Source organism: Andrographis paniculata, unplaced genomic scaffold (assembly GCF_009805555.1).
Source record: "Andrographis paniculata isolate CXL003 unplaced genomic scaffold, ASM980555v1 Contig55END, whole genome shotgun sequence".
Classification (NCBI taxonomy): domain Eukaryota; kingdom Viridiplantae; phylum Streptophyta; class Magnoliopsida; order Lamiales; family Acanthaceae; genus Andrographis; species Andrographis paniculata.
Genome location: NW_026137590.1, coordinates 3012286 through 3084374, shown reverse-complemented (window position 1 = coordinate 3084374; position 72089 = coordinate 3012286). Strand labels below are relative to the sequence as shown.

Sequence of the window (72089 nt, the reverse complement as noted above, 5' to 3'; positions counted from 1 at the left end):
TTCTCTTTATATTTTAGTTTATAGATCTTTCTTTCTCTTTTTATTCTTTATTGCCTGGAGATAACGGAAGCCCTTGCGAATTTCTCATGTTTGTTGCCTTGTTGGCTCATGGAACTATGTTTTGAACAGTCATAAACTTGTTCTGAGTTTTGGGATTCGCGCTTATAGATTGCTTCGGGTTTTCATTTGTTGGTTGACAAATTTATAGTAAGGTTGCATTTAATTTATTCGGATGAATTATAATTCTCTGCAGTGCTGGGATTCATGCTCTATGCTTGGAGAAGTGTTTTGTGGGAACTTTCTAACTGGGGAAAGGCTGCTGGGGCCATTGGTCATTTCTTAAAATACATCTTAAAATTTGCATTGGCCCTTGTTTTCGGTGTTGTTGGAGATCCCATCACTTATTTAATAAGAGGAGTCGAGACACTGTTGTACACAATCAGGGCTTGCTACTCTGGTGTAATTGCATATGCTCCAATTCCCGAGCTGACGCTGATCATCATACTTGCCTCTGCCATACTTGCGGTCGGTGAGGCTGCTGTTCCGGATGCTGTAAGCTCCCAGCCGCATCTGCTCACATTGGCTGGCATAATCGGGTATTCCGCTGTTGCAAATTACATCTCTGAGCTATTCTTCTGGATTCTACTCGCGGGTTTGTTTGGGTATGCAAAGGTAGTCAAGAAAAAAGACAATGTATCTTCAGCATTGCCAGTTGCAGCTGTTTTAGCAGCTGTGGGAGAGCCTTGGGTGAGAGTAATTGTGATAGCATCCTATACAACCTTGGCAATCTTTCATCACTTTTCTAATTCTGCTCGGGATTTAGAAGAAGAAGATAAAGATGGGAGAGGCGTGCGCAGAATTCCAGTACCTCTGCTGTGTGCTGCATTGGCAATCGGCACCCGAATTGCTGCCAAATGGGCTGGCTACCGGCATCTGACATGGATGATTGTTTAGCTGGTTCGAGGAATTAGTTGGTTTTCTTTTGTGGTCTGTGATCTTTTTGAGGCGGCCATGTTTTTGTGGATAATTACATCTCAAGTCCATTTCTACCTGTCATCTGTTGCTGGAAATGGTTTGAAAGAGAGCCTGCAGGTATTTACTGTTCCCATTGCTATCTATGCTGTTTTTTACCCTTTACTTTAGGGAGACACAATTAAAAATTACTTGCCTGCATTGCAATTGCGTGGTAAGAACTTTGATCAAGTGAAGGATAGACGGGTTGCGTACAATGCATGCAATTATAAGCTGATTTCTTTAAATATTATCGATTAAGAGTTTCCAAAAAACATATTTGTCCTATTTTGTTGGTCCATTATTATTATTTTTATTTTCGTCTGTCCTATCTTATTTGTTTCTTTTTTTTTAATATATTTTTTTATTATTTATTAATTATTATATTTAAGTTAAATTTCCTTATCTATAGGAAAATGGACGGAAAGGATGAAACTGAGAGTATTATTTATATTAATATTTTAAATGTAGCACAATATTCTTGTAGAGCATTTAACAATCAAAAATTTAAAAGGCATGGGTTATACTTAAAACCTGAATTACTTGGACTCTTTAAAAATTTATGCTATTTGAACTTTTGATAGGTGCTTTGGAGCTTTAATAAATGCTCTTTTAAGTTTTGAACAATCATATCTCCTTAAATTAAGTGACCACTTATTATTATTATTATTATTATTATTATTATTGTTGTTGTTGTTGTAATTATAGGTTCCATCTATAATGTATATATACTATTATTATTATTATCAAGATTATTAAATTAAATATTTATTATTGTTCCAAGTATAAAATATTTATCTTACTGTCCACGACAACTTTAAACTTAAAAAAAAAAAAAAAAAAAAAAAAAAAAAAAGATTTTTTTCTCACAAAAAAATCTTAGGTTTTTAATTTTCATCTTTGCGTTTTTTTAAAAAAATGTATTTTCTTTTTCCACAAAATATTCTATTAGTACATTATTTTAAAATTAAACTCAAATCAAAATTTTTTCAAGTTCGTAAAAACTAAAAAACAAAAGGACACTCATTCCAGGACTATTTGTTGGCCAATCGAATGTATTTATTTAATTTATTGAAACCATTTAGGGTGTGTTTGTTTGGGGTTTGGATTTTGAGTTGGGATTTGAATAGTAAAAATTTTGAATTTGAATAGTTGTATGATGTGATATAAATAGGGTTTGATGTGATGTTTTGAATGTAAAATTGATTTTTAGTATAATATAAAAAATGAAAAATATGTGTTTGATTTGATGTTTTTGGGGGAAAAAAATTGGATGAATAGTGGAAATCCACCAAAATCCTTCAAACAAACACACCCTTAAAGTTGAATAAGAAATTAGGATAAAGAGTTGATTAAGTGGGTCAATAAATTCAAGTGAATTTAAATTAATTAGAGAATTGGACTAATTAATCTGAAAGTTTGAACTAAATTTGATGGAGGTTAATAACAAAATTTAAAGTTTGAACTATAGAGGTTAATAACCTAACTAAGGAAAATAAAATGCAAGAAAAAAAGATTAAAAATATATATATATATATTGTGAATTATTTTTTATTCAAGAATAATGAATGAAATCGATATTGTTACAGCATTGTCTAGACAATGTATTAGAATTCTTATAGTACAAAATTTAATTGTCTTAATTCTCAAAGAATTGCCTTCAATTTTTCTTTTGGCTAGCAACAATGGGACACAAAAGTGACCTTAAATGGCAAGCAGAACCGTGTTTAATATTTTGATTTGAAATATTATTTTTTATATAAAATATAAAGAATTATATAATAAAAATAATAAATAATATTTTATATTGATTATTGACTTTTATAAAAATAAAAAATATTAAAAGAACAAAGTTCAAGATTCCAGACCTTAAATATATTTTGACTTTTCATACACTTTCATAGATCTGCTCATAAAATCTTAGACCACATAATTTTCTATATTTTACTTTTGTTTACTTTGCCAACCTCTTATTCATCTATAGAATGGAGCATCAAATCCTCTATTTTCAATTTTCTTTATTTTCCTCTGTTCCTATTAATAAAACAGTGTCAAGTAGAAGATAGAAAATATGAATAAAATTTTAACATATATATTCATTTTTTAAAATATATCTTTATTACTTATCAATCTATTTTTTTTTAAATAAATAAAAAGAAAAATCATATCCAAACTTAAGTTATTATATTTTTTATTCTATTACTCTAAAATAAAAAATATATTGAATGTTTTTTATTTGTATTCTCATTGTCGTTGTTTCCACATGTACTCCTTTCATTTTGCTTTTATTATTATTATTATTATTGATTTTTCCCCCCTAAATTTTAAGTGGAAATCGATCCTTGTCGTCACCGACCAACTTCTAGTATGTTGTTGTTTATTTATTATTATTATTATTATTATTATTATTATTATTATTATTAAGTTTTTGTTTTGTTTATTATTTATTTTTCCGATTTTCTCTAAAACCAGCTCAGGATTCTATCCCAATGTTGATTTTGTCATGGAATTTTTTTTGAAAAAGACATAATAAACAGAACAGAAGTCTACTTATAAAATATGAAATATACCAGAAGCTTCCTAATGTTGATTTTGTCATGGGATGTTTTGAAAAAAATAAAATAAGCAGAACAAAAGCCTACTCATAAAATAAGCAACATACCAGAAGCTGGCCATAGACAACGAAGGCTGCTGATTTTTGCTAAAAATTTAGGACAAAATTAAAAAAATAAAATAAGAAAAGACAAACAAAGAGAAGTACATGTGGAGACTGTTGGAAAATAGTTTTGTGGACATATGAGATATGGCTAAAATAGAAAATACAAAGGGCGTGTTTGGCAATTAGCTGGTAGTTGTTAGCTGTTAGCTGATTCAATTAGCTGGTAGCTGTTAGTTGTTAGCTGATTCAATTAGTTGGTTTGACTAGTTGATTCGATTAGGTGTTTGTATTAAAATGTTTGGTAAAACAACTGTTTGATATTAGTTGTTTATACGTAAAATGACAATTGAGGACATTTCTATTTTATTCTTATTTCTAATATATTCAATTATGTTTTTTTGAGTTTAGAATGTTTAAAATTTTTTGTTATTAGTTATTGAAAATTGTAAAAGTATTATAATTTTATTACCGTTAGATTTAAAAAATAATATATTTTTAATAAAATATATAAATAGTTTTTTTATTGAAAATGATGTAAAATATAAAATAATAATTTTTTCGTATATATATTTATTATGTTAGTTATCGATTAGTTCATTATATTTATAATTTTCAATAAATTTAATTTATTTTTAGTATAAAATTTATATAATGTAATTTTAATAAAAAAATAAATTATTAATATTTATATTTTTTATTTTATGTTGATTTTAATAAATTTATATATTTTACAATTAAAATAATTTTTATATAAAAATTAATTATTTTAAATTTATAAAAGTAAAACTATAATATAATAAAATATTCTAATATAATTAATAAATAATCAAAATATATTTATTTGTGTAAAATGTATAATAAATTTATAAAAGTAAAACTATTTCAAAACGCTGCGTAAGTTAGCTTTTCAAAAATTAGCTTTTTGGGTCCAAAAAGCTATTCCAAAAAGTTAATTTACCAAACATCTAAATTAGTTTTTTGACTGCTCAAATAACTTCAATAAGCTAAAAGCTCTTAAAAAAGCTATTTGCCAAACACCCCAAAAATCAAATAAATGCGAAATTAAATCCAAGCTTCGCGTAGCACGGGATTTCCTTGAAGCCAATTCGTCCCTCCACCAATCGCATCCCAAAATAGAACGAATTATCAACGGAATATTAGATTCCGCAAACTAAATTAGAATGGAAGAGAAATTTTCAAAATGAATTTTTTTTTAATTGATATTACGTCTTTCATTCAGAAAAAAGAGAGAAAAATTAATTTTTCAATTAATTTTGTATTTAATCATATATAGAGAAAAAATTGTCTACGTAAATAAATTAATCAAATAAAATATGAACACATAAATTATTCATTTTCACCTATTTAATTAAATACCCAACTGAAACAACGACAAGGACGAGGAAGACTGGAAAGGATGACAAGGACAAGGAGGTGGAAGGTTGGAGACTGACGAAGCACATGTGGTGAATATTTGTTTGAACAATGAAATGAATCAGGCTAGATTCGAATGAATTTCAATACAGAGATCAAATTGTAAATATTTAAGGTAGTTTTGGTCAGAAACTGGTAATCAAGTATCATACTTAGAATGGTCTTTTTTTTTTTTTTTTTTTTTTTTTTTTTTTTTTTTTTTTTTTTTTTGTCTATGAAATTTAATTTGAATATTAAAATAATCTTTCTTGATATGTTTTTTTTTCTAGGTGGAATGCTGATAACAACAAAAAAATTTCAATCATTTTGTCCAAAAGTAAATACAGTTATTGAAGTTTAAGTTTTGTTATTAAATTCCTTTTAGAATTAAAATTATTATTTATTTATAATAATAATGACCAAACCATTTTTTTTGTTATTTTTTTAATTAAATTTGATTCATTTTTATATTAAAATGAATAATTTAATGTAATCTTTTTTTATATATATTAATGAATATTTATTGTAATATGTAAATGACAAATTCGACATTTATAGACTAATAAAACATTTAATTAAATTCACTTCCTCAGTATGTATGTAAAAACAATCATATCTTTATATATATATATATATATAATGATATGACCATAAAATATAAGTATTTTTGTATTTACATGAGATAAAATTTTACTAAAAAAAATTAAAAAAAAATTGAGTGAAGAGACTAAAATAGAAAAGTGAAAATTTTGAATAGAAAAAATATACATAATTTTTTTGGATCTGAAGAAAAAACTATATTTTTAATTAAAGTTGTTTTTGTTATAATACATTCAAGGGATTCTACTTTCAAAACTTCTGACTCTACTCTATTTAGCTTTTTCTTTTTTCTTAAAAGATCAAAAAAACCCAATCCCAACCAACCCCTACAAATTCTAACTAGCTGGTGAACAAACAAATTTGTGGTATGTTGTTGGAAAAAAAAGATCGTTTTTCTTTCACCTTTTTTTTTTACTATATTAATATTACAACAATGTACATTTAGCAAACAAACATCACTTACAAAAACTGCATCCTTTCAAGTTCTATCCCTGTGTGGAACACTGCTTCCTTTTAAAATCTTCAGACAACAGAGTCTTCATAAGCTCCTGCAGCCTCTCAGCACCAGGTCCAGGCCTCAGCACCGAGTCGTCTCCGCGCAACGCGCAAGGGTCGGCATCATTTTCCGAGCTCCCAATGCACCATGCCCCGGGAGCAAATCGATTCGTCCGCCCAAGTAACTCTTTATCAATCTTGTCCAGGACCGGATCATCTCTGTGAAACTTGCGAGCAAATGGAGCACTGCTGTTCACCATTTTGCTGAAGTCCTTGGCTGTCAACGATCTCGGGTGCTGCTTCGGGGGGCTGTCCCAGGCGATGTAGTGAAGATCGTGACTTACAGCGGTGTGCCGAAACTCCTCAGTGTTGCAAATCACTGTGTGGAAATACCCTTCCGGCGATGAGATGAAGTTTGCATAATACATGAGGATTGTCCGGGGAAGATTACTCCACCCCCATATGCAATACTCCACAAATGACCGGGTTAGAATTACCCATGCCGAGCCTGTTGGAACACGTGGCTGTAAAAATCCGACAAAATGGATATGGGGATAATATACAAAATATGAACACATGATAAAGCATTGCCGCCTTCCTATATAAATTAGCTGCCAGCCCGCACAAACTCACCCACCTAATAGATAAATAAATACCACAGATATCCCATAAACACGCAGGAAAAAGCATTCTAGTTGGAATTATAAACTCACCAGTGAACACCTTAAAAGATGTTGGTAAAGATCGTCGTTGAGTAGTCAATGAAATTTCAGTCTTTTTTGACAAATAGAGGCCTGGATCAATTATTATAGGCTTTGCTCTCTGGTTCCTGAAAATTGATCATAAACCTCATTGAGAACAAATTCTTCATATTTTATTTACAACAATTAAATTATAACCCTCGGATTGACTATAGATACATACAGTTTCCATCCAAATATCTGTGTATGCTCGATGAAGTTGAGATTTCTGGACACATTTGATAAAACATATAGTAGATCTGCACAAGCAAAAGATTTGGATTCATAATCTAAGATGAAAATATTGAAACAATGTCAAAACATTAGCACCTAATAACCTCAAGATAATAAAATTAAGGCTGCAAATACTGTGCTGATCCTGCCAAGACAGCATGGAGCTGATTTGACCAGGTCACTGTATGCCATATTGGTGTGCAACATATGTTTATATATATATATATATCAATATGTTACGTTATAATAGAGCATATGCTAAGTTATAATATAATATATGTTGTATTATAAATATGATGAAATATGCATTAATATATACTATTCACACCCCTATAACATATGCTAATCCGATCTGCATCATGCCGACTTGACCGAATCAACAGTTGATCCATGCCCTAAAATTAAAATAAAATCCTTGCTGGTAAAATGGCACTACAGTAGTATTCACCACAACAACAATTTGTTATTTATATGAATAATTTTAAATATATAAGTAAACCATACCGATGTCACATGAAGAGCTAGGAAAAGTTCAATTTCAGAACACAATGATTTTGCTCTGTAGAAAGTTAATCATATACAAAGGTTGTTGGCATAAGAAATTTCATGAAATTTTTCGAGAGTATACAGTCATATATACCTCAATGTCTTACATTAATTTTACTAGCATCACACTGTAGCACAAGAGAGTGATGTGAAAATACAGATTACAAATAAATTCCTTACCAAGACTCCTTAAGAACACTTCATAGTTCGAAAAACATGAAGAACAAACACACACACACACAAATATATATATATATATTTCGCAAGCACTCATAACAAAGATATCAACAAATATAAAGAACACTATTGCAAAATATGAGAATATTGATCGTTTAGTTGCTCCAACCGTATAAAAAGTATAGAACTAACCATCCTGAGTCACAAGAGGATAATCCGAGGCACTTAGATTAATAAACCAGTCCCAGCTGAAGCTTTCCTTCAACAAAATTGCTATTGCTTGCAGCGTACAAGCAATCATCGTCGGACCTTTATACGTCACCAAATTGGATTGAGACATTACGCGCACATTCTCCAGCTCACTAAACATTGGATCATTCTTCACAGACATTGTCAAATTTAATCTCTCCCTCGGAGGAGCCTCAAGGTCCATGTGAAGGATGTACTGATTCCTTGGATGATAAATTGCCTGCAATGTCCTCATCATCCTCTGGCTATCACCTTTCGTTCCAGAAATTAGATAAGCAAGCCTCGGCGGCTCCATTGCTGATGTCGCAAAGGATTCGATCGAATTGCTTAAATCAGATTCTACGAAATACTCATCTGAGTCCACTGAACCCACAAAGGACATAGCATCAAGTTGCAACTGATCTTGCGCATATGGAGACAAGTATGATCCATAGAGGCAAGCAGTGAATAAAGTAATCAGCACCAATAAACTCACGAAGAACGGAACTTTCCATCTTTTGTCGTGAAATGTCCTTACAGCAAGCCAGCTGCCATTTTTCCTTAGACTCATCCTTGTTTGATGGAGGGCTCAAACTGCACCAGAACAACTAACCTAAAAATAGTTCGAAAGAGCTTTTTCTCTGTGACTATTCAAAGTTGTCTTTCCCCCATGTGAAATGGGTTGCAGGATCTCAATTAGAGCAGCTTCAGAATCTAACTTCCTTCGACATAAGAAAACCTTTGTATCTAAAGGGTTACATAAAGGTTTCTTAACACACTAACCAATGGAAGCCCAAAGAATACAAAAACTGAAAAGAAGCACCGAATGACTCAATCCGAACATCTAAATCACCAAAACTACAAATATGACAAATGGATTAATTGATTCCCCCAAGATTGACAATATGAACAGCTCCAAAATAAAATAGCATATTAAATTGCTTCGTTATTGCATCAAGCAAGAACCTGTCCTATTTGAATATCCAATAAATAAATAAATCATTCCGCAGTCCTGATGATGTGTTTCGAAGATTCAGATTTCCCCGCAAATGTTTGAGATCCTCACAATTGCTCCTCTATGAGACCAACTGAAGAGAAGGTTCTAAGCAGACAAATTTGATTGTAAAAAAAGAAGTGCGAGAAAGCCGGTTGAAGAAAGAAAAGGATGAACTAACAGGCGAACTAGCCTTCTGCCGGGGAAGATGATGCGATTTGTCGGGAAGCTGAAGAGGGTGTGGGAGGTGACCCGGTGCTCCAGATCCGGCTGCAGAAGGCGGATCGACCTGATGAGTTCCGGGGTAGATGCGGCGACGAGCTCTGCTTCGAGCACAGGAACTCAGATCGGCACGACTGAGCTACGGTTGCGAGACGGCCGACTGGTAAGCATCGCCGGAGGAAATCCGGTGATCAGAACCGCGAAAGTCCTCAAGATTTAAATGAAATGGATTGAAAAAGATTCGATTCGGGGCTTAGGGTTTGTTGGTGGCGGTGATGCGCCTTTGGGATTGACCTTTTTCACGTTTGTAAATTCCGGGTGTGTTTGACAAAAATTCTATTATTCATTCAAAATTTTTCTTTCAAAAATATAAAATCAAATATTTATTTTTTATTTTTTATATAATATTAAAAATTAATTTTACATTCAAAATATCACATCAACATCTATATCTATTTATATAGAATCCTACAACTATTCAAATTCAAAATTTTATTATTTAAATCTCGATTCAAAATTCTAACCCAACGAAACAACCATAAGTAGATGACTTTTTTCTGGGACTTATTTAGATAATGCTGGCATTAATAGTAACTTATTATATTATTTTATTAAATTTATATTTTAAAAATATAAATTAATATAATTAATAAATTAAAATATATATTTAAATATTTTTAGTATTTCATTCTTCCGATTACAAAGTATAAGTATTTCTATTTTGAATATCCAATTACAAAATACACATTTCATTAAATACTTTATTTTTTTTATAAATAATCTTACTTTACAATACATCGTAACTTTTGCACAAAAATAAGTAAGGACAAAAATATTATTACATTATTTTTATTTGTCTACTATAATTAAAAATATTACTTATTTTTTAAAAAAACGTACCAAAAATAAATATTTACTGGATGGAGGGAGTATTATATTTAAATAAAAAATACAAATAATATTAATATTATTTTATAAATAATAATATTTTATATAATACAAATAAATAAAAAAATATACTCCCTCCGTTCCATAATTAGGTGTCTGTTTGCTTTTTGTAACTAGTTTTAGTATATATTGAGAAAGTAGTATGAATAAAGTAGAAATAACTAAAATAACCTTATTAGTATAATGTGATATAAAGGTAATTGTATTTATGTAATATACGTGTATTTGTAATGTTAGGTAGATAATATGGATATTTTGTTATGTGACGGACTAAAGTGAAAAAATTGATACTTTATTATGGGACGTAGAGAGTATAATTCCTTCCAAAATTAAACTTTTTCATTAGTGATACGTTATTTAAAATAATAATGTTTAATTAATTAATAATAGTAAATCATAATTTTATTTTATTATTTTTTATATAATTAATAGAGCAAAAATTATTTGTAATCCCATTCAAATTCAAAATTTTCATTTATGTCATATTCAAAAAAATTTATCAAAACTAGTCTCATATAAAATTTTTTTTTATCATTTTTAGTCTCATCGTTGAAATTTTAACAGATCGTACTGACGTGACAGTTATAAATACTAATCTGACAGTTGAGTCGGATCGAACATAATCGTGTTACATAAAACACAGCCGTGTTTAAACTTACATGCATCCATACCGTATTCAACACAAGCGTGTTGAAAAACCACACGCCCGTGTTTAAAGAACACAATTGTTCATGTTTTCATAAAAAGAAATAATAATAATAATAAAATGATTTTTTATTTTCTTAACCTAACAACTACAGTGTACAATCCCACACTGCAGAATATGGTTGGAATCCAGCTCATCGTCATTGATGTTGACTTCACACCTGCCAGCTTCATATTTGTATCGATGTTACCCACACTGTCACTGCACTCATTCACTCTACCTTCTTCAAATGGAGTACAAAAGGCTCGGAAAAATAAAATCCTTCGTCGATACATGGAACCTCACCTCCGACGAAACTACTTCAAGCTCAAATTCATTTTGCTCATCGTTACCACGCACCTCGTCGCCTCCGCCATTTCTGCCGCTCTCATTTTTCCGCACGAAATCGAGTGGATGATTCCGCCGCCGGCGGAAGTTTGCATGCTCACCTCATTCACAGCAATTTCCCAAGCCTACCGCAGGACGAGGTAACAGAGTCTCTGCTTTAACTCGCTCTTGAGCTTTCACGACACCGTTGCCGCCTTCGATAAGGAACTCGTCCACATTTCCATCAACATGACTCTGTAGAAAATCGGCCAGGCACTGTACTCTGTCTCCCAGATTTCATTTCGAATCTAAATATGGATCACAACGTCAATTCTATAAACATAAACAATTGTGTTCTTTAAACATGGGCGTGTGGTTTGTCAACACGCCCGTGTTGAATTCAGTAAGTATGCATGTAAGTTTAAACACTTTTATTAGGAGTGTCAATTCGTATTTTTGGGTCGTGTTCGTGTCAGGTTGAACCATAGGGATAACAAAAAAATTGTCAATCCGAACTTGACCCGAACCCGAAATCTGACCTGAAATCCTAGACCCGAACATGACACGAATTCTTTCAGGTCGGATTCAGGTTGACCTGAATTAGTTTTAGGTCACCCGAAATCCGAACAAACCCAATATGAACCCGACACGAAACAAACCCGAAAACTTTTTAAAAAAAATTAAATTGACCTAAAAAATTCATTTTTATTTTTATTTTTATATTTTTTTATATTTAAAATAATATAAACATTATAAATTTAAAAAAATAATAATAAAAATAAAAATTTCAGGTTAACCCGAAACACGAAACCCAAAACCTAAACTGATTTTTATATTTCAGGTTATCAGGTCAACCCGAAACATGACCCGAACACGACACGAATTTTTTTCGTTTCGGGTTCGGGTCGACCCGATTTTTTTCAAACCCGAACTTGAAAAATTTCAGGTCAAACGGGTTCGATTTTTCGGGTCGGGTTTATTTTGACACCCCTATATTTTATGTAACACGACCATGTTCGGTCCGATTCAGCTGCCAGATCAGTATTTATAACTGTCGTGTCAGCACGGTCCGTTAAAATTTCAACGGTGAGACTAAAAAAGATAATTTTTTTTTTGTTTGGGACTAGTTTTAATAAAAAATTTTGAATTGGACCAAAAATGAAAAATTTGAATTTGAATGTGACTACAAATGATTTTTGCTCTAATTAATAATATTGATAATTTTAAAATAAATTTAATATATATGATTGAAAAATTAAAATATGTATTTGAATATTTTAAAATTTATATCGCAATAAATAAATATATGCAATATGAATATCATTTTGTAGATAATAAAATTTCATATAATACAAGTAAATAAAAAGCTGCGTTTATTTATTTATAATTAACATAAACTAATTTTATAAAAGATGAGGAGTTTTAAATATAAATAAAAATATTTATTTTTTGAGAATAGATAGAAATAAAAGAGTTTTGAGTGGGTTCTACGTGATGGTGTATGATGTTTTATGTTATCTAGTTAATTAAGTTGATTTATATTTGTTAAATATGTTTTGATTTAATAAATAGAAATGTATTAATTTTTATGGGAGAAACAAAAATAGAAAAGTGTCAATTAAGATATCGCCGAAAGAATATTTATTTATAATTAACTCAAATTAGTTTTATAAAAAATAAAGAGTTTTAAATGTAGATAAAATTATGTATTTATTGAGGGAAGAAATAAAAGTAAATGATTTTTAGTGTATTCTACGTATAAAATATTATAAATTTAATTAAATTGATTTACATTTTTCAAGTATATTTAATATGAATAAATTTACTAAAAATAAAATCGAATAATTTGTTCTGAGATGGACTGAAAAGAAAATTAAATTACCTGCCATGGAAAAGATGTAGTAGATTGTTATTTTCTTTGTAATTGTAATAAATTATGATTCCTCGTTGTTGAATTTTTGTGGGGAGTTTATTTGACAGTTTATATATGTATACTAGTGTCCGTGCGCGCTGCGCGGGCTTGTTATTTTGTATTATAAGAAATTTGAAATGGCATGTGATGGATAGTGTTATTTGTTGTTAGGCTTGAGTATTATTTTTTCAATTGGCCGAATGTTAAAGTGAATAAGTAGAGCGTTGGTAGAGCGTACAATTGAAGAATTTTTTGCTATGATGTTTGAGGGCATGACAAATACTCTATGTTAAATGTATTATATAAAATTGACAATACTATAATTAAAAAGTATGTGTGATACCTCTGAAGTTGGGCCGTTGCTTGGCCAACTCCCTATGTGGATGAGCCGGTATTAGGCTATCCAAAGTTGATTAAATGTAAAATGGATTGAATAGACTACTCATGTCAACAATGTGGATATTCTTTTTCGAAAGTCCTACTGAAAGAACTCTAGAGTTAAACGTACTAACCCTAAAGTAATTTGAGGATGGGTGACCGCTTGTGAAGTTTCTCACAGGGTGTGCGTGAGTGGGGACAAAAGCGCGTTAGAAGGATTTGTGTTGACCTGTGAGGTCAGTCTACGATCCCGATATGTCTGGCTTGCGGGTCGGGGTGTCACAGTTGGTATCAGAGCCGACCTGCGATAGCCACAGTCGTTGACCTGACTGTTGAGGGGCCTAGCAGTTGATGATCCTTAGAGTGCAACGTGGATGTTGCATTCTAAAGTAAGGAGGATGTGATACCTCTGGCGTTGGGTCGTTGCTTGGCCAACTCCCGTGTGTGGATGTGCCTGTATTAGGGCATTCAAAGTTGATTAGAGGTTAAATAGATTGAATAGACTACTCATGTCAACAATGTAAACATTCATTTTCGAAAGCCTTTCCTTGGAAAGTCTCCAGGATACGCGTGAGTGAGGACAAAAGCGCGCTAGAAGGACTCGTGTTGATCTGTGAGGTTAATCTACGATTCCGAAATGACTGGCTTGCGGGCCGGGGTGTCATAGTATATTTTTCCATAATGTATATCTTGCATAGGTCAGAAATGTGTGATATTGCATAAATTATGAGGTGGTAATGAGCGTGGGCAGAGGAAAATGGAATTAGTTGAGTTGATCGATATAGTATCTGTTGTAAAGAGTTTTTTTGTATATGTACTATGGTTGATTTGCCCATTCTCAAAAAGACTATTGGAAAACGTTTCATGACTGCTTGGAAAACCTATGACTGAGGTAACAATGTATGTAGATGATGCATGCATTGTTTTAAATGGCTGGACAATCCCTGCTTGGAGAAGAATCAACAAAATAGCTAATAGCATAAAAAAAGATCCAAGATATTGAATTTTTAACAAAGCACTAGGGATGGAAATAGGCTAGGTCAGACTTTGGCTAAATAGGCCTAGCCTGTTTTAAAAATATCTTGCCTAAACCTGGCCTGTAAGCCTAAATTTTTTTTTTTTAAAAAATCTTGAGTCTGGCCTGGCGTACAAGTCTATTTAAAAAACTACATAACATTTTTATTTATTTATTTATTTATCTACAAATTTAGTTAGAAATAAAAAATAAATAAAGTATAAACAATTATTTAATATATATATAAAAGTTAGAAAATTCTATTTTTTATAATAAATTTATAATTCAAATTATTTAATAAATATTATTATTAGATAGAAATTTATGTTTTATATATAATTATTTTTGAAAATCGACATCAACAATTTGTATAAAAAGTAAAACTCGAAAATAGAGATTATCTTCGAATTTGATAAAATAAAATGCCTGAGATTTAAGAATTCCTAGACACCGTACGATACGTAAATAAAATAGGAAAAATTAAAACTACAGAGTGTAAAAGTAAAATGGTGATCTCCAAAAGAAATTTCACCGAATTTGATGTTGATTGAAGATCCTTTCCCAGAATAGACCCAAATCTTTAAATATTCCCTAAAGAAACGTTTTGAACCGTCGTCTGGTCGGTTACAACAACCGTCATCAACCGCCCACCAATTCCTCCTCCATTGACACGTGTCTTAACCATCTCGCCAACCGCTCCTGCCAATTACAGGACTTAACTGGCTCGACCGACCGCCTCTGAACACCTTACCTCTCTAAATGGGCGGCTGACCCATCCGACTACTCAGCCGCCCACAATAACCCCTGGCTCCTTAGACGGACCGTAGGCCAACCGACTCCCTTGAGAAACCCCTTAATCAACTGGTGGGCCTAACGACGGGCTCACATCTCCTCTTATCTTGGGCTCACACTGCTGTTACGTCTCATCTTGCCCGCCTTCCACTTGTCCGATCCGCTCGTCGGTTGTAACTTTCCTTAACCGTCTTAGAACTGCTTTTTGTCCGACCGGCACACCTGCTGCTACGTTTCCTCTTGTCCGCCTTCCACTTGTCCGACCTCTGTGTCTGCCATCTCATATTTCTTCGCCCGACCTCCTTTTGACCGACCTCCGTATCGGCCGTCTCATCTTTCTTCCCCCAACTTCTTTTTGTCCGACCTCCGTGTCTGCCATCTTATCTTTCTTCCCCCGACTTTCTTTTGTCCGACCTTCGTATCGGTCATCTCATCATTCTTCGTCCGACTTTCTTTTGCCCGACTTCCATATCGGCCCTCATCTTTCTTCGTCCGTCTTCCTTTTGTCCGACCTCTGTATTCACCGATATCCTAATCATAGGTTTCTCCAGAAAAAACCCATTTCTTAATAACACTTGGTCCGTTTGGCTCATATTCAGACCCATTTAGGATCCCACTGCCATTAACAGGCTCATTGAACTATACACCAGTACACAGCCCTAGGCCCATTCTCGAAAACCCTGCACATTGGTTTTTTCTTACTCAATAATTATAAAAAGTATTTTTATAAAAAAAATAATAATATTAAGTAGGCTGGCTTGTTAATTTAAAAGACTTTTTTTTAAAGCCTAAGCATGTTCTATTTAAATAAAAAGGCTTTAAAAACTTTTTTGACCTGGTCTTTATAGTAAATAGATCAGGCCAGGCTAGGCCTTATATAGGTCAGGCCGTAGGCCCTTAACAAGCGGCCCGACCTATTCCCATCCCTACAAAGCACCTTAATCATTACACACCTCTCCTTGCTTCCCTTCACGAGATATGACCGACGCGCGTAGGCACGAGACATGACCGACGCGCGTAGGCACGAGATATGGCCAACGCGAGCTGTTGGAAGAAAGGTTCAATTCGCGTTTTGGCTTAGGTATTTCAAGAGATGGATGGGCCTCCCTCTATTGTGTACTAATTGATGTTGTCGCTTTTTACCCAGCCACTGAGAAATGATTATTGAATGTGAATCCGTTTTTGCCTGCTTATTGGTGCTTCAATCTTCTTTAGTTTCTTGACCTAATGTGCACTTATTTTGTCTTATTTGCATCGGACATTAAGTAGTTATAAAATGCATCTTTAGTCACCCTGGGTTTTTTTTTTTTTTTTTTTTTTCACAATCTACAACTATAAATACTTTGTACTGATCAAATCAACCAATTATCAATTTGAAAAAATATTAACATAATTGCACTTGAAATATATAGACGCGTACAGTTGGACAACAAATCTTATATGCATAAAACATTTTAATATGTTTTTTGGGAGTTACTTTATTTGTAGCAATGAAACTCAATCATCATTGGATAAGGCATTGAGTCCTTTAAGACCGAGCAAATGAGACTTTTTGTTTTGTTTTGAACTTTTTTTTTTTTTACCACAATTCTGGTCAATTCAAATACCTCTTCTCTTCAAATAAAATTTTATTTAGATATATTTATATATTCATATCAAAATAATGTAATTTTAAAATTAAATTAGAAATAAAAAATATATGAATATGAATATTATTTTAAAGAGAATATATTTGTTAATAATTCCAAAAAAAATCCAAAAACAGATATAATTTAAAATGATTTTAAATTAACAAAAAAATAAAAGACTTTTTGTGTACAATCCATCAATCCATTTTATATATTTTTCAACATGTTGCAACTGACACGTCGGCATAGATCTTAAATAAGCGGGTTTATATGTCAAACAATTGACCGAAAAGATGGTGGCCAATTGGGACAAATGTATAAGACATGTATAGGATGTTGAAAAGATTAAATGACCGACATGACTTAGATCTAAAATAAGTGGATTTATATCTCAAAGAAATAACCGATAAGAGTTGGCCAACAAGAGACTAATGGATAAGAAATGACCGATAAACAATAGGACTATGATTATATTATCATCTTTAGAAGCATTGGCTACGTAAATTTTTTCATTATTTTTGGTAATGCTTTCAAATGAGATTTTGTTTCAATTTATTTTCATAGGCTATTTATGTAATTATCTTTATATGTAAGCATAGTTTGGTTTTATGTAAGTTAGGATATGTAAGCTGAGAGAATTTTTATGAAGAGTTAAAAATCAAATTCTATACTAATAATTTCTAAATAAGGGCAAAAATGTAAAATAATATTATTTTGAAACTTTGTAGTTGTCCGATCTCAGGGTGAGAATATGAAATGACAGTATTCTGATAGACTATTGAGTAATTATTTTCTAGCATACTCTATGGCAACAATCCAATTTTAATATATTTGACATTGTTTGGTTAAGTACTTTTGTGAATGTTAGTACTTTTATATGAAGAGTATGATTCTTTTTATCATATTTAAAAATAGGATTACCTAAAGTTGTTTGCTTTGAACCGGCTACGTAATATATATCATAGGTTTGGTAAGGCTTTCAAATGAGATTGTGTTTCAATTAAATTTCATACCCTAGGCTTCTAATGTATGTTTCTATATTTCAATACTTGTGTTTGAAGAACTTTATATAATTAAGACGGGATATAGTATAAGACTTATTAATTACCTAATTTTATATTAATAGTTTTTAAGTAAAGAAAAAATGTGATATAAGTTGATTAGAAAGTTTGGTAATGACCGATAGGAGCATGAAAAGATTAAATGTTAATATATTGTTTGGCTTATGCCCGACATATTATTAATTATTTGCACTAAATAACACATCCTCCAGTCAAAATTAAAGTTTATCAAATTCTATAATGTTTAGTATAATAGTCCGGTAAATATGAGTTTGTTTATGTGAATAGTTTTTTTGTATTAACATATTTGAAAACAAGATAATATAAACCTGTTTATTTTTAACTGGGTATATAATATTGTTCATTGTTTTGAGTAATGCTTTTAAACGAGATTTTATTTCAATTGAATTTCATAGGCTAGGCATATAATGTATCTTTGTATATATGCAATTAGATTTTGATTCAAATGAATTTCATAGGCTAGGCATATAATGTATTTTTGTATGTTCTACATTTGAGTTAGGATAGGTAAGATGGGATAATTTGTGAGGAAAATTAATAAATAAAGTATATACTATACTAAGAGTTTCTAAAGAAGAAAAAAATATTAAGTAAATTAATTTGATAGCATTGTTGATAGCCTTGCAGAGGATAAAAAATGAAAGGACGGTATGCTGATTGGCCTATGGGCGGCAGTTTGCTATTTATTTTTCCTCTCTAACACACATTGTGTCCAAAATTTATGTTTGATGGATTCTACATTGTTCTATAGAATCATAAGGTAATTATGAATAAGATAAACAAGATAAGCTAATGGTGTGTTTGTTTGGGGGATTGGATTTTAAATACACTATTAATCCCATTTTTTTCCCCCAAAAATATCAAATCAAACACCTATTTTTTATTTTTTATATTATACTAAAAATCAATTTTACATTCAAAATATCACATCAACACCTATTTATATCACATCATACAATTATTCAAATTCAAAATTTTTACTATTCAAATTCCAACTCAAAATCCAAACCCTAAACAAACACACCCTTAGTCCGTTTGGATACTTTTAATTGTTAATTGTTTTTTTTTTTTATAATGTTTTCAATTGAGATTATGCTTTAATTAAATTTCATAATGTAGTTGTATAATGTATCTTTGTATGTATGCATATTTTGATTAAAAGTAAGTTGGGTTACAAAACAATCAAGAAATTCTATCAATAATTAATAAACAAGATTTCTTTAATTATCAATAATGCTCTTTACATCCAACCATATTTGAGTGAGATTGCCTATGTGGGCTCTTGCAACATTTAGCAATACTATGTTCACTTCATGTAAATCTAGAGTCATTTCAAGTTTTTGTTGGATTTCGTCATTGGAAGTTTCCATGATTACCAATGTGTTCTTTGCTTTGTATTTTTCTTGTTGGAGGGCTGTGGAGTCTATGGAGAGTTGCTTTAGCTCAACTTTCTTTTTTCTGAGGTATTCTTCAATTCGTTGAATTTCTTCACGTCGTAACTCTATTTCTCTTGTCATTCTTTGTTCTTCTGATTCAATAGAACTTTAATGAACTTTAGAAAATGAAAGGTCTTGTTCTGCTTTTTCAAGAGAGGTGGCGATTGTTTCAAGTTCAACAACTGAAAATGTGGACTGGTGAAATTCAAGATCTTGAAGCCATCTTGCTACATCTATTTTCAATTCAATCACTTTCTTTAACAATTTTTCAAGAATCTCCATCATGTTATGTTGTGAACTGTACATCCTCCGAAGCCTCACGAAAACATTAGTTAAGCTGTCAAGATAAACCATTGTTAACTTTTGTATTTTTAGCGACGATGTGTCAGACAATGCTTGTTATATTGAGTTTGAAAAAGGTACCATGTGTGTCGGTTGGGCATCAATATTCAAACTCTGCAATTTCAAAATTATAGGTGGTTAGAAATTTTTGTAAGGAGTGTATTAAAATATTTTGTGTTTATAGAAATACATGCGGGGTTTCTTTGATTTGGACAGGTGCAATATCTACTCCTAGGGCTTGCAAGCCTGCATCATTTTGGTATTGCATTTCATGTGATGGATTTAGTACCATTTTGGTATTGCATCAATCTAGTACCATTTGGTAATCCATTTGATAGATTGAGGTTACGAAGCAACATAATGGACGCATTTTTTTTTTTTTTCAAAACTACGTCTAAGTAGGCATTCCATTTGGTACAACAATCAAAAGGTTGTCTTCGTAATCTTGCTATTGAGATGGATCTTTAGTTATATCTTGATTAATACAAGTTATTATTTCTCCAGGCATCATAGGAAAAACCATATTGTTATTTTGATGGGCTCCAACCACTCCAATAATTTAGTTGCACCTGAACTCAGATGGCCGACCATTTAGTATATTGGGATCGAATTTTCATCCACCAATTTTCACATCCTACTGGTGTTATCTTATTTTATAATCTATTGACTCATTTATTTTCTTCTATAAGTACAACAAAAGTCTCATAGACACGCTTCCAAAGCCATTGTCTTTTTTCCCCAACCCTAACTCGTGAATTTGTAGTCATGCTACACCATGCGGTTGTCAACTCTACATCCCCAACTAGGCTCAAATTCTTATTTTCACGCTGGTTTGTTTATGTGGGCCTTACACTGGGATTGCATTGTGAAGGAACTTGACACAGTACCGATGGACAATTAGCATTGAAGGGTGATATGTTCACTTGTGATGCCCACGTCTTATCAGAAGAAGTCTGAGCTAATCCCCCGAATAGTATAAAGTTTCACATATTTGTGTATAACATGGGATCACTTTGTTGAGGGTAGTATTGAATATGAGAGAAAGGACCACTAAAACTCATATCGTATTGGCTTGGGAAAGTATGCTGATGTGTAGGCAGATTTGGGGTATTGTGGGTACATGAAGCCGCGTTACTTACCATTAGCGGGTGCTTGTTACTTATTTGAGATATATCCACTAAATCAACCACCTCATCAATTCTCTGTCCAAATATTATGTCCGTCATGATTGTATTTTTTGAAAAATATAGGGTAAAAATTCATTTTATTTTTATATAAAACACGTAGATGTCAAAGCACAATCAAACTACGTGAATTGTGCAGGACCAACTATAAAATTAGTAGCAAAAGTCAAGAAATTGACATGTAGAAATGAAAATCAGGTAACTGAATCAAGAATTATGTTGATCATATAACTTATAAGACTCACTATACACATATCATTTGGTAACAATGGGAAGGTACTACTACCAAACTAAAGTTAGTAGCTTAAAATAACACAATGCAATTAACAATCCATATATTTTTCTCCATTGTATTTAAAAACAACCATCAAGAGAGTAGATAAATTTATCTAACTCAAACATATATGCATATGAAGAGACTCGTACATGTACGCCGTGCCTTAATAAGGGACTTATCTTTGTAACATAGAAAACTGTGTGATATTCATTACTATAATTATAAATGCAAGTATTAAAAACTACACGGGCAAAGCAAACACATATTAACTATAGAAATCTACAAAATTGTATCCATGCCATAAATATATTTGCAAGAGTTATAGAATTACCTCTGTCGAGAGCATAGAAACAATACATTCCTTATGATTGCCCTTGAGATAGTCAGCCTAAATAAGAGCACAATTCTATTGCCTTACGTTCTTAATGAAGCTTCTATCTTTGCCAATAACACGCCAAATCTTGTGGAATGGGCACATAATTTTTATGATTAATCCTGTAGGATAAGGGATGTTATTGCGACACTATACATGCAATTTAATGCTTTCACATCCACAAAGAAGTTTTTAATTCAGATGATGTTGCTCTCCAATATCAGAAGGTATCCGTTTTCATTGGTGATTTGCTGAAAGCAACTTATTAATCTAATAAAACAATGATGGTTAGACCTATTTAACATCATCATAACAACAAGAAGCCAACAACAAAGATATGCAAATAAGAGATGGTTTAAAACATATTTCGTTGATTGGAAGGTGTAAAATGCTACAATGTCAATAACAACTCAACCAAAAACATAAGAAACAGAACCAAAACAATATAATTGAAGTTTTATACATTTCTCATTATAAACAAGCCCAACCCACCTTATGAAATGAATTGACCAAAACACAAGATGCTGAATAACCACATACCCATAAATCCAAAAAAGTAATGGGTGAGACACAAATAAATTCTCGTCACCCTTCAAGCAACCAAAGAACAGCTTTACAAGTTCAGTTTATTGGATCGTATGGGCAATGCTAAAATATCAAGAAAAATATCATACTTATCGTTAAATGATTAAAACCATACCCGAAATATATTACTAAAAAATGTCCCGACTAACTTATCAATATTCCATGCATCATGACGAGATCTCATAGTTTATAATCTTTCCTCGTCAAAATTTTGTAGGGTTTAATATTTAAAACTTTTTTTCACCAAACAACAATAAAATCATGTTTGTCACGCTCCCAAAAAATAGTAATGACCAAATCGACTTACTTCAAATTGAACCTCGAGCATAATCGAAGACAAAAGCGAGTCGAGTTTAGCACAAATAATTGAAATGCAAAGGGAGGAAGAGAGGGTTTTTGAGAAATTGGCCGTCCCCAGAGCTCTAGAGGCGAAATTATTGATGGAGAAGGAAACTTTACTGAAAATTGCATTCGATCGAGAAGAATATGGGGAAGAACTTTTGGTGTTGAAGAAATGAATTTTTTTTTTCTCTTACGTATATCTTATAAAATTAGATCTTTAAATTAAAGTTATTGCATAATATAAACTGCTTTTTATCCAAAGTACAATTTTCTTGCCTGGACACAGTGGCGGCACAAGGCAATATTTTATTTTGCCATTACAGTTACTCTAAAGGGGTTGAGGATCCATGCCATTTAGTAATTTAAATATAAGTAATATATTTTTAATATCTAATCAACAATATATACAAAGATTACACATGTTACATCTATTCAATATTATTGATAAAAAATTAGAATATTAAAATATTCTTATATACGTAGATACATACAACATATCATTAATAGTTAGTTAACAAAATATATAAATACAAATAGCACACGAGTAATATCAATTTAACGTAATAATAAAATCACATAGATAATTTATTCTAGTACATAAATATATATAACCAACACATAGTTAAAATTTAATAAGCATATATATATAATACACAACACAACATTTATTGAAAAAAATAACTCTCAACTTCACGGTCACAAATCCAACTTTTACACCACCGGACCATCCCTCACTCTCCAAAAGATGTGGCATTGACGTGGAGATTTCTGCAGGGGAAAGAACCCCTCGATGCAGATGCTCTAAACCACATATTGACAAAACATTGACAAATTTTTGAATTCGCCAAAAGAAACACACCATAATTAATTCATTTTTACTCCCTCCTTTCTCGGATAATATGTGTCCGTTAATATAGATATAATAATTTAAGTAAAGTATAATTAAGAAATGTATTGCGGATGACCCTTTATTTTTTTATAAATTTATCAATATTAAACACACTTAACAAATATAAATCAATTAAATTAAATTTGTAATACTCATTCAAAACACCTTTAAGTCTGTATCTGTCTTCAATTAACAAATATATATATTTATGTTTAAAACTCTCTATTTTTTTATAAAATTAATTTTTGCTAATGATAAATAAATAAATATATTTTGTATCTATTTGTATTATATAAGATTTTATTTCTTTACAAAATAATATTCATATTTTATATATTTAATTGAGATCTAATGTTAAATCAATTGTACCACAAACAATATCATCAATAGTTTGAAGAGTGAGGGATGGTCCGATGGTGTGGAGGTTGGACTTATGATCGTGAAACAATAGACTTTCATTAATTGACTTTTTAAATTAAATCATTTGTATATATATATATATTTTTTTATTATTATTTTTTTTTTAAAATTTGGTCTGTCCATTAAATTAATATTTTTGAGAAATTTATTTCAATATCCAATAAGTACCGCCCAAATCAAATTTAAAATGGCTTCCCAACCCCAACGGAAGCTTTTCCCAAGAAGAGTTACAATTTCAGATCCATCCTGCAGCAACCAAGATACTCAACCGATGTCCAACCACGGCAATGGTCTCTATGATAACCTGTTCGCCTCGCTGATTTCCGATATTAGATCTTATAATGGGAGCGATCCTCTCCTTCCTTGGCTCCGGTAAGTATTTTAACTCCTCTCTGTTGTTCTGTGTTTGATGGATTCGCTACTGCTGATTGATTTCCTTCTGTTTAAATTTTGTGTTTTTTCGGTAGTGGGGTGAAGAAGATGAAGGAGGCTCTGCCTCCGCAGCTTATGAAGGAGAAGCTACCTCGGTTTCTTCAGAAATGCGCGGAGGCGTTCCTGACGGACGGCCGCTACAGTAATGATATGCGCTATCTTCGCGTTTGGCTGCAATTGGTATTTCTTCCTTTATTTATGGCGATAAATAAAGTGTTATATGTGTTCAATGTTGTTTGTTGGCTGAGATTCTCGTTTTGTTTTGTCTTCAATATACTTTGTTTTTGTGCATTGGTGATCTGTAATCCTCGTTGAACGAGGCAATGTCTATAGTTAGGTTTGTTTTGAGGTATGGAGTAGGATTAGGGAGCGGATAGATATACTTTGTATTTCTTATATGGTAATGCTTGCTGCTGATTATTCTATCTATTATCAAGAGAGGTTTCTGTATGTTTAATTAGCAGAATTGATGGTGATACAGATGAAACTAGTAGGATTACTCTAAGAAATTTAATTGAGCTCTGAAGGTTGCAAGAGTTACCGATGCCATTTAGTTGAGTTTTGTGCCTGATAAAAGAAATGGTAATATAGTAGTGTATGCATTAAGAACTATTAATACCTGTTGTACCCAAGAAAATGAAGATGTAGAGTTGAATAAATCTCCTCCTGCATTGTTCTGTGTGTTTTAGTCATTTTTTTTTTTTTTTTTCACACAAACAAGTTATCTTGGTTCACTTTTTTTCCAACAATTTTACTCATCTTGTATGGCTGTATGCATATTGTAGCTGGACTTCGTTGATGATCCAAAGGCTGTTTTGAGAACAATGGAAATGAATCGGATTGGGATGAAGAAGTCTTTGTTTTACCAGGCATATGCTCTCTACTATGAGAAGATAAAGAAGTTTGATGCAGCTGAGAGGATTTATCATATGGGCGTCCAGAAGTAAGGCGTTATGTTTTTTATTGTAATACGAACGTTGTTGCTAGGATATTATTAAGCTTGTTATAATAATGGTTTCAGATGCATCCATAATGAGTTTTCATTTGTTGCATAAGGAATAAAATATCAAATAAACATCTGAGTTGCAGTTTCTATCTTTGATGCCTTTCACATTGTTCATAGGGACCTAGTCATTCCTTATGTTTATCTTCTGCTTTTAAATTTTTTTTGGGCAAATTTCTTCATGCCATTAGAATCCAGAACCTAGTGAAATTCTGCTATAGCTATGATAAATGGTTTCAAAATTGATTTGGGCTATAAGTAGTATTTGAACAAGATCATCGTATATTGTGCTTTATAAAAATATGAACTCCATTTAGAAAGAAACTTTTGGAGTTTTGGAAGTTTGGAAAAAGTAAAAAGTTAATATTTTGATTTGATGTTTTGTGAGAAAACAAGTGTATTTGATGTGATATTTTACCAAAGGTGAATAAATAATGCCAAATGGGTGAAAGTTGGTGTGCAAACAAAGCAGAGTGTTCTATATATATTTTGATATCATGATATAATACAGTTAGTCATCCACCTTGTTAAATTCCATATTTCTTCCCGCTTTTATAGCCTTGCTGAACCTGCTGACGAGTTGCAGAAGTCATATGAACAGTTTCTTCACCGGATGCAGCGACATAAGAACAAAAGAGCTCAGGTATTTTTAATCAACATCATGCACATTACACTTGCTTTGTTTGTAGGAATTCTGCTGTTAATCCTAAACATGGGTAACATCTTCAGACACAGGCTAGGTTATCAAACAGAAGAGCTTTGAATTGTAAACCCGAACAGGTTGCGCGATCATGTAATAAAGAGTATGTGCCTGAAACACAAGCTAAGTTTGCTGATATTGAAAATGAGAAGGTACCTGTGAAAGAAGCTAACCAGAGACCAATGGAAGCAAAGTCTGGTTATATTGGAATACTCAATGATCAACTTGTGAAAAAGGCACATGTGAGCGATTCTGTAAACGAGGAAGAAGAAAAGCAAGAGGAGGATACTAAAGGTTGTAGCGAGGATACAGTTTTTGTTAAGTTAGTAGACAGTGCCATTATTGGGAAATCTAATGCAGAAGATGCTCGGCATCATGGCCTGGTGGAACCTACCATTAATACAAGGGAAGCCATGAATGTCATCAACAGCATGTTCCAACAGCCTTTGGAGCCATCAATTGGTGGTAGAGCAAGACGGAGTCAGTCCAAAACCGGTAACAACTCAAATACTGGATTCAAGGTCTACTCTGATGAGAGCACAGAGACCAAATCTGTAGTAACAGACCATGCTTCATTGAAGAATCCATCAAATCCCACATATGAAAGAGATGTAGCTCAACCACTGGACCGACCATTCGCTATTTATGTCGACAGTGAGGAAATAAATGATCAAGAGGAATGCACAAAGAAAGGTGTGCAAGGTCAGAAGTCCTCCAATCCAAGCACATCTAGTGTGCAAGGTGAACATGCATCTGTCTTTGCTCGACCGAATGATATCCGTTCAGAGTGTTCTCGAGCTACAAATCCTAGGAGATCACACCAGGCTGGACTCTGGGAGGATACAGTTGTTTCTCGGTTTGTAGGATCAACTATCTTGGAGGAACCAGAGGTAGAAAATGTTTGGCACCACGGCCTTGTAGAACCGACAATTAACTTCAAGGAGGCCATGAATGATATCAACAGCATGTTTGGAAAGCCAATAGAATATGCAAGGAAAGGCCGATCAAAAAAACACAACAGAGTGCCTGATGTGAAAAACAATTGTGCGGACTTTATGATACTCCCCGATGATGAACCGCAAACCATTCAGCGAAAAGATGACATCAACAACAAATCCCTGATACCACAAGGTTTTACTACAAAACATGGTTCCCTGGATCAGGACAAAGCACCCAATGACATGGTGAATGATCGGTCAGGTTTTTTAATCTTCCCCGACGATGAATTTGATAATCCACAAGGGAAATCCTTCACGAGCTCGTCTACCAGAAAAGAAAGCGATTTGTTTGAACAAACTATGTGCACTAAAGAGGCAATTGATGAAATCAACAAAATGTTTGCAATGCCAATGGAACTCTGAACCTCTTAGGGATATATTTGTGCTTCTGTCCTGGAGCTTGCTGGCTCTGTTTTAGTCAGCCTGTACTCTCTTGCTCACTTTCTACATTGTTTTTTCATATCCTGGGTTACATTTTAAATACATTTATCTTGAAGAAATCATGCAGGAAACCCCTGAACTGATGAATCATTGGTTTGGCTGCAGTCATCTTCCTGAGAAGCTCTTAAGAGGTAAAACCAAGTTCTAAGCTCTCTAGGAAGGTTCTTAAATATTATTGCTGAACTTACATGGTCATGCCTTGTTATATACCTCAAAACATATTGAAATTTTCAGTAAAATAATTACAGTAATTTAGTTCATCTGTATATCTGTCACCTTGGTTCAATTTTTACCCAGCCTCAGTAGACTGTATCTCAACTTCTGCCCACCAGAGAGGCGACGACTTAGGAACGGCACTGTCAGTTCCGATCCCTGTTATCATCCTCAGCCTTGTGCAAACATCAGCCATAGATGGCCGTTGCCGCGGGTCAGGATTAGTGCAGGACTCTGTCACTCCCTTAAGCTGCTGAAGCTGATCATCTCTGTATGTTCCCAGAGTTGGATCGACCACTTCGGTAAGGGATTGCACACTCCTAAGGTAATCAAATGCCCAGTCCTCGAGCCAATCATCGCCAGACGAGTATGGGAGCTTTCCGGTGATTATTTCAAACAGCAGAACGCCAAAGCTGTACACGTCGGTTGGGGGAGTGGAGGGGCGCTCGACTGCAGGACCTTTGTCCCAAAATATGACGTCGGATACTTTGGCTGCGTAGTCTTCGGTTAGGTAAATGGACGAAGAGGTCAAGTTTCTGTGGGATAATGGTGGTGTCATCCGGTGCATGTGATCGAGGCAGTACGCGATTCCCATCACCACTCGCAGCCGTGCGGCCCAGTCCAAATGCTCGGCTTCTTTTACTGCCACGAAAATGAAGCAAGGTAACAATAAAGAACTGATCTCTGCTACGAGTTCTTCGATGGAAAGAATTGGATATAATACTCACTGTGTAGATGCTCGAAGAGAGTTCCATTGGGGGCGTACTCGAAAACCATCATCCTAGTGAAAGGCTCGTCTTCTTCGCAGTATCCAATCAGGCTTACGAAGTTCTTGTGATTCACCTTCGACAGTGTATCAATCTGAGACGACGAAGATCACATGTGAAATGTGGTAAAAAGTATCGAGTCTTTGGCGAAATAGAGTTAAAAGATAGACAGATAGATAGTTACCTTTGTCCTGAACTGGGATTCGACGCTGCTCGACCATTCAGCCGAAGACGCCGTGTCGATAGAAGCAACTGCTATCTCGACGCCACTGGACAATGTGCCTTTATACAGAGTACAAACCGATAAAGAACCGATCACATTGCTGAAGTCTTCACAAGCAGCCTCGAGTTCAGATCGCCTGAGCTTCGGTACCCCTGAGACAACAAAAACATCTATCCTCCCTAAGTTAAATGAAATCGAGCAAATCAAGCACTCGGCTGCGCATGTGAAGTAAAAGTACCAGCTACTAATGCTCTCTGAAGATGTCCACTTAATCCCGTTCTCCACGGCTTCACTGCCGCGACTCTGCCACTTCGATAGCACAAGATGGCGGCGATTGAAAGTAGGAGCAGTACAGAGCCTCCAATGGCTGCAGATAGTATGATTGCAAGAGATGTTCTTGATTTTTCATCTGCTTGCGTTGCAGCCGGAGGTGATGATGTAGGAACATTGACATATGAAGGCGAAGGGGCCGGGGCCGGGGCAGGTGTAGGAATAGATTGTGGCCGGACAGTGGGAGACGACGGAGGAGGTAAGTTCGGTGGTGGTTGTGGGGGGAAGTGCAATTGCAACGGCGGTATTCTTCTTACAGGAGCTTCGAGTTGCAGTAACTGTCGCCCTGCTGCTGCAATAACACAATAGAAGAGAGATGATCATTCATATACATACGTACATATGTACACAGTGACCTACCTTCGCCGTCGAGAGCCCAAACGCTGTGGCTGTGGCTGAGGCTGCTGCTGCTGCTGCTGCACACCATGAATGTTATTAATATGAATCTCCTACACAGGTGAAGTACTAGTAGTGTCTCCCTCATTTCATTGGAAACTAAAGTGAATCTAATTCGATTGGAATCTTGTTTTTTGCAACAAGATGAAGAATGGATTACAACCAAAAGAGTTTCTTGAACAGATGGAAGACCAGCCTTGTAATCTTTCACTACCTACCTAACCAAGTTGACGCAGCCCACAGATCAGTTGGGAAAAAACTATGTTTAAAGCGTTACGTAAGTAAAATGTTTGTTAAGTAACAAGTTGGGTTATGGGGAGGCTGACTACTATTATCAAAATAAGAGGTCCTGTTCTATTCCTATTCCTATTCCTATCCTGGCAATTAAGCAAGACTGGATCTTGGGTACGCGTAATATATATATATATATATATATATGTACTTGTAGTTTAATTTTATTGACATGATATGGTATGGCACCAAATTGGCAGGGAAGCAAACTAAGAATTGAATGGGGGTGGGTTTGGTTTGAATTCAAAAACCGACAAAGAATGAACGCGCATACGTACGCAGGGGTAGGTTGATTATTATTATTGTTATTATTGTATATAATACTTAAGTAGTATTTTGGAATTTTCTCAGGTGCTTACGTCGTCGGTGCCGGCGGAGGACTTTTCAAATGGGGTTTCGTTTTGGATTTGATTCGTGTAATAAAATAACTCAACGTTGGATTCGAATGTGTATTAGTGTATATTCCATCCGTCCATTGTCCCATTTGCTATGGACACTGAAATTTATAAAGAATATAATTAGTAAATATTTTAAAATATATTAAAAAAAAATTATCCTATCATTTTAAAAATATAAATTTAAAAATTTAAAATAAAATTAAAGTGTATTATTCTTTTTCTTTTTTTAAAAAAACAAAATAAATGAAACATACGTAAATATAAAGATGAACATGGTAACTGGGATGTAGGGAGTACTATTTTATTGAGCGTAACCTAACAGTGGCCGGGTGGGTGGTGGGGGAGAAAAAAACAAAAAGTAAGGACAGGGATGGACAAATCCCAGAAGCAACTCCACTCAACTTGACTTCGAAGTCATTACGCTTTTAGTGTTTCACCTACAAATATTAAGGAATTAATAGGAATCATACTCAATGAAAAACCTAGTATGTACAATTAATTGAGATGAAATAATAAATCAGATTTTGTTGCAATTATCATATCTAAATCTTTAAAAAATTGATAGATTTTTTTTTTGTTTTTTTAAAATTTTTATAAAAAAATTAAAAAAAAAAAAAAGAAAAGAATAAGACAAGTAACTCACATATTATTTTTGACCAATTTCTTTTACAGTACAATACACTATTTATACTCTAATTACAATTTTAAAAACGTATTTATAATAATCACACATTTATTAATATGATGCATTTCTTTTCCTTCATGACAATACTTCCCCTTAGAACGCGAGTTGTTCTCAAGTTGCAAAATCAGGAAGCACGAGTTAAAATCTTAAAAGATTTTCAAGTAGCTTATTCTTCAGGAATGTGAGCTTACTGAACTTGGAATTGAGTTGCCGGTGAAGGATTCCTGTTTGGCCAAACAACAGGCGAAAATTTTGATTGTTTGCAACAAAATTCTCCCATAATCATAAAAAATAGACAAACAAATAGTGACATCAGATGGCAGGCCGATGTGTTTCTTCAAAAGGAGAGATGAAAAAAACTGGATGAATGAGAGCAAAGATGGGTAAGCAATAGGCGACATGACCAACACAAGCCAAGATCTTGAATGGGCCAACGTACTTGGGGCACAACTTCCAAACATCCTTGGAGTGAAGTGAAAGCTGGCGATAGGGTATCAACTTGAGGTAAACCAACTCTCATTGTTCAAATTCGTGTTCACATCAATGAGAATTTACATAATATTTCATACGAGATAGTGCTGCCAATAGGGCTTGCTTGAGTAGGTGCTAAGCTTGTTGTTGATCGTGAACCCCATCCACATTGGTAGAAGGTATAGGTCCAAAGAGCTATGGTGTAGGATGAAAACCATATAATACGTGAATGGGGCGGTACCCATTGAGTGTGGTAGGAAGTATTATACCACAATTTTTCCATAAGAAGCCAGTTAAACCACTAATTAGGATTAGAACCACACATGCACTTGAGGTAAGACTCTAAGCACTAATTTAATCTCTTAGTTTGTCCATCAATATGTGGATGGTATGCAGCACTTAACCTCTACTTAATTCCAACACCTTAAATATCTGTTGCCAAATTGACTAGTAAAACTGTCTCTGTCAGAAATGACACTGTGATGAGAGCCATGCAACTTATAGATAGATTGTAAGAAAACTTGGGAAAATCTTGAAGCTTTAAATGGATGACCAATGGCAACAAAGTGAGCATATTTGATGAATCTATCAACAATCACTCAAATAGTGTCTTTGTTGGCTGATTTAGATAATTGCTCAAAAAAATCCATGAAAATATGAGTCCAAGCCTGTTATGAAACTGGTAGGGGCTGTAGCAAACCGAAATTTCGTTATTTTCATGTTTACTCATTTGTCACACCTGACAAGAGGCAACAAAAGTCTGTACATATTGCCTTATTCCTGGCCACCAGAACATACTGGATACCCTTTGAATGTAACATTAATCCCTAAATGACCCCTCCCCCCACATAGGAGTTGTGGAATTTTTTCAAAATGTGATTCCTTAGATTCCCAGGACAACCCACCAACAACTTGCCTTTGTGCCTCAATAGCCTCTCATCATAGTTGTATAAAGCCATATTGTAGAGCAAGGTGACCAACTCAGCTAGTATGTCTTGGAGAAACAAATCAATATTATAATTACTGATAATTTCACCCATCCATATAGGCTTAAAGACACTAATAGTTGAACACTCTCCTTCAACTAATTCTTCTTAATCTGAAATATGAACTCTAGACATCACATCAACCACTTAATTTTCAGTTCTTTTTTTGTGGTCAATATTGTAATCAAATCCCAGAAGTTTAGTCAAATACTTATGTTGCAATGGCATTGAGATTTTCTATTCCAACAAGTATCTCAAGCTCTTATGGTCCGTTCTAATAATGAGTGGGAAATGAAGTAAATAAGACCTCAACTCTCCATATCCAATATAATGGCTAAAACTTCATTATCATATATTGATAACCCCAAAAGTTTAGGATCTAAGACCTTGCTTAAGAAAGTCAAAGGGTGCTAGTCCTATATAAGAACAACTTCTAAACCTTAGTAAGATGTATCGGTCTCCACAATGAAAGGTTTGGTGAAGCCAGGTAAGGCTAAAACTAGAGCTGTAACCATTGTACTTTTAGCAGTTGGAAGGCAGCTTCAGCCTTTGAAGACCACACGAACTTGCCTTTTTTTGTTAGATCAGTTTAGGCCTTAACAATCACTCTATAATATTGAATAAACTTCATGAAGTATCCAGTGAGGCCCAAGAACAAGAACCTTTTTAATGCCTTAAAACAATAGATGAAGTAGGCCAATCTAACACTGCTTGGATCTTGGACTTATCCATATGTACACACCCATTCCTTACTATGTGCCCTAAATACTCAACCTCTGCCTTGTCAAAACTGCACTTTGATTTTTTGGAAAACAAGGTATGCTGAGACAGAATATTAAACACCGCCTTAAGTGTTTCAAATGTTCGGCCATGTTCAAGCTATAAATGAGTATATCATTAAAGAAAATCAAGATGAAATATTTCAAATAAGACTTAAAAATCTGATTCATGGCTGCTTGAAAGGTGGCTGGTGCACTTGTGAGTCCAAAAGGCATTACAACGAACTCATACAATTTTGAGGCAATTACAAATGTTGTCTTAGGTATATCCTCATCATGCTTCTGATATGATGATATCCAACCTTAAATCTATCTTTGAAAAAATGGTTTTTCCCCTAACTCATCCAATAAATAATATAACAAGGGAATAAGTTAGCTATTTTTAATTGTAGCTGCATTGAGTTTTCAATAATTGATGCAAAACGTCAATGAACCATCATTCCTTTTAACTAGTAGCATATGTGAGGAGTAAAAGCTTCTACTAGGTCGAATAATCCCTGTTTGAAATATCTCTTCTACCAATTTCTCAATTTCTCTCATTTGAAACATATGATAGCTATAAACATACTACTTAATAGTCCTATATTGGGCTTAGTGGGGATTTCATGATCCATGTTCTTCTTAGGGGGTAATCCAGTAAGGACTTCGAACATATGCTGAATTCCTGGAGCAACAACTCAATATATGGATACCAAACATATGTCTCATCTTGTTTGTTCATATATAATGCATAGGAAACCCACGGTGCCTTCCATTTTTAGCTCTTTACTAAGGTGGTTCACAATTAGCATACTTAATGCAATCTCAGGTTGAATTCCTTGAAAAATTTAAGCATCATTCCTTTAAAACAAAACTGAATATTATGCTCTGAAAAATCCATGGTCACCTTTCCGAACTGACTTAGCAAGCCCACCCCAATAACCATGTCACGACCTCCTAACTTCAACAATCTCATAAGGGGACTAAACATGTGACTACTACTTTCCCAAGAAAACATAGGACATTTAGATTCGCATGCAACTTTGTTTTCATCGAAAATAGTTATTAACCAAGGATCAATTAACTCCATTGTGCACCATAACTTTGAGACTGTTTTTGGGTCCAAAAAAGTGTGGTGCTGCCTGAGTCCTACAAAATAACTAACTCACAGCTATTAGACTTTCCTAACAACTTAATGGTGTTGGAAGGAACTTGACCAACCACAACATTAAGAGATTTGGGGTTCGTCCAACACTTGTTGACATTATTCAAACTCGAGAATTCCACTTTCTTTCTCACTCTCCCTATTTTCTTCTCCCATTATCAAATACACTTTTGCACATGTATCATATATGTAATACCTCATCAAAATTGAAGTATAAATTATTCTCTCTTTTAGCCTTCATTTTTTTAGGAGACTAACCTCCTAATAGAAGGTAACTTTTTCTTAGTAATATCAGAACCAATCTTAGTTGTTGGCGTTGCTGATTGAGGATTGCCGCTTCTATTTAGTCCTCTATGTCCCATAGCGAGAAGATTGACTATGTCCTCACTTTGGATGGCAAATTGGATGGCATTTCTCAAAGTAATAGGTTTTTGCATTGTCACAAACTTCTTTATCGCCTCCTTTAATCCACTAATAAAAAATTTTACAAAATATTTTTCTCTCAAAGCTTTATTATCTTCTCTTAGTAAAGCTCTTCTTTCTTCAAACTTTTGATCATAGTTTTGCACATTGGTGTTTTGTCTTAACTTATTATATGAGCAACTAAACTCCTTTAAGCAGGATTTATAAATATTTCCAATAATAATCCAGAGAATTCATCGCATGAAAAATTAATATTTTCCTTAATATAGTCCATAAGCCAACTATCAGCTACTCCTTCTAAATTTATAGCAGCAAGGCTAAGTTTATCATAATCAGACACTAGATTATAAGAAAAATACTTAGTGTATTTCCTACACCAGAGTTTAGGATTATCTCCATTCAATTTTGGAAACTCCAATCGCAACTTATTATTGTGTAAAGTGTGGTTCGAATCATTTAATCTAGTCATAGGAATATAAGACAATATTCCCCCTCATTCCTTAGGCTTAGCAACAGAGTCAAGAGTAATATGTGAAGCAGAAGGATCCAAAGGTTCTTTACCTCTAGTTGAAAGTCCAATTTGTTGTTCCTTCATGAAATCCAAATATTGAGTCTTCAACAGGTCTCCTAAACTCTCCAGCTTCGCATTTATCTTTGATTCCAGTTTAGTTTCCATTTGAAAATGGCCTTGGAATATAGTTGTTTGGCCGTCCATAAGTTTTGTCACTTGTTGTTCCAGAGTATCCAACCGTTGTGTTTAGGATCGCATCATCAGAGGCGCATTAGAGGAGAAACAAAGAATATATGTCTGATATCAAATTGTCACATCCTCAGTAATGGCGGATAGCAACACGGAGAGATTAGAAGAGAGAATAAAGAAAGAAGACAAATAATTTTAGTTTTATTTTCTGATTAATTTCCTTCACAACATGATATGCATATTTATACCCTAATTACAATCTAAGACGCGTATTTATACGACTCACATTTGTATTAATATCACACATTCATTCTCATTCATGACAATTTCCAACTCTCTCTTCTTGAAGAATAATAGGTTCTTTTTCCCCTATCTTTCAACAATGAGTTATGAGAAGTAGGTAGTAAAATTCAAATTTGGGATCATAATTTTATTTATTATAACAAATTATAATTTTTTCATTGCTCGGAGTTTGACTTCGACGGTCGATTGGATTTGGTAAGTCGGAAAATTGTTGCGATAGGTTCCCTGGCCCACTAAAAAGCACGATAGATCTCAAGTCAATAATTTGAAGATAAATAAAAAAAATCAAGTTTTGTTATAGCATCTATAACTGCTTCTGGTTGGCTAGATATCACGTAGAAAAGACAGATCCGACCCCGCACGGGGAGCCTACTCAAACTTGCTTGAACATGAATAACTCCGTTTGGGATTCTACGTGCACTTTTGTGTCAATATGCTTACTTCGATCGTGGTGGACATGATTTGGTAACTTCTAGTTTGATCAAGGAAACCACAGAAAATGAATCTGCTAATGAAGGTTACAATTTGGTTCCCTGGGATTGGGTTTGGGACTTTCCTACGCAGTTTGAACACATTGTGAGAGATGTTTCGGGGGGCTGGTTGCACCATTGAATTCGGAATATGGTAAAGTAGCTCCCGGTTAAAAATTATAAGAATCTAATGGAAGATCATTGCATAAATTAAAAGAATATTACTAAATTAAACTAAAATAATTGAGTCGTCTTTCTCTCTTTCTTGACTCATTTTATTCTTGGGCTTAAATTATTGGATAAATTTCACTTGTCCTTATTATGCTAAAAATTATGGAGAGAAATCCCATAACTTTCTCCAACAATTTTATTCAACAACCCCAAAATCTTCTCCAATAAATGCAGTCACCCTTGATCTAATTTTTGGGCTTCAATTCTGTTGGGCTCGATGTATAGTACTTTTGAGCTCGCTTTTGAGGGTAGAACCCCTAAGTTATGAGTGTTAGGTCTTTTTTTGATGTGTGGGTTATTTTCGATGTTGCTAGACTTTTGCTTAATACGCGTGGGCTTCGCTTGATGCAACCAAATCTCACTCGATGCTGTTGGATATCACTCAACATGACTAGACCTTGCTCGATGCGGCTGGACATTGCTCGACACTGCTTGGCCTCGCTTGATGTGGCCGGACTTCGTTCGACATTGTTGGACCTCGCTCGATTTTTGTCAAATAAGGCCTCATCGATCCGAGGTGTTTGAGGCAAGGTAACAGATGCCCCTTTAAAAAATGTCGGATGGACTGAATTCTTCAAGAGAATCTAAAATTTTTTATAAGTAGCATGCCTTCTTTAATTATGAGATTTCTCATCGATTCGAATCACTAATTCTTTAAACCATAAGTCGTCCTTAACTCATACCTTGAACTTTCAGATTGTTGGGTTTCCTTTGGGACTAGAACTTAACTTATTGTAGCGTCGTTGACGATAGAAAAACACTCAAAGAGGTCGCGTCATATTGTCCTCATAGATGACGAACATGACAAGGTTAGCCTTTTTCACTGCAGCATCAACTTATAGCATCCATGGATGCTAATGAGAGATCAGAGATTCATTCGATAATAATTCAATCATATTGACCATAAAATCGTCAAATATTGCAAGGCTTATACCAAATTTTGATCACACACAATGATATTGAGGTTAGCTTCAGAAAACTTATCATCCTCGAGGGCTGCTAATTTGGGCTCTTTGTCTCACATCTCGACAATAGAAGCATTTGTTTGCACATCTCTATTGTGTTTCTCATTATCTATGCACGAACCACTCCTTGTGGGCGAGTTGCTCTTCGGGCACAAGTTGCTCCATATGGGTGAACTATTAACTGCATGCGAGTTGTGCCTTGTATGCAAACTTCTTGCTTCTAGTTTTTTCATTGGTTTCCATTCCCATTGAAACTTATTTGGCGGTGCTTCAGGATGCATCAATGGCTTCATTTCCGAGCTTTTCGCCAATGTTGAAGAAATGTCTTTTGTAATCGAGAGAACGGAGACAACTTCTCGAGTGATTGATTGACTGTTCAACTTCCGTCTTTTGCCATATTATGGGGATGAAAAGTTAAATGAGGCTTGATAACAACCTTGTCATAGATGCGACCCTCCACACCTCTCCATTCTTTTCAAAATGACTTTGACAACAATATTGGCGGGTTTGAGTCTATTCCGGATCAAGAGATGTCTCGAAAGCTTACATGTTTTCCTGAGTTGTTCGAATACAACTTTCCAAGGTGTAAAAGGCCTTTGAACTTTTCTTTGGGTAGAGGCAGCAATGCTAAAATAGATTAATTGCGGCCGCCAGTTACGACCGTCAAAGGCTGTACCCGGTTCTGTAATATTGCAAAGCACATATTACTCATTCACAAGAATTGAACATGCTACAACCACGTCATTGACCGGTGAGTGCAAACGATTTGTTACAAAATTGAAGCTCACTTAGAGTTCGAGTAATGTGACCATAATTTAACGAGAGCTAAAACTACATAATTGGTAGGATTGAAAATCTCAAATATGGTATTATTTAGATGGTAGCCACTAACCAGTCGGGATATTGAGTACACAAAACCACTCGAATGCCACAAACAAACTACCAAGTTTCATTCCCAATCATGAATCATCATGCAACTGTATAATCATATGCTCTGCGTAAAATTGGTATGCAAGAATCACTAGTAACTTCTTCTAAAAAATTGTGATTTTCTATAAGCACAAACTGAAAAATGAATAAAAAAAGAGAAAGGAAAAAGTTTGGAGCTTGCACACCTAAAGAGATTAGCAGCCATCTACTAATGGATATTAAACTTGTGATCCTTGAAAACCGATGAATCATGCTTTTTTCCAGGAGAAAGCTATGCATTTCCCAAATGTAAAGTACTAACCAAGGTTCGAAAAATTGCTTTATGAAAAATATATGAAAAATGGATATTATTAAGGGGAAAAAAAGGCTAACAGGAACAAGAGCCAAAAATCAAAATGCACAGTAAGAAACCTGCTCAATGTCACTGATGTCATTGCTCGGATGGAAAATAGGGATTAGGAAATGAAATATCCGATAAAGCAAAAGGTAGAAAAGAACTTTCAAGTGTACATCCATACTTCATCGTATATATTAGTTATAAAATATATAAATATAATGCTTATATAATTAGCAGCTAAACAAGAATGCTACCTACACATATCAATATACACACAATACATCCCACCAACTAAAATATGAAAGTAACAATCAAATGAATTGTAAGTACACCAAACATATATTTTCCTTAGCTTATTTTCCTAGCAGTAGTATTATTTGATCATTTTCTTTCCTTTCGTAGACTTATCTTACCATATCATGTGTGTGTATGTTGGAGTTAGTACATATAATTCCACACGACATTACAAACCTGATTTTGTTCCAATGAGCTTGCATAATCAAGATCGATTCTTTTTACAAGGATGCTGGCATCAATGAGGAGGAACACAGAGACCAGCGTTGGCCGGGTAAAGAAATAGTCCTTAATGAACCATTCCTAATCTGTCCAAATCTCATGTGGCGCTGCTGCATACCTGTTTTGTTAACCAGCAGACATATATATGGTTTTAAAAATATCCACAACATTAAAAGCTAAAGTAAGAATTCAGCTTCAATTCTATAGAAATTATTGCACCAGATATGATAATATGTTGCACGGAACGAATGTGCTAATGATTCATACCCATAACCAGACAAATTTATTAAGTACCAACTATCATTAATCTGAAAATGAGTGATGCATTAGGTCTTCCCTGCCGAATTTGAGTTCTAACAATATCAATCAAACGACATGGACATGCAACCATGATCAATTCAGAAACCCATTCTTTTCAATACACTTTTCTACCAAAAACTTTGTAATATGAAATAAGTGCTCAGAACAACAATTTTTTTGTACAAAGTTGATTTGCCCAAAATTCATTCGAGAAAGGGAAAAAAAAAAACAAAAACCAAATTGAGCCCTAAAAATGTTTAAGAGAAAGTGTAAATCACATTGACCTCCATAAATCTATAAATAGCAACAATAAAGAAAAACCTAACTAGTTAAAAAATACAAAGATTTGAAAAACAAATCCAAACTTACGGGAAGAACTAGGGTTGACATTTGAGGATATATGTGTGCAGCGGCGGCTCGCTGTCGACGGGTTGAGGAAGGCAGCGTAGAGCGCAGTCGACGACCCAGAAAGGTAGATGCGGCACTCAGGGGTGTAGAGGGAGGACTTAGAAGGAGTGAAGGAGGACGTACGGAAAGAAGACGAAGAAGAAAGAAGAAGTAGAGGAAAGAAGCAGGGAGTAGGGGCGGTGGCGCAGGGTTTGTTTAAAAATGTTTTAATTTTTATTTAATTTTAAATTTTAAATTTTATATTATAATTATAATTTTAAATAAATAATTATTTTAATTTCAATTTGTATATATTAATAAATAAATATTATATATGTATATGATATATATATGATATATTATTTTAGATTTAGTTTGAAATTTAAAATTAAAAGTATTGTAATTGTAACAAAAAAAATACCACAACAAAAGAAAAATGTTGACCAAATCGAAAAAAAAACTATTTGTTTCTAAAATATTTAAAACAAAAAATAACTTTTGTAACAAAAAACTTGTAGCGGATGAGCTTCTTCTACAAATGGCTATTTTTTTTTTTTGTAGTGAGTGGCAGTTAAAGTTTGTTTCATCGATCTCCAAGAGATCACTGTTTCGCCACAAGTGAATATATAGCCAGTTTGAGAATTGGCTTTATGAGGATCAGATAAATATCCTGCATCGGCAAAATCAATCAATTTATGTCGAGAATCTTTCGAGTAAAATAATCCGAGATCAATTGTTCCTTGGAGATAGCGAAAAATGTGCTTAATCTCATTCCAATGTCGTCGAGTAGGCGATGAGTTGAATCTTGCCAATAGATTTACAACAAATGATATATCTGGTCGGGTTTTGTTAGCAAGATACATCAATGCGCCTATAGCACTCATATATGGCACTTCTAGGCCAAGTGTTTCTTCATTTTCCTCTTTTGGTCTATATGGATCCTTATTTGATCGAGTGCTCTAACGATCATTGGGGTACTTAGCGGATGTGACTTATCCATCAGAATTTTTTTTAGTACTCTTTTGGTATAATTTGATTGGTGGATAAAGGTTCCACTCTCCAAATGCTCAATTTGCAAACCAAGACAAAATTTGGTTTTTCCAAAATATTTGATCTCAAACTCATTTTTTAGAGATATTTAACAGCTTTTTGGATTTCAACAGGAGTTTCAATTAAATTGAGATCATCGACATACACAACGATAATTACAAATTTTGATCCATTTTTCTTTATGAAAACACATGGACAAATAGGGTCATTTATGTAACCTTCTTTTGTTAAGCTTTCGCTGAAACGATTGTACCACATTCGGCCTGATTGCTTGAGCCCATACAAAGATTTTTGCAATTTGATGGAATATGATTATTTTGTCTTTGATTTGAATGATTCATGTATCTTAATCCCTTATGGTATTTTCATGTAGACGTCATTGTCTAAGGAGCCATAAAGATAGGCAGTAACCACATCCATTAATCGCATATCAAGATTATTGTGTACTTCCAGACTCACAAAATATCTTAATGTTATTTCATACATGACCGACAAATATGTTTCTTCAAAATCAATGCCCGGTCTCTGGGAAAAACCTTGGGCTACAAGTCTTGCTTTATATCTTGTGATATCATTATTTTTATTTCTTTTTCTCACAAACATCCATCTGTAACCAACAGGTTTCACATTTTCAGGTGTTTGGACTATAGGGCCGAATACTTGTTGTTTTTTTAATAAGTCCAATTCAGACTGAATTGCGTATTTTCATTTTGCCCAATTATTTCTTTGCTGACATTCATCAAATGATTTTGGTTCATAATCATCGTCATCTTTCATTATATTGAGTACTACAGAATATGCAAATGCATTATCAAAATTTGTTTTCTTTTTGTTCCAATATTTTCCACTGGTGGTACAGTTAACAAAAGTTTCAATAACTTCATCATCACTTTCATCAGAATATTCAGTATCAACCTCTTCAGGGGTTGTACTGACCTTTTCAGGTATCTGATCATTGTTGATATCTTCACCAGTATTTACAATTTTTTTCTTTCATGGATTCTTATCCTTGGAACCCCACGATCTACTATGTTTTACGCGGGCAGTATGCTTATTAACACTCAACACTTTCCCTTCTGGGATATTTATTTTAGCTGGTGCATCTGGTGCTGCAATATATGATTTCGTAATTCTAGCAACATCATTAAAAACATCAAACAATTGATTTGCAATTTTCTGCAAATGCACAATTCTTTGAACTTCAAGTTCACTATGTTTCGTAGAAGGATCAAATTCAAGTGGTGTTTTCCACGAAATTTCTTTTTTCAGTTGATTACTATCTTTCCCTATTGTCGCAAAATGAGATTCATCAGAATGACAGTCTGCAAACCTTGCAGTAAATATATCACCCGTTGTTGGTTCAAGATATTTGCAATCAAGGGGGATTCATACCCGACATATATACCCAACCTTTTCTGAGGTCCCATTTTCGTACATTGAGGTGGTGCAATTGGCACATAAACAGCACACCCAAAAATTCGCAGGTGAGATATGTATGGTACCTTTCCAAACACCAATTAAGTAGGGGAATAACAGTGAGAACTTGTCGGCCTTATTTTCACGGGGCTGCTGCATGTAATATAACATTTCCCCAACATGATACAGGAAGTTTAGACCTCATCAACAATGGTCTAGCAATTAATTGCAATATTTTGATAAGGGATTCAGGCAGACCATTTTGCGTATGTACGTGGGGAACAAAATGTTCCACAGTAATCCAAATTGACATGCAGTAATAATTAAATGTATGTTATGAATATTCTCCAGCATTATCTAAACGTATTTTCTTTATCAGGTGATTTGGAAATTGTGCTCGCAATTTAATTATTTGTGAGAATAGTCTAGCGAAAGCTAGATTGCGAGTAGATAACAGACATACGTGTGACCATCGCGTTGACGCGTCAATTAGTACCATAAAGTATTTGAAGGGTCCACACAGTGGATCTATTGGTCCACAAATATCACCCTGAATTCTTTCCAGAAAAGTTAGGGATTCAAAAACCAACCTTTTTTGGAGATGGTCTGATTATTAACTTCCCTTAGGAACAGACAGCACAAGAAAATTCATCTGAACTCAAAATATTTTTTTTTCAATGGGTGGCCATTTGAATTTTCAACAATTCGCCTCAGCATTACATTGCCAGGATGCCCAAGTCGATCGTGCCAAGTTTTAAATTTGTTAGTAGCAATTTGCTCTACTAAGTGATATGTTTCAGCGGTACTTGAATAATATAAATCGGAAGAAAATGATGACAATTTTTCTTTCACAATTCTTTTCCCATTCACAATCTGAGTTATCAAGAGATACTTATTTTCTTCCGCATTCAATGTTTCAATGTGATACCCATTTTTTCGAATATCACTGAAGCTCAGTCAATTCCTTTGAGCTTTGCTCGAGAACAAGACATTTTCAATTATCATTTTTGTCCCTTTTGGGAGAAATACAGTAGCCTTTCCCGAGTCTTCAATTATTTTTGATGCACCACTAATAGTAACAATAGTGGTCTTTCCCATATTCAGATGGGAGAAATAACATTTGTTTTTCAGAATGTTGTGAGTCATAGCACTGTCGATAAGGCAGATATTGTCATCGTCTCCAAAATAGTAGGCATCCATATCTTCGTAAGAAGGCAAAAATAATAAAAAATATGTATTAGTAACATAATCAAAATAGACTTATATTATAGGGGGTAATACAAAAAGGGGAGCAAAAAACATCAAAATAACAAAAGAGATACAACAACATTTTATCATTTAACATCATCAGCTATGTTAAGCAGATTATCAGCATCCAGGTGCGTAATATTTTCACTCATCACATCGTCAAATGTGTCATTGTGGGCAGCGTGGTTTGTTTCGGCAGCAACTCTTCCTTGCTTTTCTTTTGAGGCCCGATACAGTTCAGCCAAGTGACTGACTATGCAACAAACATGGGCCCAATGGCCTTTGATTCCACACCGGGTGCATTCATCGTCATTGTTTCTGTTTCTTCCGGTGTTGAGCCTTTGTTGAGGTATGTATGGCCTTTTGTCATTATAGCGCCGATTTGGCACATATCGGGGCCTGTTTTGATAATTATTGTGATTGTATATTTTTGTCCGGCCCCGCCCGCGATTCTGATTTCGATCACGATCAATTCGTTGATTCCTGACCTGCCCACAACCACACACCGGATTTGCCAGATGTATTGCATTTGCCTCTGGAAATGGATTTGCACCTGTCGGCCGAGATTCATGATTTTTCAACAGCAATTTATTGTTTTGTTCGGCCAGCAAAAGACAGGTGATCAGCTCAGAATATTTCTGGAAGACTCTTTCGCGATACTGCTGCTGCAAAACCATGTTAGATGCATGAAAAGTGGAGAAAGTTTTCTCCATCATGTTAGATTCAGATATATTTTTGCCTAGTGGCGCAGCTGTGATGTTATTATGAACATTACAAAATTATATTTTTGGACTGTTTTAAAGTCCTGAAGCCGTAGACTTTGCCATTCGTTTCGTGCCCTTGGCAACAAAGTCAGCCTCAAGTGATCGTATCTTTCTTTCAATCTCTTCTACAATTCAAGTGGGGATCCAACGTTACATACTGTATTTTCAGTGCTTCATCGATGAGATGGCACAAAAAGATTATGGCCTTTGCACGATCTTGGCTCGGGGAATTTTTATCCCGGACAATGGTATTTTCCAAGCCCATTGAAGCTAGATGCATTTTAACATCGCGAGTTTATACCATATAATTTTTGCCAGAAATGAGAAGAGGGCCAAATTCCTATTTGGCAAGGTTAGACATAATAAACATATAAAATATAAAATATTACCTTGCGGAAATTAAAATATATAATCGTACTGATAACGTGTTATAATATCAATATAGAATTAGCTAATTGAAATATTAATTACTTCTACCGCTAACCACTATTTTATGTATAGGGGTAAACTATTTTTTTAGTCCCGTAATTGGACCCCCTTATAATTTTAGTCCCATAAGTGGAACCTATCGCAAACTAGTCCCATAAGTGAAAAATTTTCGTTGTTTTAGTCCTCCGGCGCCGTAGATCCCCGCGTAGCTCGCCGGAAACCACGTGTCCCGCCAGGTCAGCGACACCTGGCGAACACATGAATTTTTTTTTCATTTTTTTAATTTTTAATTTTTTTAATTGGACCAAATAAATAAAATTAAAAATAAATTTTTTTTTTTTTACAAAAAAAAAATTTAAAACAAAATCCACGTGTCCGCCAGGTGTCGCTGACCTGGCGGACACATGGCCTCCGGCAAGCCACGCGGGCGTCTCCAGCACCGGAGAACTAAAACAACGAAAAACCTTCATTTATGGGACTAGTTTGCGACAAGCTCCACTTACGGGACTAAAATGATAAAGAAGTCCAGTTACGAGACTAAAAAGATAGTTTACCCTATATATTATTATAATATATATTAATGCAGCGTATATATATATATATATAATTAATCGTATGTATATTAAATATCTATGTATATATAGATACAATGATTATGTTAGTAAGTAAATATATATAAATATATGCAGAGGAAAATATTGAAGATGAGAATGAAGACGAATTTGTCTGGTGTGTTTCATTTCATTAGAATGCTACTATTTATAGGCAATTGCAAGTTACATATAAATGTAAAATTTACACATATAATACACGTCGATGATATGTAGCGGTGAGTAAAAGCATCCACATTTGATCTACGAAGTGATTACGTATAGAACACAATAATTGTTTTTACTAATATATTATTAAATTACTTACTAATTATACTTTATCTAAATTTTTGTATTTATAGTAAACCGAACACAAAAGGTAAGACAGAGAGAGTAATTGATATAGGAGAGGGGGAAATAATCACTATAATTTTAACTTTTGTATAGAGTATGTTGTAATACAACCATGTACCGTTGAAAATGAAATTGTGGAGTCTTATGATATTGATGTTGCTAATATTGAGTGTAAATAAAAAAAAAAAAATGTACATTTTGATGGTTTAAGTGATCTTGGTATTGATTTTGAATATGTATTGTATGCGCAATCTGCCGTTAAATGACACATGGATTTTGAAAATGATAATACAACTATTGAAAGTGAAATTCAATTTGATTTTGATGATTGTGTTTAGAATGAGTTGGAGATAAATTTAGATAGTGCGGAAAATAGTGAAATTGATATTTTAATTGGTGATTTTCGAATTGTACTTCTTGTTGGACAACATGTTATGAATAAATATGAAAGTAAAGCTTTGGAAATTAAAAGCAATAAGAAAAGTAAGTTAAAAAATTATCAACTATGTAGAGATAGGACTAGAGTATCTCTAGTCTATCATCTGAGTTTCATAATTTTGACTCATCTTCTTTGACTTGTAATATGATTGATGACTTATATGTGAATCTATGATTGTTAGAATGACAAGTAATTTTGTGAATAACTCTCAATGTGTAAAGCATTACAATAAGATTATTAGCTCATTGTTCAATAATATAAAAATTGAATCTAGTTCCTAAATCATTTGATTGCTTGGGTTGTCATATGTTATCATTGATTGTGAATGATATAAAATTAATAAAGTTTACTATTTCCCTTGTTTGTATATCGTATGTTACATGTTTTTGTTGTAAATCGCTATTACAATGATAGTAATAGCTTTGTGCATAGTTGAATTTGAATATATTCCTATTAATGTGAATACAAGATTTTGAAAAATTAATAAGTTTGTATCTTGTATAAAAATTATATGTTTTGATGTATTTGATTAGCTGACGTATAGACTCAGGTTTTAATTATGTATCATAATAGTTTTGAATATTTTTTTTTTAAATTAACTTGTTTATATAATTTTTTTTTTTTGCATGAACCCTAGTTACTCTTAACCAAAATTAGGTAGAGGACTATTGAAATTTGGTCAAGGATTATAAATGAGATCAAATAATTACAGTTTGTATCGTCTTATCTAGTTTCTGTTTTGGGTTTCCTTTTTTGTTACTAAAAAAAGTATTAAAGCCGATAGCCGTGTGTCAGTCACTTTTTGAATATATTTCTATTACTTTTGTGTAATGTTTTTTTTTTGCTTTTCTTGTATTTTTGTGAAAAAAATTGCATTTCAATCCTAAATTTCATAACAATATTATTTTATGGGTGGGATGCTCTGATGCTTAACGAAGCAAGATGGTCACGTCACGTACCACACATATTTCACCTTTGCAAAGTATTAGGTTTGACGGATTTATCCAGTGCACACTTTCGAATAGCAGTTACGGATTTTTACACATCATCTCAGCGAAAATTTATCCAGTGTACACTTTCAAACAGCGACACCGAATTAAAAAAAAAAAAAAAAAAGAAGGGACTTGTCATTCATTTATTTATTTGTAAACGAATTTTCAAAATAATAATAATAGCAAGTTTGTCTTTTCCATAACGACGAACAATAGTCCCTTTCTTCACTCATCACCTCCAATCTCACCCAAATGAACCACACAACAGATCCACCGCCTCTGCCGCCGCCGCCATGGATAAACTGGTCGAACTCTCCGACCACGAGATCCGCATCGACTTCGCTCCCGCCACCAAATGCCGCACAAACCTCCATCTCAAATCCCTCCACTCTACTGCCCCCATAGCCTTCAAGGTCCAGACATCCTCCCCTCACAAATTTCTCGTCAATCCGCCCGGCGGCCTCCTCCCGCCGCTCTCCTCCGCCGCCTTCCAGATCGTCCTCAAACCCCAGTCCCAGATCCCCTCCACCTTCCCCCGCTCACCCTCCGACCGGTTCCTTCTCAAAACCGCCGCCGCTCCCGATCTCGACTTCGACCGGCCGGAGTCCGCCCGGTCCGAGATCGTCAACCGGTGGTTCAACTCCGATCCCCACCGCCGTACCCACGACGTCAAGCTGAAGGTCTACTTCGTCGGCCCTTTCCTCCTCGCGCACGCCGCCGCCGCCGGGGATTTCGAGGCGGTAAAGAGCATCGTGAAGCGACACCGTTCCGTCGTCTCCGATCTGCCGGTTCGAGAGGCCGAGTCGCTGTACCGAGCCACGGTTCAGTACCCCGACGTTGTGGGTCTGCTCCTGGAGTCCGGGCTGAGGGTTGATGTCCGTACGCAGATATCCGACGACGTCCGGTGGGCTTCCCGGGGATGGACGGAGCTTCACGTGGCGGCGGCGTCTGATCGGACGGAGGAGATCCGTCGGCTTGTTGATGAACGGCGAGGATTGACGGATAGCAGGGACAAGGATGGGCGGACGCCGCTGCATCTGGCCGCCGGTAAAGGGCATCTGGAGAGTGCTAAGGCGTTGGTGGCGGCGGCGGCGAATGTGGACGCGAGGAGTAAGGACGGGCGGACGGCGCTGTACAGAGCGGCGGCGAACGGAGACTGTGGGATGGTGGAGATGCTTCTGGAGGCCGGGGCGGACCCCACAATCGGAGATGTGGATCAGTGCCGTTCAGCCATTGATGTTGCACGTGACAAACGCCACGTGAGTTGTTCTTGCCTTTTTAATACATGCATTTATTGGCTTAATTATTTAACTATTATTAAAATTAATTTAAAGTATAGAAACTGTTTAAAAATTTACTAAAACATAATAAATCGCTACTTGTAACACCCTAAAAATTTTATGAGAATATCATACGTCAAACACTGAAATAAAAACATGTATGGACGTATCGTGTCTCAATTAGGACACTATAAAAAATTAACCTGACTTGAAATAATTATGTTTGGATTGAGATTTTTGAATCAAATTCGTTTAATTCATTTAATTAAATAAGTCAGGTTTATGTTCAAAATTTTAACCTGAAAATAATCTGTCTAACATATTTAATTAATAGGAGTATTACTTTAAATTTAATATATTTTTAAAATTTTACCAATCCAATTCAAATATTCATGGGCTATTTTATAAAAATAAAACATTCAAAAAATAAAATTTAAGTTAAAATTGTACAAAATCAAGATTAGACAAAGGAAAGACATTGATTTTTTTCAATAGATTAAAAACAAATACATCGTATGTTTGTTTGTGTACTATTGTGTAGTGTTTGTGAATTCGACTCTTAAATATTGGTTTCATGATATTAATAAATAATTTTTACTTTAATATATATAAATATTATATATTTGAAAATTTTGTTAGTAAAAATAGTTATTTTAAATTAAAATTAAAAAAAAACAGATTATACACGTCAGATTCAGTTTGACCAAATTAATAAAAAGTCAGGTTAAGGTTGCAAATATCAACTCATTTAATTAAATAGGTCATGATCAAGTCAAAAGTTTTTTAAACCGTTTATAACTGACCCGAACCCGAACCCGATCTAACCTGATTTGTTTGTCAGCCCTAGTCTCAATGCTAAAGCTAAAATATAATAAAAATAAGTACAAACATATTGTTTGCAAAAGTAATAAATATTTTTTCCAACACCCATAATTACTTTAAAATATATAATTGTAGAAAGTCATGCATGTTTGATAATAGTCTATTCCTATGATGTATCAAGTCGATAAAGATATAAATTTCAACTCTGCATAGAAAAAAGTAGTAACATCAGCAATAGTTGAGTAGAAAATTAAATATACAATGCATGAAATAAATTACCAACAATAAGGCTTAGCCAAACAACAAGTACATCTATCCAAAATCAACGGATTACTCAATTGATCAACCAACTTGCCAAGTACCAGCCAAGTCTATTTTGATGAGTCGGATGCTTTCAGGAATTGTGAACCCGCATGCTGTTGACCATCATATTGATGAATATGAAAGTGCATCTATTTTGAAATCAAACTTGACTTTCTAATGTTCCTTCCCTTTTTGATAATGTTTTCCAAATGAGGAGATGTTTGGTGGTTTTAGTGGTTGGTAGTTTGATTGCTTGATTGTCCGGTGGTTAACTCATTTAGGGGGAGCTGACTTAATTAGCTGCTCGGAGTTAGGGGGAGCTACTTGTTTGTTTGTCTGTTTACCTTGTTGATCACCTACCTGTTGCGTATCTGTTTTGTGGTTGGCAAACATCAACTAAAAAGGGGGAGTTTTCTAGTAGTTGACTTCATATTAATATTTTGGTTGATGTTTGCATGCAATTAAAATTGCATATGATCAAACTCTAGGCTAGCGAATCCAAGATTAAATTGAAAAAAGGCCCAAATGCGAATTACTTCACTAATTCTCCAGGCCCATATTTGATATGAGTGGTCCCCTCCATGGATAGTGAATGAGATCGGTTGTAACAACCAAAGGTGTAGTGTGTAAAGAAATACAAAATTCTTGTGGAAATCTTAGTTGGTTAGATTATCTTCTTGATGAATCCTTTGGGGTAATAAGCTAGAGGAAAAAAATAGTGAGGTATAGGTGAGAGAGAAGGTGATCAATGGCTAATAGGTGAACCTATGTGAGGTTAAATTAGCGTCTCTTGAGAGAAGATTGATACAACTCACTTGTAAGTTCAGCTTGTTTTTGAATGAGTGAAATTATGCGTGGGTTAGAATCCCCTAGATGTAGGTCTTGCATGATCGAACTGAGTTATCAATTTCGTGTGTTTTATATTTAAGCTTGCAGACTGTGCGTGCGTTGTTTAAATGGTTTGCAAACTGTCTGTGTGAATTTACTTGTGTCTGGGTTTGTGCAGTTTGATCATTGCTGCTGTTATTTGTTTATTGTTTGGTCTTGAGCGAATTTTGGGGCCAACAAAGTCTAGCCAAATTAACGGCTTATACAATTTATCAATAAACTTGTCAATCAACGGTCAAGTTTAGCTAAATCCACGGCTTACACAATTTAACAATCTAATTACCAATCAACAACCAAGTCTAGTCAAATCTATGACTTATACAATTTACCAATCGACTTGTCAATCAATGACTAAGTCTAGCCAAATCCAAGGCTATCGCACTTTATCAATCGACTTGTCAATCAACGGCTTAGTCTAACTAAATCCACGACTATTACAATTTATCATTCGACTTTTCAATCAATGACTAAGTTTAGCCAAATCTACGACTTACACAATTTATCAATCGACTTGTCCATCAATTGTCAAGCTTAGCAAAATCCACGGCTTATATAATTTACCAATCGATTTGTCAATCAATAGCTAAGTCTGGTCAAATTCATGGTTAATACAGTTTATCAATTGACTTTCCAATCGACGACTAAGTTTAGACAAATTCATAGCTTATACAATTTATCAATAATTATTTGTTCGCCAACAACATCAATAACACAATAAAAAATTTATCATATACACTATATGTCACATCAACTTCATTTAGCAATTAGTATTATCATATCACAACAAGTTCACCATGCATCACGAAGACATAATCATAATGGACCATTCATTTCAAACGTGCATAATTCAACTTTTTACCTTAATCGTAGACTTATCCCGCCTAATAGAAAGATGGTACAACCCCAAGCCGACCGGGACCTCTGGACAATCTTAAACCACAAGGTTAAACTACAATAAAGACATGAACATCAAACAATAACAGTGCACAAAACTCGGTAAATTGGCCAAAAAATCACACACATGGCTCCTATATCATCCAAACTCAATCCAACAACTACTAAAATTATTCACAAGGATTTAGAGTACCTTTATAAATCATTTTCAAGTCAAAAGTCATTCAAACAAGGCTGAAAAATCAGGTCACGGGTCAAACGATGTCAATTTTATAATTTCAAAATCTCAAATTATATAATTAAAGTCCAATTGCAATAATATGTAAAAAACCTCATCAATTAACACTCCCACATACCAAATTAAGTTTACAAGCCTAATTTAGAAATCAATTTGGGAAAAATCGCACTTCAACTCAATTTCTCAAAATTGACATAAAATTCAATCGGTAAACAAAAAAAGATGTTCAAATACATCATTTATTTAACCAAAACCAAGCCAAATTCGACATGAACTCAAAACATCAAAATTCCCAAACTGAAATTACACAATTGAAAGAGGAACAAAGCTTGGATAATACTTTAGAATGAAAGTAAAATCCAAAAATATAAATTAGGTGAAAGATTTACCGTAAAACTCGACTTGGAATGGAATGAAGTGATCATCAAATTTATTTTCCAAACTTACCTAAGGTATTGCACAATCTGTAAAACATGAGATACTATTTAGATGATGCTATACACCTAAAGTCTATGGTAGTGCAAACTATTTATGAGTCGTGAGGCTGAACAAAGCAATATATTGCAATGAAACAAGAGGTGTAGGAAATATGTGGAATATGCATTCGGAGTTCTACAATCACACTTTGCAACTATAGACATGATCTTATTACATTGATAGTAGATAGTCTAGATACACCGCTTCCGTCGGTTGAAAAGATTGTCGATGAAAATGTTCGATTTTAAGAATTATTAGTCGACACAGACAAATTAAAAATAAAGAAGCACATATAATACTGTGTAATGCATTCATAAAAATATTTATAGGAGCAATACGTTAATCAAGATAATTTTAATGATTAATATATTAGTTTGTTTGTATTCGTATTTTATGCAGTTATTTATTTAATATAATTATAGTTTTATATTTTTTTTGTTCAACTAAAAAATATATATTCCCTCTGGCTCTAAGGTCCTAGACCATCTCCAACCGAAGTTTTCCTTTTTTTGGAGGGTGGAGAGAAAAAAAACTGCTCCAACCCCTGCAATTTTGCAGAATTCACCGGCTGGAATGAGAGGGTGTTTTTTTAAAAAAAAATATAATTATCTATTTATTTATATAATTATTTACTTATTTTTTAATATTATATATTTATTTATGTAGTTATCTATTTTTTTATGTTTATTTAATTTTTAATTTTTTAAATATCATCGATAAAATTAAAAATTGCATTAATTTTTTTATTTTGTTTATTTTATTTATATTTTATTCTTTTTTTATTTTTTTTAAGTTTATATTTTATTTAATTTTATTTTTGTTACTTTTAATTTTATTATTTTTTATTATAATTTTGTAATTAATATTTATAGTAAATTATTTATTTATTTAATATTTATTAAAATTTATAATTAATTGATTATGGTAAAATAATTATAAATTATTTATATTAAACATTATGTAAAATAAAATAGAAAGAGAATATTTTTTAAACCTGCAAAAATGGAGGGTATGTTGGAGAAGAGACCCTGCAAAAATAGAGGGTATGGTTGGTGATGGGTCACTGTAGTAGACTCTGCAAAAAATGTGCTGTAGATCCTACAAAAATAGATAAATGTACTGTAGACCCTTCAAAAATATGGAGTTATGGGTTGGAGATGTCTTATTTACCTTTTGTATGATTTTAATTAATATTAAAATATCATTATATTTGTATAATATTTTGTACAAATGTCATTCTATTAGCATTATAAGACACTAATTGAAATATTTTTTTTTAATTTTTTTTTAATTTGTACGTTTTTATATAATACTACTTCCGTCCGGCTCTAAGGATCTCATTTATTTTTTGTATGTTGATATTTGAATATTAATTATTATATCAAAACGTAGTACAAATTAAGAAAAAATTACAAAAATACTTCTATTGGTGTTTTATAATACTAAGAATATTTTTACAAAAAGTTATACAAATATAAGGATATTTTTAATGTTAAGTACAGTGACACAAAAGATAGATGTGACCTTAGTGGCGGACGGAGAGAGTAATTAATATTCAAAGATTAACACGCAAAAAGTAAATGAGATCTTAGAGTCGGACGGAGATAGTATTATATAAATACGTAATTAAAAAAAATTAAAAAAATATTTTAATACCAAACTCACCAAAAGAAACTCACCCTTATTAAACATCTTTGGAGTATATATATATATATATATAAACATGGTTGCAGATAAATGTTGGTTGCAGATAAATGTTGTGAAGATACTGGAGCGAGGCGAAGCGGTGTTGGAAGCAGCAAGACGCGGAGAACTCCGGCAGCTGGAATCGATGCTGGAAAAGGGCGCAGCGACAAACTTGTCGGATGAGTATGGGTGGACAGCTCTACATGTGGCGGCTATCAAAGGAAACAAAAATGTGGTGATGAGTCTGATCGAGTTTGGCGCAGACATGGAATGCCGGGACATTGAAGGGCACACTCCTCTGCATTTGGCGGTCGAGGGGGGGTGCATTGAGGTTGTGGAGATTCTCATCAACCGGGGGGCCGACCTTAATGCGGGTACGCAGAAAGGGGCGACTCCGCTCTTCATTTCGAAGCTGATGGAGCATGAAGAGATTGCACACCTGCTGTCGGACAGGGGGGCTTGCCCTCGCCCTCTCCCTGACCTTTAATTGGTGCTTAACTTTAGTTTTGTGTATTATTATTATTATTATTATTATTTGATTGAGGTATTGTGTATACTCAGAGTACTGTTAGTTTAAATGAATATTGTGAGAGCAAGTGTATCGTGAAATTGATTGAAAGATGATTTTTTTTTCGAAAATTACATACGCTCCGGAAGAGGCCCTGATGGGGGCTCCGAATTCGGCAGCAGTGGCTCCGGCTCTGACGGCGACAGTGGCAGCTCCGATGGCGTAGATCGAATCAGCAATCTTATCAACGGTCGATAATCTCACAAAATAATATCTAGTTTTTTTTATTATTAGTTTAAATAAATATTACAAAAAACAAGGGTACTATGAAATCTGAGTCGTGGATGAATCTTGTTGAAACGTGATTTGGATTTAGCGGTCTACCCGACCCGAAATCAAAGTGAAAGACTGTTTTAATTGGCATGATTCTTTTTGGGCTTATCCTAATTAATAACAAATGGGTTTAAGATAACTTGTTTATTTGCTTTCTTTCTTGTTAACTTATTATGAGAAAACGAACTCATTTGTTATTAATTAGGATAAGTCCAAAAGGAACCCTGCCAATTGAAACAGCCTTTTCGCTTTGGTTTCGGATCGGGTAGACCGCTAAATCCAAATCACGTTTCAACAAATCTTTTCTTTGAAAATTAGATACACTCCGATAGTGTCTCTAATGGCTGACGTTCTAATATAATGATAAAAATGTTTTTGCCTCTGATGAGAATGACACCTCAAATCAGCGAAGCTCTGATGAACAAAAGTGAGGGACAAACTAAGTTGGAGAGATTGCCGACAAATTAGAAGAAATGAGAAGATGGGAGGATGTTTGTGTGATTGAACGAATATGAGAGATCTTTCTTTTATAGGCACATTACTCGGGAGAAATAGGGAAACCTTTGCTGCAAAAGGCAATAATATTGTTTTTATAAAGTACAATTGTGACTAAGGTAGTGATATTGCTACCGTAAATTACAACTGTAATTAAGGAATAATTTGATTACGATCAAGATTTCCACAATCACAGCCGGATACAGTCTACATATCGGATAGAACATTATTGGGATCTTGGGCTCTCAACATTTGGGCTTGTCTTGAACTCCAAGATTTGGGTCTTGCGAGACAAAATTAAATGTTTGAAGTTTGGGCACGATTAATGGGTTGTGATGCAAAACTTTGCCTCGTCATGCATTCACCAAGCCCCAAGCCTCTCGACCTGAGCCCGAGCCCGTGCCCGTGTATGTGTCCGAGCGGTTGGGCGGCATGCGCGTGCATGTGGCTCACCGGCACTCTTGTGCCCCCCCAGTCACACTTCTTGCCATTTTTATTACCCAACTCAATATATATGTACGTTATTAGAGACGCAATTAAGCAATGTGGGACAACTTTCCACTTTCATTAGTTAATTACTTAACTAATTTATCCGAAGCCTATAATAACTTTTATCCCACGACTTTAATTACATTTCAATTCGAATAATTAAGAAAATCTCAATTAATTCACATGTTGATCCAATATATTTCTACTCACCGAAAATTTGGTTTTGAGAAATTTCGATTTTAATTTCCTTATAATTAAATTCCATCAAATATTTAAACCAATTTATTCAACAAGTACCGTGTTGAATGCATCCAAATTATCGGATCATAATATAGATTAAATTAACGTCATGGGCAATAGTATCATTTGTTTTGAATGTTAATTAGTTAGGAATCTTAGTCCATATTTATGAGTTTACATTAATCATTACTGATATAGAATATATTTAATTGTTAGGGATTTAAGCGCCTAAAGGTGCAATGAAATTGCGGAAACGGATCGAAACACAATTGAAGCACAAACAAAATATTGCAAAATACGAAAAGAACACAATATTTACGTGGAAAACCCAAAACGGGAAAAAACCACGGACAATGAGGAATCCACTAAATGAATCGAATATTTTCAATGTTACAAATCGAATGATTAACATCTCTCAACCCCCAAAAACATCCTCTTATCAATATCTATGCAAAAGGGGAAGTTTTGACCTTCTAACATGGAAAGTAAATCAAATCGATAGAGATCACCAATATATGGAATGATGGAGATATGAAATCGTAGGAAATCACTCATTGATCACGCCCATGACTCTAATGATTTGGTGCCAAGTCAACCTTGCCATCTTGGTCACGCCAGTGTAAAGCCTCCGAAATCTTCTGATTTGACAAGATATATAAAATCAAATCCATAACAGAAAAGTCCGCCTAGTCATGCCAATGACTAAGGTCGCCGGAAACTTCTGGAAACCTTGCCTTAAAGAGAATTTGAGGCACAATCCCAACAAACTCCACCTTGCCACAAATTCGATTCAAAAAGTAAACATCCTCATCGCCAAGTCCCCGACGGGACACTGAACAACTGCTAAGATTAACCAAGTCCAAACAATATTGGAACTTGGCAACGGCAAGTGGGTTAGTTAACATATCAACCGGGTTCTCGGACGTATCAATTTTGTCCACTACAACTTCACCTTTTAAGACCGTATCTCGAATAAAATAGTGCTTCACAGAAATATGTTTGGTCCTTTCATGATACCAATTATTTTTCGTCAAATGTATTGCACTTTGGCTATCACAAAATATAGTAAGAACCTTTTGCTCGTAACCAAGCTCCATGACAAGACCTCTTAGCCAAATCGCCTCTTTAACTCCTTCGGTAGCTGCTATATATTCCGCATCGGTGGTCAATAAAGCGGTAACCGACTGAAGTGAAGATTTCCATGAAATAGAACAGCAATATAAAGTGAAAATATATCCCGAAAGAGAACGTCTGCGATCAAGGTCTCCACCATAATCCGAATCAACATATCCAGTCAAATCCAATGAAGTACACTTATTTCTATCAAAAACCAAGCCAAGATGTGATGTACCTTTCAAGTATCGCAAAATCCACTTAACACCATTCCAATGAGACTTTCCCGGATTGTGCATAAAACGGCTCACAACACTCACGGCATGCGCCAAATCCAGCGTAGTGCAAACCATTGCATACATTAGACTACCAACCTCATTTGAGTACGGAATTTTCTCCATGTCCTCAACTTCATCTTCTGAGCAAGGTCTCAAGTTTTCGCACAATCTGAAATGCGCAGCCAAAGGAGTAGATACAGCTTTGCAAGATCGCATATTAAATCGATCGAGTACTTTCTCCACATACTTCCTTTGGGATAGAAATAACTTTCCGCCTTTTCGATCTCTGATTATTTCCATCCCAAGAATTTTCTTCGCAGCACCTAGCTCTTTCATATCAAACTCATTACTAAGCTTCGATTTCAACTTAACAATACAAGACATGTTACGTGAGGCAATCAACATGTCATCGACATAAAGCAACAAGTATAAAAATGAACCGTCAGAGAACTTCTGAAAATAAATACAGTCGTCATACTTGCTGCGAGAATAACCTTGCCCAATCATAAATGAATCAAACCTTTTGTACCACTGCCGCAGGGCTTGCTTCAATCCATAAAGCGATTTCTTTAATTTGCACTCCAAATTTTCATTTCCGGAAATGATGAAGCCCTCGGGCTGCTCCATATAGATTTCTTCCTCAAGGTCACCATGAAGAAAGGCCGTCTTTACATCAAGTTGTTCCAATTCCAAATCAAACATAGCAACAATACCGAGCAAAACACGAATAGAAGTATGTCGAACAATGGGAGAGCAAATTTCAGTGAAGTTTATATCTTCACGCTGACTGAATCCCTTGACGACTAGCCGTGCTTTGCAACGAGGCTCTTCAACCCCCGAAATGCCTTCTTTTTTCTTGAATATCCACTTACAACGTAGTGGACGCCTACCCTTCGGGAGTTCAACAAGATCCCAAGTGACATTCTTGTAGAGACTATTAATTTCCTCTTTCATTGCCATAAACCATTTAGGAGATTCGGCACAAGAAGTTGCTTTATCGTAATTTTTCGGTTAACCGACATCACCGAATTCTTGTGCCACGGACCGAGCATATGCCACCACAGAATCCTCTACAAATCTGGAATGAGGATGAATTTGTCTCCTAGGAAGATCTTTGGCAATTGAGTATGTATCATGTCTCACCGGAGCATTCAATGTGGTACTCGAACTAGATTCATCAACTTGCGGGTCGGAAGAGCTAGGAACATCAGCAATGGGTAGGAACATCATTGGCAACTCCACCTTCTCTCCAAATTGCTGCTGGTAATTTGACGAGGATGTCGAACCTGCAGCTGAACCATTTCCAGAAGACAACATAGATTTTTCGTCAAAAGTAACATCTCGGCTCAAAACTACATTGCATGATTTACCATCCGCGTTCCATAAAGGGTATCCTTTCGACTCAGTTGAATACCCAAGGAAAATACACTTCAAAGCTCTCGGAGCTAATTTTCCTTCATCAATATGCATGTACGCGGGACATCCAAAAATGCGCAAAGAGGAATAGTCGACCGGATTACCTGACCATATTTCTTCTGGGATTTTAAAGTCAATAGCGGAGTGTGGAGATCGATTTACCAAATAGCATGACGTCGAGACAGCTTCAGCCCACAAATCACGCCGATTCTATAATCCTGCATTCGAAAGCATACACCGAGCTCTCACCAATAAAGTCCGATTGACTCGTTCTGTGACGCCATTTTGTTGGGGCTTTCTCGGCAAGGTCTTATGACTCATAATACCATGCGATGCGCAAAATTCATTGAATTCATCACTACAAAATTCTAAGCCACGGTCAGTTCTAAGAAATTTTATTTTCTTACCCGTAAGATTCTCCACAAAAGCTTTCCACTTTTTGAAAATGTCGAAAGCTTCATCCTTCCGCCTCAAGAAATACACCCAAATTTTCCGGAAAAAATCATTAATCAATGTCATAAGGTATCTTTTCCCAGTAAATGATGGAACCTTCGACGGTCCCCACAAGTCGGAGTGAATATAATCGAGCACGCCATATGTACGATGAGAGACAATAGAGAAACCGATCTTCTTTTGCTTTCCGAAAGCGCAGTGTTCACAAAATTCTAAATTTGTGATTCCTTGATCACCAAGAAGACCTCTAGAGCTTAACATCTTCATTCATTTTTCACTCATATGGCCCAAACGCAAATGCCATAATCGAGTGAAATCTGAATCATTCATCGATGGAGCCGCTGCCGCTGAACCCGATACGGTATGACCTTGTAAGACTTATAAACATCCAATCCGATTCTCCTTCATAATTATTATAGATCCTATAGAAACCTTCAATACTCCACCTGTAGCCGAGAACTTATAACCAAGCGAGTCCAAAGTTCCAAGAGATATCAAATTCCTTTTGACATCAGGAGCGTATCGAACATTCGTAAGAGTATGAACGCCACCGTCGTGAGTCTTTATTTGAACTTAACCAATGCCAAGGACAGAGCATTGGGCATCATTCCCCATCAATACTACACCGCCATTCTTTGATTCGAATGTTGTAAACCAGTCCCGATTGGGACAGAGATGGAATGTGCATCCGGAGTCCAAAATCCACTCGTTCTTAACACGAGTTCCCGATGCCGCTGTCAAAACTAGATCGCCGTCTAAATCGGAGTGCACGACATCAGCTTGTGCTGCCTCTATAGGTTTCTTTCCTTTATCGAACCTTTCATTGTTGTTTTTCAACTTCCAGCAATCGGAAATAACATGGCCATATTTCTTGCAATAATTGCAACTCTTATGCGCGCTCGATCCCCTCGACTTAGACCGAGATTTTTTCTTGCCTCTATTAGCTTTCAACATAGATCTTCCCCTCAAAATCAAACTTTCATCGTTGTCATTCGATTGGCCACCAAAATCAAATTTTTCTTTCGACAACAAATTTGATTTAACTTCATCAAATCGAGGAGTTTCTTGAGAACCATAAAGCATTATTTCTCGAAAATGATTGTAGGAAGGAGGTAATGAGACAATCAACAACACGGAATTATCTTCATCATCAATTGTAACATCCAAATTTTCCAAATCCATGAGGATTGTATTAAATTCATTGAGATGAGATTGGATCGGAGTACCTTCGGGCATTCGAATTGTATAAAGGCGTTCCTTTAAACGAAGTTTGTTGGCGAGAGACTTTGTCATATACTGCGTCAACCACAGCCCTCGTGCGGTGGTCTCGTGAGCAACCTCACGCAGGACTTCTTTCGACAACATAAGTTGTATTGCAATCAATGCCTTATCATCCAATTCAGTCCAAGCATCGTCATTCACCCCTGCACTCTCTTGTCTATCCAATGCCTTCTTCAATCCGTTCTTAACTAAAATCGTCCATTCCGAATTTTCCAAATAGCAAACAAAATCTTGCCATCGAACTTCTCAATTTCGAATTTTGCAATCGACATCTTCAACCGTTGAATGCTCCGATACCACTTGTTAGGGATTTAAGTGCCTAAAGGTGCGATGAAATTGCGGAAGCGGATCGAAACACAATTGAAGCACAAACAAAATATTGCAAAATACGAAAAGACACAAGGTTTACGTGGAAAACTCAAAACGAGAAAAAACCACGGACGATGAGGAATCTACTAGATGAATCGAATGTTTTCAATGTTACAAATCGAATGATTAACATCTCTCAACCCCCAAAAACATCCTCTTATCAATATCTATGCAAAAGGGGAAGTTTTGACCTTCTAACATGGAAGGTAAATCAAATCGATAGAGATCACCAATATATGGAAGAATGGAGATATGGAATCTTGGGAAATCACTCATTGATCACGCCCATGACTCTAATGATTTGGTGCCAAGTCAACCTTGCCATCTTGGTCACGCCCGTGGTTAAAGCCTCCGAAATCTTCTGATTTGGCTAGATATATAAAATCAAATCCATAACAAGAAAGTCCGCCTAGTCATGCCAATGACTAAGGCCGCCGGAAACTTCTGAAAATCTTGCATTGAAGAGAATTTGAGGCACAATCCCAACAGTAATTATACAAATTATTTTTTTCTTTGGAAGAGAATTATTTCACATACACATATACATAAAATAAATTTTATTCCCTTAACATCAATCAATTGAACAAAAAAAAAATACTAAAAAATTTTAATGTGCAAAGCTATGTTTAGATTAAAGAATAATATGACATTTCAAATCACTATGAATAGATATTATATTCAAGAAACTTTCAACCCGGTAAATTTTTATTTGGAAAGTAAATTTTTAAACAATTTTATAAAGCATCATATATTGATTATTCTGACATCTTAAAAAATATGGAATAATATTTTTATATTAGAAATTCAACATATAATTATTTGTCTTTCATAGAATACTAAAAGTATTCTTGGAATATGACCATTTACAATATTCATAATGTATTTTCAATTTCCGCGAGGCTATCACAGTATATCATTATTGCGGGCACAAGCTTCTTCCAACATAGAATCTTTCATAGTAGTTGTCGAAGTCACTCGGATTTCTCTCATTTCTTGTCCAAGGCGATAAATTTGAATTCCATGAGGATCGAGCTATACATGTCTACTTAGTCGATTTTCATGACACAACATCTCCTCTGAGTGTGAACACAGATCCATTTATAAAAAATAGGTCACTTCAATCCGATATCCAATCAGCATCGAAGTATCTTTCAAGCATTGAAGAATATTTCAAATAACATTGCATTAGTTTTTTAGTATATTCTAGATCCAGCAATGCTTACTTGGATTGTTATAGTATCTCATAAGTTTATTCACTAAATATATAAGATCGGGATTAATACATTTCTCTAGAATACATATCTCTTAGTAATCCTTGCATATTTCTCTTGAGACATAGAGTTACCATATAATTTGGCTCAACATTTTAATCACATAGTACGATTGCGTTAGGATGTCTTGGCATTCCATCATTTTGATCCCAAAGATTCACGTCGGCCAATCCCAAGTTGCTCATGTCGAAATTTATTTTCAACATTGCATCCATATAATGAGTCGTTGATCATTTTCTATGATCAACATATCATCTACGTGGAGGCACATTAGCACAAGGTTCCTAGAATCTCCTTTGTAGTTAACAATTTTTTTACACTCATTGTATTTGATACTATTTGACAATATCATTTTGTCAAATTTTAAATTCCATTGAATTGGAGCTTGTTTGAGACCATACCAGAGCTTGACGAGCTCCACACCTTTCTAGATACTACAAACCCTTCGGATTGTTCTGTATATGTCTCGTCCTCTAGGTCATCATTCAACAACACGGTGTTGACATCCATTCGGTCAATCCCTAGATTGTGCAAAGCAATAATAATAATAGATACCCTAATTGAGGTGATCCTAGATATGAGAGAATACATATCAAACACATTGTCTCCTTCACTTAGTTCAAAAACCCTGATAATTGGTTAGGTCTTTAAAATTCTCAATCGAGCCATTGGCTTTGTATTTTTTTTTCTAAGACCTACTTGAATCCTAGGGCCTAGCAACTCTTTGGGAGATCAGTCAAGATCCAAGTACAATTTTGGATGATCGAATCAATTTCATCATTTATCCTTTCTTACCAAAATTCAACTTCTCATCTTGAAAATGTTACTTGAATCCTAGGGCCTTACAACGCCTTTTTTCAACCGTCTGCTAACTTCTCTCTTGCTGACGTGTGTCCTCAACCGACCAAACTATTTTTCTTACTCGTTTTCCTCAGCGCCCGACCTCCACCACAACCCACAATTCACTTATCCAATTGTGGATCAACCGACTTGCCTATCTGACCACCAACCAACCGACTCGTTGGCCCGACCGCAGACCTCCCGATATGTCGGTCCAGCCGCAAACCTTCCGAATCATAGGCCATCCGACTACCCACCAACCGACCCGTTGGACCGACCGCAGACCTCCCGACTTTCTTGGTCCAGCCGCCAACCTCCCGACTTAGGGACCATCCAACTTGCAGACCGTCCGACTTGCAAACCACCCGATCTGTGGACCTTCCGACTTGCAGACCATCCGACCTGCAGACCGTCCTGCGGATCTTCCGACCCGCTATTTCCTCAAAAAAATGTCTATCTCCCCCGATTTTCTCGAAACACCCCCTGATCAGTCCACCAAACCCAATTATAAGCCCATTCCTTCTTCTAATTTGGACTTTTTAACCTAATTTATAAATTTCATACGTAACAATTATATTTTAATAAAAATTAAATTATTATTTTTAATTTATATGTTATACTTTAATAAAAAGTTAAAATTATATTTAAAATACCAAATTTAAATAGGAGTATAATTTATTTTTTAATTATACTAAAACTATTAATGCAATTTATAAAATTTAAACATTGTGTCATTTGAGTAATTTTAATAGTTCTTTCAACTCTGTTATATTTAAACAGTTTTTTCTTTTATAAAAGCTGCTTTTATACAGATTCATCCAAACACAAAATCAAACTGCTTTTATTTTTATTTTATACTTTTGGTTTTTATTTATTTTTTAAGTCAATTCAAACCTTGCCCGTAATCCATTTGCATTTTCTCACCTCATCATAACTTTTCCAAAAAAGTCTTCTCACACACTGCTCATTCCAATATTGCCATCTAAACCTTCATTCATGATGTTCCTCTCACATTTCCCTCGTTGTTAGGAAGAGATTTTGAAGAGTAAAATTTATTTAAATTTTGGGAAGAGAATCAAAGAAAATTCATATACTCTTAAAATCCATGATAGTTGAGTACTTCAAATATTTTTTAATACTTCTATAAACTACATCGAATACATCAAGACTTTAAAAAAAAAAAAAAAAATTAAATTCGAATTAAATATCTTAGACTTTCAAAATCTGAAAAAAAAACTCACTATACAACCAATACACTCGGTAAAAGACCATAACCGCAATATTGCACGTGAAAATGGTTGTACATGCGATGTGGGACAAATCATCAGGCACCTAACGATAGAGGATAATCAGATAAATATAAAAATATTAAATAAAATAAAATGAGGATAAAAAGGAAGGGTAGATGGAAAACAGACCGACCAAAAATCCATTATTAAAATTGTTAATAATTTAGATACGTGACCTGCATTTTCAACAAAATATCATTAATTGTTAAGAATTTTTATTAGGATGAAATGGCAGGTTCGAGGAAGTTTCCTTCTAACGTCGACTGCTCAGAAGGCCCACATTTATATATATAATTGAATATGACCTCTCACTCATAATAAAATTAAAATTCATTATAATCAGTTTTGTACTTTTCAACCTCCATTCCAGTATTTGATTGAGCTGGATTTTCTTTTATTTTTGGTGTTTTTATTTTTAATTCATTCAAATCTCTTTCGCATAATATACTTTAATAAAATAAAATCGTGTATATATATATACACATATTCGACGTCGTCCGACGTGCAGTCGTATAGGATTTTTTGTTTCAAAAAAATGTTTGGTGGGTCCCACACTACAAAAACAAGATTATGTCCGTTTAAGGGTCACATTTACCATATTTTTATATTTGTATAATATTTTGTACAAATATTATTTTATTAGTATTATAAGACACTAATTGAAGTATTTTTGCAATTTTTTTTCTTAATTTGTACTACGTTTGATATAATAATTAATATTCAAAAATCAACAGGCAAAACGTAAATGAGACCCTTAGAACCGGACGAATGTTATTTTAGTTTGAAAACTGACTTGCCATGAGATTTTACAACACACACGACCACATATGTTATTTTTTTAATTTCTTAATTTCCGCAACCCACACGATGATAAATATTTTAGTTTTAAAGGATATGTTTGTTTTAAAAGAATATTGCGATAATTAAATGCGAAATCGAATTGAGTATGAATCATTTCTCAAAAAATTAGATAATATTGCGAGAGTGACACTTCATGTCGTCGGAGCTCCAACAAACAAAGACGAAAGAGAAACTAAAATGGAGATGTTATCAGAAAGCTAGAAGAGCAAAGATGGAGAGGAGATGTGCGTTTGAATGAATATGAGGGGTCTTTTTTTATACGCACATTACCCGGGGAAAACAGAAGAACCTTTGCTGCAAAGGGCAATGATATAATTTCCGTTAATTACAATCGCAATTAAGATAGTGATATTGTTACTGTAAGTTACAATTGCAACTAAGGAATGGTTATGATTGTGATTTCCACAATCACAATCAAATATAGTCAACTTACCGAAAAAAATATTATCAAAATCTTGGGTTTCAATATTTAGCCTCGTCTTGGAGTCCAAGAATTGAGTTTGTCTCTAGACAAAATTAACTGTGTGGGTTTTGGACTCGGTTATTGGATTTTTTATATTGGCCTTGCCAAATATTTACAAAGTTCCAAGCCTCACGACCCTCAACCGCCGCCGACCCTAGCCCGTACATGTGTACATGTACATGCCATGTCACGTCATATCCGTATTCGGTCCGGTTTGAACGGGAGGGCAGCGTGCGTGCGCGTGTGGCTTACCAACCACTCTTGTGTCCAGACCATATTTCTTGCCACCTTTATTACACAACTCAATTTATATGCACATCATTAGCGACACAATCAAGCAATGTGAGACAACTTCCTACTTTTACCCAAAGCCCGTATTAAAATATAAAAAATTTTAAAAAAATTACAACTATAAAAAATCAAATTAAAACTAAAAATTAAAAAATTAAAAATATAATATAAAATATAAGATTAAAAATTAAAAATAAATAAAATAAAAATTATCCAAATTTTCTTCAAGTCAGAGCTACATGGCCTTTAATAATTTCTATATTAGTATTTTTTAATTATATTTTTTAGATTTTATTTTTTATTTTTTGATATAAAAGATAAAAGTTATCCACGATACGACAGAGACGTAGATAATTTTTATTTATTTATTTTTAATTTAAATTTTAAATTTTCTTTTATATATTTTTATATTTTAAAATAAAATAAAAATTATCCATGTAGAGAACACGCATCTGTCACGCGCTGAACTAGCCATATTTACCAACATGTCATGCAGGTGCTATAGCTTTTACTCTATATTTATATAACTATCAAAACAATACACATCAAAATCCCTAAAAAGCTAAACCTACAAATCTAAAAATGAGCACAAATATTCAAACTATCTTCAAATTCAAATGTAAACAAACTCAAATCCAATTTCTCCAAACTTCCTCAAAAGAAACAGACTAACTTATATTTCTTTAAATATTGTATTACTAATAAAACACATCAATTATTACGAGACGAAAATTGTATATATTATACAATAATCATGAAAATTATATCAATTTTTTATTTGTAAAAATATTTATAAATTTTGTTAATTATAGTTTTATTAATTTATTATACTAATTACCAATATTAATAATCAAATTTATTATTAAAAATTCAAAAAATGAGAAAAACATTGGGAGGTGGCTTACCAATATGCTATATATGATATATTATATTAAATATAATATTTTATATTTGTGGTAATTATGATTTTATCAACATGACTATTAATTAGGAGTAATTTGTTAAAAAAGTTCAAAAGAATAACGAAAAAATACAATTAGTGGGACTTACATATTTTATATATATAGACTATTTTACGTATGAGAAATTATATTATTAATGTAAAAAATAATATTTTGATCGAATTATTAAATTTTTATTATTGAATGTGTTAATATATATTGTATTTTTATTTTTTATTTTTTGATAACGTGAGAATCCGCAGCAGCTACCCGAAAGTGCGCACTAGGTAAACTCCGGGTCGAACCTATATATGCTGTATTTTTTGATAATATTTACAGGGGATCGTTCAATTTAAAAATACTAAGTAAACAAACTTACAAAATGTTTGAAATATAAACATGTGACTCGATATTAATAACTTACCAAGATTCGTAGTGGATTAAGTCGAATTTATTCAAACACAGTCAATGAAATTTTCCAATTTTCGTCATGATCATTTTTTATTTTTTTTTTCAACAGGAGAAATTCCGATGAGATTAGCTATCCTAGTACTGCTTTAGCCAAGCACATTTAACTTTTGTTACCGTTAATTGAAAATTTTCAATCGAATGATAATTAAGAGCTTATTTTTGAAGGATTTAAAGTAATTAAACTCTAAATTCATATCAAATACAATGTTCAGACTACTGATAGTGGGAAAAAAAAAAACACAAGAAAGAAAGAAAGTGTGAAAAATAAAATATAGTAATAAAAGAAAATAATAACTTTGATTGAGATGTTGTATCATTATTTATAGATTCTAAATGATATTTTACAAATCTATATGTCATTCTATTATACTCACAATATGAAGGGATGTAACCATTTGCTATAAAAATAAGAATTTACGATAATTAAGATACTATTTAATTTTAATTATATCTAAATTTGAGATTTGATCGAAATATCCAAATTAGATAATCTTCAAATTTTGGTAACAAAACTTAATGTTTTGTTTACAAAATTCAAAATGTTATTTAATAATCAATATTTTAGATCTAAATATAGGCAATATAACATGTATCTAAAATTAAAATTAATATTTATTTATTTATTTATTTATTAAAATCTGAAGCTCTCGTCTCTTATGGAACCATTTGGTGTGCCGGTATTTTTCCAAGACATATCTGACACACTTTATCCCTTAAAAATTACATCTGACACACCATACTTGCACTCGTTTTGACGGCCAAATAAGGAGTTAGTAATGTCAATCAAAGAGCTCATCTGACGGTAGATCAAAGAGTACATATAACCGTCATTGAAAGAGTTTATTTGACGGTCAATCAAATAGTACTAAAACTTTATCTAACATGTTTATCTGATATGCTCAAGCTTCCTTTGGAAACTATCTTACATGCCCGAACGCCTTCTGGAACATATTTATTTTTTCAAATTTTTTTTAAGTTCGGACGATGATATTCTTTTGATTTTATTCCAAAACTATTATTTTTCTTAATTCATACGCCCAAGTGGCCTCCGGATGATTAATTTTAAGATGGTAACATAGCTCTCCACTCCATATCTGAAAAGACTTGTTTCAAACTTCACACATGGATTCGTTTGATGATGTGATTATTGCTAGACCATAGCTCAACCGTGGCTTCGGTTTGAAACATAGCAATGCAGGTCTTGGCTGAGGATACAAACTTGGAAGTATTCTACAACCATTGATACAAGTTTTGTATTGCTACTTACATGTTAATTTTAGTTATTGAAGTCGATCTCATCTTGGATTGTACATATCATCCAGAATCTTTGGAATGTATAAAGACACAGATCCTAAGGCTTAGTGTCGTGGTCATAATTGGTTTGATATTCTTCAAGTATAGTGTCACTTCATACGATTCAATGTTGTATTCGAAAGATATCAGATCTACTCATACCATCTTATCTTCGTCTCAAAATATTAATTATTGACTGATATTGGAGGAGATCTAATGAGAAGAATGAATCCATTCCCTGACTTAGTGGATGATGTTTCTGACTTTTCCCGACGTAGATTGTGCACCTACATCCTTGTATCTTAGGTTGTAGTCTCTCGATCCATCCGATCGGGTGTCTGATCATTGTGCCGAGCTTTACATTTGGACATAGTATTGTTAACCTACACAAATCTTTATTTCTGAAAATTATTGGTTGGTTTAGAGTCGATCGAAGTCATCCGACGGGATTCTCGACATTTTTTCGGGCGAGGTCCAACAGTTAAGGCATTTTTGTGTATTTGCCATGGGATCGTCTTATTTGCTTGGCGTTAAATCTAAATCATTTGTCTTCTCAATTTTTCCTTGCTCTTTTCACAACTGGATGATGACTGTCTTTGAGGTATTCTATCGTCCCCATGTAATGCTTTTTTTGGTGAGGTCAATTGTACCATTATGGTGGCAATCAGAACTTTAGGGAATATTCATCATCCATTTTCATACCGGCAAGTTTGAGACACCTATTATTTAAGGACTTTTATATGGTCATTCTGAAGTGAAGTCAATTTGCACTGGCATATCAAAATAAATCTTTCCAATTGAAATATTTTTGCCCTTTGATTTCCTGAGGGGAGGCCAATTTTTTGCCCTTAGGAATACAAATTTGACCATCTTTTAGAAGTTCATCGAAAATTGCATCGGTCTATGTCACATCAAACAAGCAATTCTCATTCTATAGTTTAGGTATGGCTTTTCTTGTTGAGGCTTAAGGTTGGAGCAAATGTAGGACTTAACCAATACAAGCGCCGTTGTACTTCCTCAATTACATTTGGAAGTTTGTATCTTTTTATTGTATCAACGACATCAATCATTGAAAATTAACATTCATCACATATGCCTCGTCTTTTTTTTTTTTTTTTGTAAAACACACTCCAAGTGTGACATCTTGGATGTTAATTGTGTCAAATTTTGAACTTCATGACCATGAGTAGGTCTCGTAAACACGAAAATATACTCTTAATTGCAATATTAGGGCATCGAGCCTTTCTCCATCTGAATTTTTTTTTTTTTTTATAAATGTGGTGGCTGATTCTCCAAATGCTTGTTTTATTTCCATTAAATCCGTAAGTGTAGCTTCTAGTACATATTGTAAAACCTGTGAGGAAACTCTTACTTTATTTAAGTCTATTTTATATGAAATTCATGTAGAGGGACCGGTACCATTTGAAGACGGTCCTAGTTATAGTCAAAGGGAACGATTGCCACTTGTAAGATTCATTAAGTGATAATTCCTCAATAAGTATCATAAATCCAGCCACGTATTCACAGACGACTGACTGTCTTCTCAAGAAAACATAAGGGATTTTGGAATCCTAACTTATCCTAGCAATGGATAATTGCATTCAACCTATTCTGAAAAAGGTTTTTGGTATGCAAGTACATGTGGCCCTTGGCCTTGGCCGTCAAGGTATTGGCACAAAAACATCATGTACCATTTGTACTACGTCGGGATATACTTGCGCAGGTTGTACCGCAAGTTGTGGATTCCATTGTAGTGGTTCCGGAGCAGCATTAGGTCTCTAAGCCACTAGTGTATACGGTTGGTGAAAGTAAGGCGCAACTTCAGAAATGTTGACGTATGGTTGAGTGTTCCGCTGTTGTGGAGTGAACTGCAAATATGACTTGTCATTGTGTACGGAAACCTAGAGCATAATAGCTCTAAATTTGTGTCATAGTTTGCGGTACACCATAAGTTTGGGTGGTGTTGGCATTTGTAAATAATGGTAGAGATTCATGTGGTCATTGTTGACCATGGTTTTCAAACTCGACCGAAGTAAGCGGCTATAATTGATACGTTCTGACACCATATTCGACTTAGGAAGTCGGTGGGCCGTAGCCAAAATACTGTAAATGGGTTTTTGGTATAGCTCTTTACAGAGTACGGTCGTACTACTATTGTGGCCATGTTTGACGCCTCCTGGCTATTATTTCATGTCGAAGTTTTCACCCGTGTTAGAGTGAATCTGTCTGGGATAGATGTTGTGGGGCTTTAGGCCTAAAGCTGCTGTGTAAACGGCATTGGTGTCTTATGACGATGTCATTGTTTCGAAATAATCCATCATGAGACATACAAATCTTCATGATCGTAATTTGATGAATTCGAAATTATTTTCCATAAGGATAAATTTCGGTTCCAATAGACGTGCTAAAATGTTACCATTGAAAATTTACAACCAAATGATAACCAATGGCTTATTTTTGGAGGATTTAGATTAATTAAATCCTAAATTCCTATCAAACGCATGTCCATATATTTGATAGTGAAAGAAATTAAAGAAGAAGAAAAGGAAGAGCGAAAAATAGAATACATGGATAAAAAGAAACAATGTAATACCCCTACAGTTGAATAGTAATATGATTCACGAAGGATATGATACTCCCGAGATTGAAAGAGGTTAAATGGATTGAATAGACTACTTATGTCAACAATGTGAACATTCATTTTCAGGAGTCCTATTGAAAGAACTCTAGAGTTAAGTGTACTTATGAAGGGATGTAACTCATCGATACAAAAATAAAAATCTAAGATAATTAATATATTCTCTGGTTTTAACTATATCTAAATTTGAAAATTTATCCAAATACTCAAATTAAATATTCTTGGAATCTTGGTAACAAATCCTAATATTTTGTGAACAAAATTAAATATATTATTTAATTACCAAGGTTTTATATCTAAATATTGGCAATAAGCCTAATATTGGCAATAAGCCTAATATTGTATCTCCAACCAAAGTAAAACCTTAAAACCTAATGCATGATTGTATTTTTTTCGAAACATATCTGATACGCCTTAACCCCTAAAACTTACATCTGATGCGACATACCTGCACTCATTTTGGCGGTCAATTAAGGAGTTTGTATGGTCAATCAAAACGTTTGTCCGGTGGTAAATCTAAAATTCATCTGACGATCATAATAAGATTGTTTGATGGTCATTCTAAAATTCGTCTTATGCGTCAACCTAAAAGTTTGACTGTCAATCCAAGATTCATTTGACGGCCGATTTAAAAATCCGACACGCCGTTTGACGCTATTTGACGCGCCAATCTACCAATCTGACGGTTAGAGTAAAACTTTATTTGACACGTTTATCTAACGTGCCCGAACTTCATTCGGAAACCATCTCACACGCCTGGATGCCTTCCGAAACATATTTAACACGACAAAAATTCTTATATCTTGACGGTGATATTTATTTTGATTTTATTCCAAAATTATTATCTTTATTAATTTGTAGGCCCAAGCGGTCTCCCGAAAATTAGCCACCATTGGAATGTGTTGTGCCGGATTATGGTCGATGATCGAATAAAAAATAGAAAACGCAAATAAGATAAATATTTACGTGGTTCACCAACAACGTGTTGGCTACGTCTACGGGCAAAAACAAAGAACATATTTATTGAGGATGGCTAGGTTGCAGATTTCAGATTTCGTATCCTTAAGTCTATTTAAATAAACCAAGAGAATACATCATATGAGTTCAACCCAATACCACGCCCCCAGATCCCA

The 72089-nt window shown here is 34.2% G+C and overlaps 6 protein-coding genes across 7 annotated transcripts in view; 3 read left to right on the top strand and 3 right to left on the bottom strand.

Moving 5' to 3' along the window:
• Positions 1–1335, top strand: part of LOC127256518 (uncharacterized) — a 3227-nt gene extending 1892 nt beyond the window's left edge. The window contains exon 4 of the mRNA XM_051282569.1: positions 254–1335. Within this exon, the coding sequence (XP_051138526.1) occupies positions 254–954 (701 nt within the window). The 3' untranslated portion in view covers positions 955–1335. The remainder of the gene's footprint in view (positions 1–253) is intronic.
• Positions 1336–5904: 4569 nt separating this feature from the next.
• On the bottom strand, positions 5905–9624 carry LOC127256373 (beta-glucuronosyltransferase GlcAT14A-like). Its single transcript, XM_051282351.1, has 4 exons — positions 8068–9624; positions 7103–7178; positions 6892–7007; positions 5905–6686 (listed from the first exon to the last, which is right to left on the bottom strand). The coding sequence occupies exons 1-4, from the start codon at positions 8672–8674 to the stop codon at positions 6169–6171; spliced, it is 1317 nt and encodes a 438-aa protein (XP_051138308.1). The 5' UTR covers positions 8675–9624; the 3' UTR covers positions 5905–6168.
• Positions 9625–24141: 14517 nt separating this feature from the next.
• On the top strand, positions 24142–27692 carry LOC127256490 (uncharacterized). Of its 2 annotated transcripts, none has more exons than XM_051282525.1 (5): positions 24142–24306; positions 24402–24546; positions 25152–25309; positions 25928–26012; positions 26105–27692. In XM_051282525.1, exons 1-5 carry the CDS (start codon positions 24206–24208, stop codon positions 27428–27430), a joined length of 1815 nt encoding a protein of 604 aa, XP_051138482.1. In that variant the 5' UTR covers positions 24142–24205; the 3' UTR covers positions 27431–27692. The 2 variants fall into 2 exon arrangements, with proteins under 2 accessions (XP_051138482.1, XP_051138481.1); XM_051282524.1 differs by having other exon boundaries at positions 26099–27692.
• On the bottom strand, positions 27682–29205 carry LOC127256082 (probable inactive receptor-like protein kinase At3g56050; the record flags this gene model as incomplete). The annotated part of the gene is made up of 4 exons (XM_051281914.1): positions 27682–28363; positions 28450–28582; positions 28673–28863; positions 28950–29205. Coding segments are annotated over 4 exons (1146 nt in total), but the record flags the coding sequence as incomplete, so codon positions are not given.
• Positions 29206–43553: 14348 nt separating this feature from the next.
• LOC127256081 (uncharacterized) lies at positions 43554–44183 on the bottom strand. The gene has a single exon (XM_051281913.1). It carries the CDS (start codon positions 44181–44183, stop codon positions 43554–43556), a length of 630 nt encoding a protein of 209 aa, XP_051137870.1.
• A 3045-nt stretch (positions 44184–47228) lies between these two features.
• Positions 47229–54262, top strand: LOC127256305 (protein VAPYRIN-like). The gene is made up of 2 exons (XM_051282258.1): positions 47229–48294; positions 53688–54262. Exons 1-2 carry the CDS (start codon positions 47329–47331, stop codon positions 54108–54110), a joined length of 1389 nt encoding a protein of 462 aa, XP_051138215.1. The 5' UTR covers positions 47229–47328; the 3' UTR covers positions 54111–54262.
• The last annotated feature ends 17827 nt before the right edge of the window (positions 54263–72089 follow it).

Bases quoted from the DNA above. Each gene is read 5' to 3' on its own strand.
- LOC127256373 (XM_051282351.1), bottom strand. From the start codon at position 8,674: ATGAGTCTAAGGAAAAATGGCAGCTGGCTTGCTGTAAGGACATTTCAC. The intron at 7,008-7,102 runs GTATGTATCTAT...ATCAATTTTCAG, and splicing joins CAGATATTTGGATGGAAACT to GAACCAGAGAGCAAAGCCTA. The intron at 6,687-6,891 runs GTGAGTTTATAA...GTGTTCCAACAG, and splicing joins ATCTTTTAAGGTGTTCACTG to GCTCGGCATGGGTAATTCTA.
- LOC127256490 (XM_051282524.1), top strand. From the start codon at position 24,206: ATGTCCAACCACGGCAATGGTCTCTATGATAACCTGTTCGCCTCGCTG. The intron at 25,310-25,927 runs GTAAGGCGTTAT...CCGCTTTTATAG, and splicing joins TATCATATGGGCGTCCAGAA to CCTTGCTGAACCTGCTGACG. The intron at 26,013-26,098 runs GTATTTTTAATC...TAACATCTTCAG, and splicing joins ATAAGAACAAAAGAGCTCAG to ACACAGGCTAGGTTATCAAA.
- LOC127256081 (XM_051281913.1), bottom strand. From the start codon at position 44,183: ATGATGGAGAAAACTTTCTCCACTTTTCATGCATCTAACATGGTTTTG.
- LOC127256305 (XM_051282258.1), top strand. From the start codon at position 47,329: ATGGATAAACTGGTCGAACTCTCCGACCACGAGATCCGCATCGACTTC. The intron at 48,295-53,687 runs GTGAGTTGTTCT...TGTTGGTTGCAG, and splicing joins TTGCACGTGACAAACGCCAC to ATAAATGTTGTGAAGATACT.